General features: G+C 46.8%; 1 protein-coding gene across 2 annotated transcripts; it reads left to right on the top strand.

Annotated features, from left to right (window-relative positions):
- The first annotated feature begins 46,468 nt into the window (after positions 1–46,468).
- On the top strand, positions 46,469–70,328 carry GPR20 (G protein-coupled receptor 20). 2 transcript variants are annotated; one of them, XM_032134490.1, is made up of 3 exons: positions 46,469–46,568; positions 59,528–59,624; positions 68,977–70,328. In XM_032134490.1, the coding sequence occupies exon 3, from the start codon at positions 68,997–68,999 to the stop codon at positions 70,098–70,100; it is 1,104 nt and encodes a 367-aa protein (XP_031990381.1). In that variant the 5' UTR covers positions 46,469–46,568; positions 59,528–59,624; positions 68,977–68,996; the 3' UTR covers positions 70,101–70,328. The 2 variants fall into 2 exon arrangements, with proteins under 2 accessions (XP_031990381.1, XP_031990391.1); XM_032134500.1 differs by lacking the exon at positions 59,528–59,624.
- Positions 70,329–71,798: the final 1,470 nt, after the last annotated feature.

Here is a 71,798-nt window from a genome sequence, read left to right as displayed (position 1 = left end):
ATCCTGTCCGAGATTCCTCCCCTCCCTGCTGCGGCTCAGTCGCAGCCCTGGCTTTGTCATTGGGGCTTCCCAGGAGTGAGGAAGACGATGGGGGGGATTCTCGGGGTGGTGTGGGCGGCATCCTCTTCCTCCATCCAAGGAGGGCCTGGGGGTTGGCTCAGCGCAGGGTGGGATCCGCAGCTCCTGGCAGATGGAACAGTGAGCGAAGGTGGAAAAGCATCCGCAGCCTTGCGGGGTTGGCAACATCAGCAGGACCACAGGGGACACATCAGGTTTAAACAATCTTCTCCCCTCCAGGGTCCATACAAGACACTTCAGGAGGGAAAAAAAAAGAAAGAAGAAAGAAAAGATAATCCCTCTGTGAATGCCTGGTGCCAGCTGCCAGAAGAAAAGCTTGGCTCAGGGCTGTGCTTGCCCCAGCAGAGCCTGTCTCGCTTTTGCTGCCCTTCACATTTCCCCACCACCCCCTGGCTCAGCCCGAGAACTCCTGAGGACACGAGCTGAGCTGGAGCATCCGAGAACCCTTCGCCAGGACGTGGCAAACCCTGCCCCCCCTGCCTGCGAGCGCGGAGCCAGAGCTTGTCCACATCACACAGAGCCGGCTGCCTCTCATTAGCGCTGGGTGATAAATCCAGGGGGGAGATGACAACCCAGCGGGATGAATCCAAGCGTCCTACCCTTTCAATTCTCCTCTTCCCATCACACATGGCCGGGCTTGCCTGGTCCCATCATCTACTGATGGCTGTAAGCCATCGCCCCCGGATGGGGAATGAACCCTAACTAATGGAGCATTTCATTTGTGTCCTCCTGTTGGGAGGCAGAGGTTGTCGCGGCCTCCCTGTCCTGCTGAAGGTGGAAGGAGATGCCATGAGCTCTCCCGTGTTAGACCATGGAGAGGTTTAGCCATATTGTCCAGCATGGACTTGCAGTGCCAGCTGGCCTGGGACACCACTTTGATTTGGGAGACAGCTTGGGTGCAAAAACCACCTGGTCTCGTGGTTTACATCAGTGTCCCCTCCTGAAAAACAGGCTGTTGCAGTTGTAAACAGGATTTATGGAAGTCAGTGTTCTGCTGTGAACAACCAAGAGAGGTGGTGCTCAGCATCCACCCCTCCATAAGCCTTGATCCGGTCTGGCACAGGAGACTGGGAGGGGCTTTAAAAGCCAGTGTGCCATGGATGAGGATGCCTGCATGGAGGCTGGGTAGAGGCAGATGGTAGAGGGACTTCCATGGATCACTGAATCATAAAATGGTTTGGGTTGGAAGGGACCTTAAAAGGTCATCTAGTCCAGACCCCACTAAACCAGGTTGCTCAGAGCCCCATCCAACCTGGCCTTGAATATTTCCAAGAATGGGGCATCCACCAACTCTCTGGGCAACCTTTGCTGGTGTTTTACCACCCTCACTGTAAAAAACTTCTTTCTAATATCAAATCTAAATTGTCCATCTTTCAGTTTAAAGCCATTGCCCCTTGAACCATCACTACAGACCCTGCTAAAAAGTCTGTTCTCATCTTTCTTATATGCCTTCTTTAGGCACTGAAAAGGTCTTCCTGGAGCCTTCTCATCTCCAGGCTGAACAGCCCCAACTGTCCTAGGCTGTCTCCAAAGCAGAAGTGCTCCAGCCCTCTGATGTTTTTCATGGCCCTCCTCTAGACCCACTTCAGCAGGTCCACGTCTGTCTTGTACCTGGGTTGATAACAGGCATTGCCCCGATCCAGGTGCGTTGGCTTTGTTGAACCTCATGAGATTCCCGTGGGCCCACTTCCTGAGCTTGTCCAGGTCTCTCTGGATGGCACCGTGTCCCTCAGACACATCCTCCAGGATGGAGAGGCGCAGCTCAGACCATTTTTTCACCAGTGATTCTCTATCCTCCATCCTGCCAAGCACAGGGAGGGCCCCCTCAGTGCCACAGTCCCAAGGGCAGGGGCTGCTTTTCCCCTGCAAATCGGAGGGAACAAAATCTGCTTGAGGGCTCTTCTATTCAGCATAATTTGGGTTGAAACTGCCTGGATTACTCACATAAATCTTGCTTCTTTAGGAAAACAAGGGAAAAAAGCTGGCCTGTGGTGTCAAAGCACTTTGCTGTGCCAAGAGCATCCCTGCTGGGTTTGCAAAGCCTTCCCTGGGTCTTGCAGCCCTTCTCTGTCACTGGCACTTTGGGGAGACCATAAACCAGCACTGGACTCTCATGTATTTGGGGAATGCCAGCCCTGGGGGTGATGGAGAACAATGTCCTCTCTGCAGATCTACACAAACTGCTCTGAGCCCAGCCCTGCTGCTGTCCAGGGTGGACAAGCTGTGGATTCATCCCTTCTGAGGAAAAAAAAAAGCTCATGACCATTTCTCAGCTCTGACCCCTGAAAAGAAAGGGTGCACCTCACTGTGGGGTTTCTGCACAGCCTTGTACGGTTGTGCTTTGGTTTATGGCGCATTTTCCATTGCACCAGACTTGTCTATAATAAAAAGTGAGAGAAGATGTAGGAAGATGGAAGCCTCGGGTTTGGGGTTAGGTCAGGGTGGGATACATGCTGGATTGGGAAGGAGGAGCTGCAGGATGTGACTTCATGGTGATGCTCAGTTACATTTGGGAACACCTTGTTCCTTGTGGAGGCATCACAGATCCTGCCACCAGACTAGGGAGGAAAACACCACTGTGGGTTGGGGGACGAGGCAGCAGATGAGGCCATGGATGCAGAGACAGTGAAGGCTGGAGGCCTGGAGTGCAGCCTCAAAGAGCCACTGATCTGCTGGTAAATCAATTCTCCTCTTTTGGAGCAGCCTGACTCCTTTTTGGAGCACAGTTTCACTTGGCTGTGGTGGGCAGTGGCACAGTGGGGTTGGGTGGCACACGTGGCTGGGATGGGAGAGCTGCAGGCCCAGCTGTTCTCAGCCCAGCCCAGCGCTGACCCAGCCCCATGTGGGGGATCAATGACCTCTTCAGGAGCCCTGCAGCACCATCACACCGTGGGCTTCCCCACATAGGACAACCAGGGCAGGATTCTAAGGCAAACTCCATGGTCTGAGAGGAAAGAAGGAGGCAGAAGGGGTGTAACTCATGACAAGGCAAACTCACTTCTTCTTTCCTCCTCACTAACCTCCCTGGAGGAAACAGCAGGGAAAAATAAAAGGCTAAATAGAATAAAACAGACTAAATAGAGCAAAAGAGGGGACCTGGGAGCAGGTCTTTGTAGCTCCATCTGAGGTAGACTGCTCCCGAGCCAAGCTTAAAACACTTAAACAAGGCCAACCTGGCCATCCCCCAGGCAGGCCACGTGAATGACAAGTGCATCAGCTGTGCTGGCAGCTCTCTTTCATTAGTGTCTTTATAAAGAAATACTATATAATTAACTGCAGGCCAATTAAATGCATCAAACAATCATTGTTGATAACCTCCACCACCCTGTGCTGCCAGGAAATGTGAGAGTGGCAAAACAGGTCTGGCCCTCAGAGTGGAAGTAACAACTCTCATGGCTTGAGGATGTCAGGGATGGGCCATGGCTGGTCACCTGGACTCTGGAATGTCACAAGGCTCCTCCACATCTCCTGGCTTCTTGGCTCAGGTGGATGCCCCCAATGTGGTTACCCAAACCTCCCGGCACCACAGCTCTGGGACACAGCGGAAGGAAGACACACATAAAAATGAAGCCAAGAGCCCTCCACAGGCTCCCATCTGGATGGCCAAGGCCTTTTCCAGCCCCTGACACTCCAGGGCTCTCAGCTTTCTGCTATAGGCAGTCCAGCACCACGGCAGGTTTGCAATGAATATTTCTTAGTGTTTCTCCCCTGCTGCTCCAGGCACTGGGAGAATTGCAACCACTCACAGCAAACTGGTGCTGGAAAACCTACTGGTGTCAGAAAAACAGCCCCAGGATGTCATTGTTCCAGATCATGCCATGCACGAGGGTAGGAAGCTGCTGTGGGCATAGGTCTGCTGCTCTCTGTGCTCTGCTCTGCAGAAGGGTCTTTTGCAGCCTGAAGGAGAGCAGATTCCCTGGGGCAGGTGGGCAGACCCTGTTCACAGCAAGGGATGTTGGTGTCACAATAGCTACAGGAGACTGTTCATGAAATAGCTGCCCTGCTTGGAGTAGCTGGACCCAACTTTTCTTGAATGAACTCTGTCAGGGCCAGCCCAAGAAATTACTCCTGGATCCTGGCTTTTAAGAAGCCCAGCAGTCTCCTGATCAGTGGTCCTAGGAGGGTGCACCAGGGAGAGTGCTCTTCCAGAGGTTTTCCAGGAGGAGATCTACAGCATCTTGAGAACACCTTACTTTTACTAAAGCCACACACCTCACCTTGGACATTCAGTGTGTCCCAGTTAATGTATTCCTCAGGCAGTGCAGAGGCTGGGGAGTTAGGAGCTGTCTCCTGGTGGGCATTTCTCAGTAGAAATGTACAGAAAGAGGCTTCCCCCACCCGGGATCAGACACAGCATAGGCTGGGTGGACCCTCAAATTCAGCAAAATATCTAAGCATCCTTTCAGCTGGCAGGTCGGGCTGGATGTTCATGGGTGCCTACATCAAACTGGGTAAGGGGAGCTGAAACACCTGAGATATCTTGTGAGTGTTGGCTCAGGTTTTTTTTCCTTTATGTCATTTGTACTCATTGCTATTGTGCCATTATTTGGGGAGCTGACACTGAAAAATGTCCCACCACATGATGAGGTAGATAGATGTGAGAAAAGGCCTTTGATTTTTTGGCCTTTGTCTTAATTACACAGTTTAAATTCTTTGGAGAGATTTTCTCTGCTTTTTTTCCAATAGAAATGGAATGGGCAATAATGTCTTATATTTATAGGTAGGTGTATGATATGCTTGCTTATTGGGCTAATAATTGCTGGGAAAAGATTAGTGAAGGACAGATATTTGAATAGTTAAGTACTTTTTTTTTCTGTTTGTGTTACATGAGAGAAAGGGTCGAGTGCCTTGACTGCTACACCAGCCACTCATTGGATCCGTAAGGTTTGTGTTCCCTGTGTTCTTGGGCTAAGTTAACAAATATTTACAGGCTGGGGCTGTGGTTCAGCAGAGCACTCTCAGCTGTGTGCTCAAATCTCCTTGGCCTCAGTGGCGCTTAAATGCAACCTTGTGCAACGTGCTAAATGTGAGGACCTTGGATTTTTTGGATAACAAAGACAAAATTTGTCATTGCCAAACCAAGGGTCACTGAGTCACGTTGCTGGCTAGCACAAAGCCCTTCATCCCCTTTGTTCTCTCTGAAATGGTGAAATAGTACCTGACTAGATGATTTCCACAAGTTTCTACTTTTTTTCTATGTGTGTTTGTGTGTGAATGTTGTTGGTTTCTGTATGAAAATCTTTTAACCTGGATCCTAAGTTCACACTTACTTGATTTGCTTTTTTGTGCTGCTGTTGTAATATAATCAGGAGATTTTCTCATACCCACCAGGAGAAGAAAGGTTACTGAGAATGTCTGATGTCCTTTTTTTTGTGTGAAAATGCAGAAGGACTCACTCAGCAGATGGCCAGTAGGGTCTCTTCTCCAGAGGGCTCATTCATCCCGGAGCCAGGCTCATGGAGCACCTCAGATCAAACCCCCTTACATTCAGTGCGTGCATTTCTCTTTTCCTTGCTCTTGCACTCCCTCTGCTGCTCCTGGGGATCTGTTAGAAGAGAAATGCTGGTGCTAGAGATAAGCAAAGTACAGGAGGAAAACAGCTGTATGGCAAAAAAATGAACCAACTCATCCCAGATGGAGAATACCTGAAGTTCAGAGGGCAGAAGAAAAAAAAACAGTGATAAATGAAAATGTAGCAAATATAGTTCCTCCTATCAGCTGATTTCTTCTTTCTCGTGACCAGTGACAGGACCTGAGGGAATGGCTGGAGCTGTATCAGGGGAGGTTTATGTTGGATATTAGAAAAAGGTTCTTCCCCCAGAGGGTGGTTGGGCACTGGAACAGCTCCCCAGGGCAGTGGTCACAGCACCAAGCCTGACAGAGCTCAAGATGCATTTGGACAATGCTCTCAGGAACATGGTGGGATTGGTGGGGTGTCCTGTGCAGGGCCAGGAGCCGGGCTCGATGGTCCTTGTAGGTCCCTTCCTACTCAGGATATCCTGTGATTCTGTGATTATACTACCCTTCTCTTGGCACAATGCCTGTGAGATGTGGCAACCATGGTTGTAAGGGCAGGGCAGGAGGCAGCTCTCTACTCTTCACAGAACAAAGCTGTCCACTGCCCCCTTTTCCTCCGACAACCTTGTGGTGACAGCTCAGGCCATGGTGATTCTACAGCCCAAAATACCTGGGGAAGATGAAGTAACAAGGGGACAGATGGGATTTACCCTCCTACTCCCTTTCCAAACCATGACCAAGGACACCTGTCTGCCTCTCACCCACCCTCCTCTGTGGATGCCTCTTGATCCTTTTGGGTGAACTTGAGCTCTACTTGCATGTTGAGTGCCTACCCCTCAGAAGAACCAAACTCAAAATTAGAAGACTCCTTGCTCTGAGAAGCTGAGGATGGCCCATCCCTGGAAGAGTTCAAGGCCAGGTTGGACAGGGCTTGGAGCAGCCTGGGATAGTGGAAGGTGTCTCTGCCCATGGCAGGGAACTAGATGGTCTTTAAGGTCCCTTCCAACTGAAACCTGTGATTCTATGATTTTTATGATTTAGCTTTGAGGGCCTAAAGAAGCACAACCCACAGGGGCTCAGTTAACCTTTCCCTAGGCTTCGCCTTTCATAAGCCAAAGAGATAAAAACTAATGGGACTGCTGGGAAGCAGGGAAGAAGCACAGAATTGCTCTATGTGTCCTTTGGAAGGTCCCAAAAGGAAAAGGTCCTTGACAAGGAGTTTATTTTCATTAAAAATTACAGGCCCAGCTCAACCAGTCAAATAAACAAAGCAAGTCTGTAAAACAGCAAGTGCAAAAGGTCCTGGGTTATTTATAAAGGGCTTTTAAATATATTAGGCCTAACACCAAGATAAATCAACCCTGCTAGGATTCCAGAGGCATATCACATGTGGCCCTAGCTGTTGTCAGCTTTGTGCTGGAATATATTTAGTGGCCTGTTACACTACGAACCTTCACAGCTTTTTCCCTAGTGACTCCCCCTTGAAAATTAATATGTTGGGACCAGACACAGGTTTCTGTCTTCAGTCACATATTGACTTGATCAAATTCTTCATGGAATCACAGAATATTTTGGTTTGGGAAACATGTGAAAGATCATCTTGTTGCAACCCTCTGCCAACTCCCACTACCCCAGGTTGCTCCAAGCCCTGTCCAACCTGGCCTTGAACATTCCAGGGATGGGGCAGCCACAGCTTCTCTGAACAACCAATTCCAGTGCCTCACCACCCTCACATGGAAGAATTTCTCCCTCATACCTAGTCTAAATCTACCCTCTTTCAGCCTAAAGCCACTCCCCTTGTACCTGTATGCCCTTGTCAAAAATCCCTCTTCATAACCATTCAAATCCTTGACCCTGCATTCAGCAGACCTTTTGCCACCCAGGGTGTTATGGAATGGTGAAGGGCCCTGTTCAAGACCAGATTATTGGATCCAACAGGGTTGGGGTTTTTTTTTCCTGAAACAGGATATTCAGTATCCTGGGCACCCACATTTACCACTATGAACTTCAGTTCAAGTAAATCTCAGCCATTACTTCTCAGCTGATCAGAAGGAAGATGAGGATGTTTGGGATCTTACAGGATTTGTTCACACGGTCATTTGAAGACCCTGGGCAAAGCCAATGCTGGGAAACAGCTATGTGCTTGTCTGCTGCTCCAGCTCAACCTCTCTACATTTCAGATCACTCCTTATAGTGGCACAAACACAGAGTTTCTTTTTGGGTGCTTTCTTCACTTGTCCCACCAAAACAACTCTGCACCTTCCCAAGGTCCAGACCAAGTCCAGCACAACATGGGGTGTCCAGGAGTGCACAGAGCAGAAGAGGGTTTGACTGGGAGTTTGTGGTGTGATTGCTGGGACTGTCCTGTGAAGGACAGGAGTTGGACTCAAGGATCATTGTGGGTCTCTTCCAACTCAGGATGTTCTAGGATTGGCTATAGAATTGTCTACATGTGCTCTACTTTATGCTAAGGGTGCAATTTAGTGTCCTAACACAGGTTTCTCAGACCAGATGGGGTCTGAAACATCAACCTCCAGCTGCCACAACAGGATATGGGTGTCCTAAGGGTTTAGTGGCCTTCTATAAAAATCTGTGGGGTATCCTGGGGTATCTTGAACAGCACCAGATGTTTAGGCAACTTCATAATTCTTTGCAAACCCCCAGAAATTTGGAAAAAACTTGTTCCATTTAATGCCTTGCACTGTAAAGTTAGGGATAGCCCCATTTCCAAGTCTCGTTTCTGGTTTTGATTGCTCCTGCTCCTGTTTGGAAAGAATGCCACATCAGGGGAGGGAACTTTTTAGAGGGAAAATGTTCTTAGAGCAATGTTCAGATGGGTGCCCATCATTAGGATTCCAGTCTACTCCCCATATAATCTGGCTGGTTTTGCATCTCTGCTGGAGCAACCTGGACAACTGATCCACCCCTCCAGAGAGGATTCAGGACAGGTTTTTTCCTTCATTTTGTGATGAGTTCACACACCTCTGTGGTTCCCTGCCTGGAAAGGTGATGATGTTCTTTCATTATCACAAGGCCAAGGCCAACATCACAGGTAAGTTTTCTGAAAGGGAATGCAGAGAAGAAAGTACGTGGTTTGGGAAACCCTTCGGATTTGCTTTTTTTGATGCCAAATTCCTCAGCTGTTTCCAATTTATTGAAATTAACTCCAGTTTAGTAACACCCAATAATTGCCTAATTTGTTTGAACTAACTGACTACATACAGCCCAGGAGATGCCAGCTGGTGCTCCCCTGCCTTTCTGAAAGGGCTGCAGGAATTGTCTGCAGGAACAATTGCTCAGCAGGATAGACATGTTGTGCAAAATCAAGTTTCGCTGTGAGAAAAAGCTGTGGTTTTGCTCAAATAATTCCAATTTGTTTGTTTGTTTGTTTTTCTTCCCGGAAAACTCAAATAAAATATCTTCATTTGAACAAGGTTGGTGCCAAACATTTGCTTTTAACTTTGTGCCATGACACACACAGAGTCCCAGAAAACTCCTTACTTCAGCTGAGCCGTGTTGGTGGTGCCTGCAAACACAGTTTTGCTTTCTCCTTATACAGACAAGAAGTAGATGAAAGCACTGAGACAGAGGAAAATAAAAATTTAGCTATTTGGCTACTGAGTTATATTATATAGCAACTTCTGTAGTTATTTGCCACCATGAAAAGAAAATAAAACTGGGGTTTTTTTCTGGTGTGAACTCAGCTCTCCATCTTAAATAAAAAAAGGTCATCTATCTTAAAGATAAGTTAGCCAAGTTTTAGCAACCTAATAGCCTCAGATGCTCTCCATGAAAAACAGGGTCCAGCCTCCACTGCCCATTTCTTTTCTTTCTTTCCTCTATCCCAGCACTCATCAACTTGCTCTTTGATGCCCCAAATATTTCTGTGGGGACAATCAGGCTGAAAATGCTGAGGATGAAGGTCATCTCTCCTTGAGCCACTCAATCGAGCAGTGCTGGGCTGGGACCAGCAACACCCCCATTGTGCTGCTCAGTTTTTCAATCCCAAGAAGGTATTTCCATGCTGGAGCTGCTCGGTTAATTCTGGGAACTTGCACCAGATGGCGATGCCAGCCCATCTCCAGCTTCATCTCTGCAAAGGCAAGCTCCGAGGCATCCCTGGATTGTTTGGTTTGGGGTTTTTTTCTGTGTTAATTGCTGATGCCTGCTGGAATCCCTGAGCCAGGCAGGTGTCCTGCTCCAATGTTCCCTGCTAAGGGGTGCTCCCATAGGAATTCACTGCTGTATCTTGCCATTATCCTGTGAGGAACAGACAGACAGGAGAGAAAACAGCCTTCACTGTGTTCAGGACAAGGAAACATTTACAGGGATGAAAACATGGCTGGATATAAGGGGTCAGAGCAGAGTGGATGGAAGGTGACAAGAGCAAGGTCAGGGCTGAGCAGCATGAGCCATCAAGAAACTGTCCTTTCCACTGGCACAGTGGAATCAGTATCATAGAATATCCTGAGCTGGGAGAGACACACAAGGATCATCAAGTCCAGCTCCTGGCCCTGCACAGGACAGCCCCAAGAATCCCACCATGCTCCTGAGAGTGTTGTCCAAATGCTCCTTGAGTTCTTGTCAGGCCCTGACCAGCCTGACCTCATACAGATATGCAGGTATTCCCACCTCAGTGGGTTAAAAGCAGCTTGCACAGAACCCTGACAAATGCACATCTCTGATCACTGATCCCCCACATGCTGCAGCACCGGCTTTGCAGTGATGTTAAGCAGGTTTTGTTGTCTCTGAGTTTTTTGGGACTCCCCTCCAGCAGTTCCCAAGGGCCCCACTCTCGGAGGCAGACTGCAGCCATCCCAGTCTGCCTGGCCACGAGCATTTTCACCACCCTGATGTTCCCAGTGCTTCCAGAATCTGTCAGGGAGCTGCTCAGTAAAGAGCAATTGGATTTACAAAGCTCATTCTTGGATGAGAAGTGCTGGCAGGGTGACAGGACAGATCCTGCAGATACCAACTTATCTCTGTCCAGGTGGGATCACAGCCCTGCAACCCAAAGGGTGGGAGGCAGAGCTCATGCCACGAGCTCTGTAACTCATCTGGCAGTACTTTGGCTTGGATTGGGATGCAGCATGAGCAGGGCTGTGGGCTGCACACAGAAACACCTGCATGGACACAAAACAGACCTGTCAAGACATTCTCTGGGAAAACTGAGCTGTTTCTGCATGGGCCTCTGACATGCTGGTCTGAAAAGCAGCAGCCAGCAAGATGGGACTGCCCCCATTATCACACCGGGGATGCACAGACTGAAAGTTGGTTGAAAGATGCAACTTCCCAGCCTGGCTCATCTCTGTCCAGCATTTTTTACATATTACTTCTACCTGAACAAGACTGTGAATGTGATTTACCTGTTCAGATGGGAATCTGGTCTCCCTCCTGTGCAGAGGTGAAGGAAGGCTCTGGGAGGAGGCAGGGAGAAGGTGGCAGGGTTGAGGCAACCAGTCTGGTCTCACTGGGGCATGACATTTGCCATTGTTGCTGCAATAATAACCACCTGCTCTACACTGCCATGATTTAAAAGCCCAGGTCACAGCCAGTAAAAATCTCCATCCCCCACTTGCCCCTGCAAGCACAGCCTGATCCCAGGGGAATTCTGCATCAGAACCAAAATATGTCCTAACATTAACATGTGCAAAGGTTTAGACCAGGTTGTCAAACAAACCCTGGTCACTCATTGCTTAGCAACTATGGATCCAAGCTACATAAATCGGTGACAGAGCTCACTGGGAATTCATCCACCTTTCTCTTCTGTAAGTCCTCAAGGAATTCAGCCACGACCCAGCTGATCTCTTCAGTCAGGCAGATGTGTTTGCAGGTGATGTCAATCCCCTGCATGACACTATAAGCAACCTCTGGCCACAGAAAGAGCTCAGGGAAGGCACAGAGAGCAGGATGCAGGTACTTGGAGGTACTGCACAGGGTCATCTCTCTATTCAACTGAGTGGGTAATATCATGATTTCCTTGTTCTCAGAACCTCTGACTGAGGGAAAAAAAAAGTAAATCAGCATTTTTTGTCCCAGGAAATCAGAGAGCATAAGACAGATTATTGTTACTTTGGGTTTTTTGATATATATATTTGATTATTGTTAATGGTTACTTCAGCTTGCCCAGCCCACAGACAGGTCACTTATCAGAGTTGACATCTCTGTTCCACCCTCAACCACCCCAGCTACCCAACTTCCAACCATTGCCACAAGTGAAACCATATTTACCCCTGTTATTCCAGAATCCTACAGGCTGGAAGGCTACCAACTGTTGCTGCCTGCTCCGAGCTTCCCTTCCCCCTCCCCAAGACAAGCCAGGACTTGCCTCTGCCATGTGCTCTGAATCCCTTTGTTCCAAGAGCGGGCAAAACCAAATGTAGCTCAAACTCTTTAGCAGCAATGTCTGATTGGCCGGGTCCGCCCCCAGTCCTCCCCTTTCCCCTTCTCCGAATAAAAGAAGGACCCGAGAGGGGGCCTGCCCTCTTTGGCTTTGCATCCCTTCTGAGAGCATCATCTGCGTGTCTGTCTCTGTTTGAAAGCTTGTAATTGCAGGAATTAGGCAAACTGAAGGCTGTATTTCTCCCTCTTTGCTTCTGCTGGTGGTATCAGCTTTGCAGCTACCATTTGCCACTTTCAGAGCTTTTGAAATGCTGGATTGCCCGTGCTGCCTCTCTAGGCTGCCCCAGGCTTTCTAAGGCATTGAACTACGAGCGCTAGCCGGTAAAAAGCTGTGAGTATTCCACAACCAACCTTTCCCAAAGCTGGATTCAGAGCCTTGCCCAGTCAAGATAACAGAACTCAGTACATGGTTAATCTTCATCACTGCAAAGACTCTCTGCTGTCAGGTCTGCATTGCTCCATTTTCTAAAAGCTGATATTCACAGCAGCAGGGATTTCAACCACTGTGATCCTTGTGCTGTGGGATTTCCACATCCTCCAGGCTCAGATAAAATAGCACACAATCTCCTTGCCTCTCTGGTTTTGGCCCCAAACTCAGACCAGGACCTGAGAAACTTTTCTCACCTGAGGTTTCATTGAAATGGGTATGTTCCCATGGAAAGTTTCGGTTTCAGTTACATCAGCATTTTTTATGGGAAGGAAAAATTAATCAGAAAACATTCCAGTCAGATCTAGAGAAATTTGCTAATATTTACTCAAAACAGACACTCATGGCAGACTTGTGTTTCATTATGAAGATGTTTGGGCTTTCAGGTTATACCCAGAAATCTTTCCGATGTAGAAACAAGGCATGAAAGGCTTTGGATTGATGACTTTAATATTTCTGTCTTTCCTTGATTAGGAGTGTTAGTGTTGGCCTGCCTTTGTTCTGCTGAAAAGCCTTTTCTGGATTCAAAGGCATATTTATTGCAATCTCTAAATTCTTCAACTGAACAGGGAAAGGAGTCTGAATCCTTAATAAAGACTTCCTTCCTCCCAGTGTTATTTATTCATTGGATGAAGATTGGCTAAAATAAACATCAATTACTTGTAGACTTAAAAGCTTCAGTGATTAAAACATCATTCTCCTGTGAACACTCCACATAAATTGCTTGATTTCTAGGACACTATTTCTCAGTTTCTCCCATTCAGCCTAAATTATTGGCAGACAAAGCCAATCTTTATCATGAATGAAGGTTACAGATTTTTGGAAATAAAGCACTGTGTGCTTTGTGCCTTCTGAGGTGGAATTCCTTAAATTGGGAAGCAGTTAGGGCAAAATATGGCAAAAAAGAGAAATGTTTTCTGACTGCTGATCATGCTGGAACACAACCAGTATCCAGAGTCAGGCAGGCAGAGTTTGATACCAGCAAATGCAAAGGGCTTTCCTTCTACACCATGCTTGTAATTAGTTTGTGGGACTCATTGCCAAAGGAGGTCATGAAGGCCAGCATTATACATGAAGATCACAAAGGATTTATTAAAAATTGTGGAGGATTTCACTGGGATAACTTAACACAGGGATCTGGCTATGACTTCTACATCAGGAAATCCATAAAATAACGAAAAACAAAGGCAGGGTCTGCCTTGCTCTGGGCATCCGTGTTTCAGATCTACTGACAGGGCAGCAGATTCAGGTGCACTGGCAGAGTTTAGCAGTTATTTATTGACCAGGGTGGCAAGGAAAGATTGGGGATTAAGGACATAATTCTATATTTAATCAGATGTGGAGAACAGATTTTGAACTGCTGTAAATCAGTTTGTGTTCCCAGTTTTCCATGAGGCTCTGGAGATTCTCCTTTCCCAGGGATCTGGTGCTCTTTGTCTTTTCCTGACTGCCAGGACATCAATTTCCAGCATGCCCTCAGGAGCATTGCAAAGGGTCCTGGCAAAGCTCTCAAGACCTGCTGGAGGTTCCCTGCAATCTCTGGATGTTCACAGGACCCTGACTGAAGTCCTGTGCCCACACAGCCCATGCAGGTGTCACATGGAGTTCAGACACTTCAGCACCATCCAAATGCAGGGGAGCAAGCCAAGGAGCCTTTCTCCTGTGCCAAGCTGTGCGCCTTCCTCTCTTCTCCCTTGGTCTTGAGACTTTTTCTCTCCCTTCAGAACTGCCCTCAGCAGGGAGGGGAGGATTTCTTGGGCAAAGTGCCCCAAGAAGAGCTAGTAGCTGGTTTGGGAGGTTTTTGATACAGTGTGGACTTCACTTAGCAATGAGCAACATGCACCTCTTGGGATCCACCAGCTACTTGGACTTTGAGTGGCTGAAGAAAGGTACAAATCAAGTCCTCCAAACTAACCATGATAAGAAAAGTCAGTCCTCAGAAATAAGGACAGAAACCCTCTGCTGCCAGCAGAAGGATACTGTGCATACTAAGCATAGAGTGGGCACCGGCTTGGCAGCCCCCACCCCTTCCCACAGGACAGCTTTATCTCTTACTGTAGGATTTGCCCCCATCTCAAAACATCTTGAGGTTTCTTTCCCTGTCATTCCCTAAGTAAACTTTTCTAATGTCCGTAATGTGAACCGACCCCAGGTTCTCCAAAGACAGATGGCTCTATCACAGATCAGTATCAGATACACTGACATAACACTCCAGAATTTTGCCTTCCTCACTTCGCACCCCTTGTGATACCCTATTTCACTAAAACAATTCCCAGCCAGCAGCCCAGCAGCTGAAAATGATATGTAGAGAGGAGATCTGCTCCTGCTCTGAAGGATTTATGCCAGCTGACTCAGTTTCTGGAGGCAACTAGGGAGAAAGGTTGCATCCAAACAAGAACAATTCATCTGGCAAGTTTTGTGGTTCCTGCTGGTTGACGCAGATTCAGCCTGGTATGGTGGCAGCCCATGGAAAACAGGTGATTCCAGACCTTTCTCTGCTGGTTTGAACAGCATAGATCCCCTGCAGAACTGACATCATATGCCAAGCTATTTGGGATGAGAGGCAACATCCACCTCCAAGCCAGTGGCTTTCCCAGTATGAGTCAGCCGTGGCCCAGGGACAGGCTCAGAGGTGCACTGAGGCCTGGTGCATGCCCAGAACTCATCACACTCACTTCTGCCAGCAGTCTGATGTCTAGGAGGTGTCTTGCCTGCCTGGAGGCGATGCTGGGCATCACTCTGGGTGCATGGGGAAGGCTAAGCCTGAGCTGGCCCATCCATACCACAGGGTGATAGCTGCAGAGGGTGCCCTAAAGCACTATGGCTACATGAGGCAAAGTGGGAAACATCAACCTCAGAGGCATGATCCGTACTGTGCTGCATTTCAGCTTTCCTTCTGCCTCCAGACTAGTGAATCCCACCCCGCTGGCCACTTGCACCAGCCTGCAGAGCCCAAATGCTGACAGAAATGCCACAGGCTGCTCCTGTCCCCCATATGCTCCCCACACCCAGCCAAGGCTACTCCATGTGAGTCTAACAGAGACAAACTTCAGAGTTAAACATCCTGCAGTTCAGAAGGGGCTGCCAAAGGAAAAAAATAAATTAGTTTAATTCCTTTCTTTACATTTTTCTGGCTGGATACACCACAGGGTCTTTGCTGGTGTTCATTAGTCTTCTCTCCCCTGTCCCCACTGGAGGGATGCATCTCTGATCCAGCACAGGCCAGGAGCACAAGTGGAAACACTGAAAATCCCATGCCGGATACCAGGAATCACTATCATCTTCCCCAGTGCCAGCTCTGATGTCCAATGCTGTGTGATTATGGAAGCTCTCACTCCCATTTTGACATCTCAAGACATCATCGCTATGCCCTCTGAGAACACCTCCTTTCCTAGGTATGCTTTGGAGGCCCCTCCCATCTCTGAAACAGAAGAGCAGGGCACTGGGTCAAGCCTAGAGAGAGAGATGAGGTGTCTCACACTCAGTTTTGTTTTCAGCATCAATTTCCAAGGAATTGCACCAAAAGAAACCTCACCAGGAGGCTGTTGTCTAATGCCACCCAGTTTGTTCTTTGATATATGTGAAAAAACACTTCACCTCCCTTTGGGCTGGTATGTCTTCTGCCTCCTTCTGCTCCCAGCTCTCGATCCCTTCCTTGTCCCCAGACAGAACTGGAGAAAACAGCAGCTTCTCCCGAGCCTTGCACCCAACAAAGGGCTCAGAGTAACCCCAAAAAGCTGGGCCAGTTTAATAATACACTTGTTTTATCCATTTAACTAACTCACCTTTTCTTCCTGATTTGCTCTTGCTGACCCTGGAGTGCAGTTTGCTGCCCTGCTCTGCAGCCCAGACCATCTTCCCAATTCCAAATCCCTGTAGCAATCCTGCTCATCTTCAGAGGAAAGACCCTTTGTAGCAGATATACAGCAGCAGAGGGTTTTGCTGGCTCTGCCCATGACCCTGGGAGGCTCCAAACCCATTCTTTCACCCTGCGGCATCTTATCATCCCTATGGGTCCAGCCACTGTCCCATGGTAGACACTGGCATGGACATGAGCTCCCTTGAGGAAACGGAGACCAAGGTGCCAATGGATATTATAGCCCTGACAGCTGGATTTACACTTTGTTCCTCTGTTTTCACAACTTGTTGCTCTGCTTTCTGTCCAGCCCTGCTTCCAATCCCTGCCCCCCTCCTCTCCCTTTATGTATAGATATTTTATTACAAACACTCTGGCTTTTACGACCGGATTTTTCACGCTCTGGACTACTTCCCCCATCAATTCTTTTGTCACTTTTACTGTCAGCTGCTCCTGGATAAAAATAACAAGAAGAGCCAGGTTTTTTGAGCTGGTCTGTTCTCTGGGGGGAACCTACAGAGAACAAGGGAAAAATTACACTGAATAACCTGCCAGGAGAAGCAGTTGCTGATAATAATATGGCGAGTGAAGAGCCCAGCGCATTGTAACTCACTATTTAATTGAAATTATGACCCTTTGAGATCTTCATCTGACCAGAGTGTTCATTAGACAGCTTCTCACAGTCCCAGCCTGAGCTGTAACTGCTCAGTGAGACCCTGTTCCAATCAGAGCTGAACTCTGTCCTGCTCTCACCTCACCATGGGAGCCACCAGCCGCTCTCCCTGGCAGTCCTTAGTGACCGATTTAAAAGGCATCATGCCATGAAGTTAATTCCAGAGGAAAACTCATCAATTCCCAGACCCAGCACCTTGCCTCACAGTTCCATACCAGCAGTGTCTCATTAGGAATGGGAAAAGCTCCAGAGCCAAGAAAGGCAGCTGGTTCTCCTTGCTTGCACCCCGTGAGTTTTGCAGCTAAGAAGTCAGTAGAATCCCCAATTGCACACCTGATGTAACTGATGCTGGTTTTCTACCACCTTTGAGTAATTAGAAAGGGACTCTGTTAGAGAGGGATCTTCATCAAACCCACAAGAGCTCAGCCAAGCAGAGGGGATCCTGCGTCTGTTCTTAACCCAAGCCCAACTGTCACTGTATCTGTGTCAGCAGGGAAGTACTCCTGGGATCACACTGGAATGCCATCTTTTATACTGTTAAACCACTGGCACAGCCAGGGCACTCCTAAATGATTCCCTAACACAAAAATCAGGAGTTAAAGCCAGGCTTTCCCACCAGGCAACTTCCATACAGCCACCTCATCTTGGATGTAAGGAGAGTTCAGCAGTACATATGTGCCCTGGTCATTCCCACTGAGCTCAGGGTAGGAGGAAATTCCCTGACTCAGGCATATTTACTATTGTGGGCATCAGTGGCCTGTGCAGATGAGTTGGCATCACATCTGCTGCCCTTCCGGCCTGAGCATGGCTCAAACTATAGAGCTTTGTAGGACTATTCCTTATGGGACCAGGAGTCAGTGTGGCAGCCAAGGACTTGGCTCCATGCTTGCTTACAAAACCAGCAACTGGAACTGACCTTTCACAGAAGTTCCCAGCTGCTGTGACCAGCAGACCTGTTCTCTGCTGGCCTCTGTCTCCAGAAAAGTTCCATCTCTCTGCTTGTCCTCCTCCAAAGTTGTTTTTCTGAATTCCCACCCGCCAACACCCAGCCCTGGTTTTAGAAACTCTGAGACACCTCTCAGCCTGCGCCTTTCTGTACCTCCACCTTCTGCTCCTCATGCTGTTTATACTCCCCAAATTATCTTCCTTTTAATCTTTGCAAAACAGACCTTCCTTGGCTGGTTCCCAGACAGCAAAGAGAGGGCAAGAATCAGGCTTTTTTCTTCTCCACAGCACAAATCTGTGGGCTGCAGTTTTAGCTCTTTCCCTTTCCTTCCAAGGCAGGGTTGACTGCGCTTCTCATGGCAGCTCACAAGGTTTAGTAGGGATTCACTTGAGCAGTGCTTCCCAAAGTTTCATAGGATCCTTAAATGGTTTGGGTTGGATAGGACCTTAAAAGTCAGCCAGTTTTGAACCCCCTGCCATGGGCAGGGACACCTTCCACTATCCCAGGTTGCTCCAAGCCCTGTCCGACCCGGCCTTGGACACTTCCGGGAATGGTGCAGCCACAACTTCTCTGGCCAGCGTGTGCCAGGGCCTCAGCACCTTCACAGTAAAGAATGTTTTGCTAATATCTAATCTAAAGCTGCCCTCCTTCAGTTTACCCCTTGTTCTATCACCCCATGCCCTTCTCTTTCAGTAGATTGCCATTTTTTGGTAGAGTAAAAGCCACCTCTAAAAAACAACCACTGCTGCACTAACAAGAGAGAAAGCAAAATTCATTTCACTTTACTGCAGGCCTCCAACAGTTAAGCATTAAAGATGAGCCCATCATTCAAATTTTTCCTATTAGTATCTGAATAGACCATCCCATGTGTATTGTAGCTGAGTCTTTTCAGATGTTAATTATTTCTGATAAAAATACCTTCATATAAAGATGGAAGATTCTCCTTTAAGTGTTTGCATATCTGCCATATAACAAGGGCTACAGTAAACGAGGGCTGGCTTTGGCATAGAATTCAATTCCTTGCAAGGAAAGAAAAACTTGATTTAGAGTCTGGTAATTTTCATTTGACAATGATGCTGAAAAAATAATTTCTCAGGGTTTTTTCACAAGCACAGAAGGGAATGTGGTACAGCAGCTCATAAACACCTGGAAAATGAAGCAGCTCATCTCCAGAGATATGAATTTCTTTTGTATTACAAACTAAACAAAGAGACTAAAGTTGCACAGGTTTTTTCATTTGCATTCGTGAGACTGAGAGTTTCACAGACAAAATGACACAATTGTGACTGTAATTGGCAGGAGAGTGCAGTTCCCAAGTTGACAGGAAAAAAATTTCCTGTCCAAATTGGATTCAAATCAGTAAATGTCTCATTTTTAGTTTCCTACAGACTGGAAACTTTCCAACCGTGGTGCACACCCACCAGAGTTGGCTCTTTATCAGCTCCACATCAAAAATTGATACCAACTGCGCTGCAGTGCCACGGGCAGTGCCCACGCTCCCCTGCTCCTGGGGTTAATCCCGCTGTGAACTCACCCAAGGCTCCAAAACTGGCAGGTTCCAGAGCTCCTGGCCCATAATCCTGGCCAGTTTCCACTGAAGCCTAACCTTGGACTCAGTAAAATCACTTTTAACCCAGGGGTTTTTTTCAAACGAAGAATTTAGTGTTTGCTGAATTGGTATTTTCTCATGACTCTTTAGCCAAAAAAAAAAAAAAAATTAAAAAAAATATTTCCAGTGGCTACAGTAGGACTTTTATGTGCCTGCCCCTGATTCTACACGGACATCTCTGCAACCTGTCCTACCCAACCAAGGGCCAAGCATGCATAATATACCAAATAGCTAATAAAAGTGGTTATTTCCAACAGCCTGGAAACAAGAGATAAAACAACAGATTAAAAATAACTTAAACCCAGACGAAGTCAAGGTTGAAAACTTATCAGAAATTTTCAGGTAAGCAATTTACAGAGTGGAAGTGCCAAAAAAACCCCAAAACATTGCAAACACTAGGAAATTACTTAAGTTTAAATTTAAAGAAATCCAACCACTTTAATGAAGAATAGCCAAAAATATTTACTCTAACTGTAGCAAGTCCACACTTCATTGTGATATCTGCTCTAATTCTATTTTTAAGTCATCATATGGATTGAGCTGCCCAGGGTCACACTGAATACTCTCACTTTTCTCTTTTGTGATGCAATTCGGACAAAATTAACAAACAGACGTCAAGAGCCCTAAAAAAGTGGTTTTGCAGAAGGACATGTAGGCAGTGGAATTTTCTTGCAATAACAGTCTTCGTGCTGGAGTTGTTTAAATCTGGATGAGGCGCTTGAGAATGAAGCAAAGAGACAATCTCGTCCTGCTCCTGCCAGGGCATGTGGACAGGATGACCTAACAAGTCTTTCCCATCTGCCATCCCTGTGGTTCTCTGAGAAATAAAATCCCAGGAGAGCCAGGGCCTGATCCTGAGAGGTGAACCCAGAGGACCAGACTTCACCCTGCTTAGGCTTTGCTATAAATAAGTTTGTGTCGGGGCCAATTACTGGCATTTGCCTCTTTCTCAATCCTTTCAGTCAGAACCTCTTGGCATTTAATGATGTGATTTTTCCAGCAATATGTGAATTGCTTTCACTTCTATGTTTTTCCCAGCTGTCTGACTCAGAAATGTAGGCTGACTTGGTTAAACCGAGGGTGCCAATGCTAGACAGATGGGCAAAGATGTCAAAAAAAGAAAAAAAATCCCACATCCTCATTTTGCAAATATCTGTGCAAAGGAAGAAGTGAATACGCCTCTCTTATGTCTCCCCTTTGCTGAGTTTATACTGAGAATGCCAGTGAATGGCTTTTCTGGCAGGAAAACTAGTGTATAAAGCACACATTGAGTGAACATTCAAAAATAATCAGGAGGGTTAATTTTCATGGTGCAGCCTCACCCTAAATGTCATTAATCTCAATAAAGATCAAAAACTTTGCTGTTTAATCTGTGTACCCTGCAAAAAGTTAACCAGACATGAAACTGTCACTAACTGAGAAATGTTTACCACCACAAGATGAAAAATAGTATCCCCTAATATGTACGATCAAGAAAACCTTCATCCCCTAGAGGACAAATTAAAAACAGAAAAGGAGGCTAAATTCCTGGCATGTGTTATGTAACTGAATTATGTTCTCAGCCTTCATTTCATTTTTTTCATATGTGCCTTCCAATCTGGGGAAAGCATTTGACAACATTTTAGAATCGTTCAATTTTTTTTTTTTTTTTTTGTGACAAACTACTTATTTGCATGAAATCCACCATTTTCTGTCCAACTGGTAATTCACACAAGAAGTTTCCAATTTTTCTACAATAATTTTGGCCTTCAAAAATTCCCTGGGACAGACATCTCAGTCCATTTAATGGTTGTTATCAATTTAGTCACAGAATCACAGAATGGTTGAGTTTGGAAGGAACCACTGGTGGCGTCATGTGGTTCAACCTCCCCACTCCAGAGTGAGTTGCCGAGAATCTGAAAATTATTTTCACTCAGCTTTCAAACACGGAAAAACTGGAGCTTTAAATATGCTAAAAATCATACGAAGTTTACAGAAAATGGCCTTTTTTCCACATGCCCATCTGGGGGCAGAAGGTGACCTTCTAGCACATCCAAAATTCTTCCCCGCATGCTGGCACCACTGACAAGATCAGCAGCAATGTTGATGCCAACCTGCTGTGTCCTGTGTCTGGCAGCTCCAAGAATTTGCCATCACCAGGGTTGCCCCTCAATTCTTGATGGAAGATTTCTCCCCCTTCATGCCCCACTGAGCCAGAGGCCCAGGAATCAACTGTGGAAAAATGCTGAGCAAAAAAAGGTGACATCTGACAAAGATGAGATCTTCCAAGTTACGTTAAGCAGCACACATGCATATTATCATTTCTGCAGCAGGAGTGGCTAGAGTATTTTTCCAGGCCTTTTCTCACCCACAGAGGGTCCTGAATCCTGGACAGGACTTACTACATGTGCTCCTTAACAATCCTTCATGATTCAATAATGAAACCTTCATCCAGCCCAACATCAGACCAGAAAACCGCTCCTTGACATCCCAGAATGAGACATAAAGGGGTCTTTTGGTGTACAAATGGGTGATTTTCTCCTTCTGACTCATTCCCTGGTTTTCATTTGCCATTTCCTGTCCACTCTTCACAGGATCACTGTCCATGGTGAAGGTGAGGGATGGATCCAGTGCATGTCTGCCTCTAAAGGCCGCTGAGCAACAAGATCAGAGGTGAAGATGTCCAAGTTGAATGAAGAAAATGTCTTGGTAGACATTGGTACCTTGACAGATGGTAAGACCTGGGGATGGGCAGGGGGATCTTTGAGGTCCCTTCCAACCAAACCATTCTGTGATTCTGTGACATTCCTGGCTCTCTGTACCTTTTTCAATACAGGTTGGTCTGTGTCAGACAGAACCACATCATACACCCGAAAAAAGGCAACAAGGAGAATGTCCTCCATGCCCTGCTCTGGTTATGTTCTTGTCCTTACCCTTCCACCCAAGGCCTGTGTCTGGAAGGTGCTGAGTCCTTCCTGGTGGAATAACAAGGTATTTTCTTCCTGTATTCACACAGTCTCAGCACTTGACAGCTGGACAGTGTCCTGAGCTTCCACCCAGCCTGATTGGGCTTTGGAAATTGACAACCCTTCAGCAACACACTTAATCTGTAATAATCAGATCAGTTATCAGTGATAATGTGAAATGCATTTATGGGAAGGGCTAGGGCCACACTGGGGAATGACTGACTCCACATAAGGAAAGACAACTGCATGCTCATTCTCTGAGGATTTTCCCTACACTGAGCTGGAAGGCAGGCTGACCAGCAGGTCACCGAGCAGGCAGTGAGCTTGGGGAGGACTGGACCTACTGCCAGTGGTGGACATGACGGTGCTGTACCTCTCCAAAGGACCTGGCTACAGGAAGCTCCCACCAGCACGGATTTCTCAACCCAGTCGCAGGAAAGCTCTCCCAGGAAATGCACCGTGCTGCCTGGTCTGCCCAAGCCAAGGCATAAACCTTCTGTGCACAGCAGTCAAGTCTTTAGTCCAGTCTCTGCAATGCCTTGCCCTTACCAAAGTGGCTAGTTCCAAGGGGCAGAAACTGAGACCTGTTTATCTGAGCCCTGAGAAGAACAGAGGCAGCAAAGGTAGAAGGAATCAGGGCTGCTCTGTTCCTGGTAGGTTCTTGCTTCTGTACCTCTAACCACAAATCAAAGCTACTCCTCTTCAAAGGAAGATCAAGCTCCTATCTCAGCTGACAGCAAAACACCCAGCCGTTTCAGTGGCAGCAGAAAACAGCCTCGGGGAAAAAAGGGCAAAGAAAGGCAGCAACTGTTGCCATAAATGTACCTGCACTTCAGCTTTCTATCTGCAAAGGCCCTGTGTGAGCCAACCTCCTCCCCTTCACCGTGAGCTGTCAGCCTGTGCGTGGGTGGTCAGGGCAGGTTCATGGCAGGGTGGACGTACATCAAGGAGCTGCTGAGCATCAGAACCTTGCTCTGCCCAGAGAGAAGGCCACACAGGTTGAAATGGCCCATGTTAGGTAGTGCTCAGGAGACACGTGGATTTTGCCAATCCATCATGCCAGACCAAGGAGACAGATGAGGGAAATCAGGCATGGGGCTGGGAGCCTCCCAGCATTGCCACACGGCATTGTCATCCAGTGGTTGCTCATTCCCTGTTGATTTCAGAGGCTGTGCCTGTCCTCATCACCCCATGCTGCTGACACTGTGCAGATGAAGATGATAGATGAAGGGTCTTTCAGGTGCTGTTTTGAAATACAGATTTCTTCAGGATTTGTTTTTTCCCAGGAAAAGGAACAGAGTCCAGGCTCTGAGGCAGATTGCCAGGCAATGATCCCAGAATCTCCAGCTCTGGGCATTTCACCTGTGGAGCATCCTGAAGGGCCACAGAAAGGCCAGGCTGCCCAGGAACCCCTACATTAAGCGGCAGATAACCATGGAAGGAACCAGGCAGATGTGCACTACCGGTCATTTTGCTTGGAGCTTTATCAACCCAATTGGATTTGCTGGCACGTCAGTGCCATGCAGTGCTCCAAGATATGGGAGGGCCTGGACTATACTCCCACTATAATGGTAATTATTCTTTATTTGTCTAGTTCATCAGTTGGGCAGTTTGTCTGGTGGGACAGAAATAGCTTCTCATTTCATCTATTCACAACACCTCCTTTCTGAAAATCCTGCAGAGAAAATTAGAAAATGATAGACTTGGAGATATAACTATTCTCTTGGAGATATGCCAATTTTTTTTTTCTTTTCTCTTCCTTTTTTTTTTAAGGGAGAAAAGTGTTGACAACCTTTATGGAGGAAGGAGGAATAAATATTTTATAAGATGAAAGAGGGAGGCAGGTGTGACATGTTCGCCCATCTTACGGAGCTGTGGCCTTAAGGAGAAGGATTAGGGCATGGTTTTTCAGGCATTCATCTCCAGCTCTTGTATAAACAAAACTCTTATCCATCAAGTGAAGGCTTTATGTCCCAGGGAACATAACATTTTTTTCCTGAGAACACTTCAAAGGAAAAAGAAAATGTAGTTCCAGAGCTGCACAACTTTCTGTAAGCCATCGTCACAGCTGATGTCACCATAAATAAACACAGGCATGCTGGGGCCAACCATGACAAAAATGTCAAATTCTTCCTTGAACAGTTACCTTGCCTGCTCTGAGAGCAAAGCAAGCTCTTGTTCTGCTGGAAAGAGGGGTCTTTGGAAAATGGAACAGAGCCTGGAAAGGCCACAGAGACCTAATTGATGACCCATATTGTCACAAATACCACCATTTTCGTCAATGGGCAGAAAAGCCCCAAGAAAATTGTACTCCAGGCCGGTCCTTCCTCGTCATCCCTCACTGTGCAAAATGCAGTATACAAAAGAAACCTGTGTGATGTGGCCAAGGGTTTACATGTAGAGGATGGGGATATTATCCTGAGTAACAAACAAATGTTTGTTTTCTTCTCCTGAGCTTGCCTGAGAGGAATGAAAACAGGATGAAATGGTTTGCATGAATGGCACCTAGGAGGCAGTGCAGGTTGAGACTCCCTCCAGATGAGGACACCCATGTTTAGGTGCTCCCATGTAAATTTGGTGCCTGAATTTCCACTACAGGCACTGAAGTTACAGTCAACAGCCCTAGGACTCAATCCAGCCCAATGTCCAGTAGATACCCAGCTTGGGGTGGATTTACTTGCCTGAAAGGAGACACCTAGAAAGGTGTCCAAGGGTATCTAAGTCATCCACATGAGGCTGGTTAGGTAAGACACAGGATCCACTTCAAGTGAGGAGTGTTTCAGCAATTGAATCTCATCCACAGATACCCCACAGGGGTCAATGACATTGACAAATCGGGTACAGATCTGTCCTCGGGAAAGACAAATGCTGTGTTTGCTTTGTGTTTGCCTAAATGATTCCACAAAGTTTAGAAATAGTGTTAGGCAACCACGCCATTTTTTCTGTGATGTCTGAGAAAAACTAAGCCTTCAGCTCTCAAGGGTGCCAGAGCAGCATTTCCCTGAAAGCTCTGAGGAGACACCTCAGAACAATCACTATTCTCCAGCTTGATGTCATGCAGTATCAATGAAACCTCTTGATTTTCAGAAACATTCATTATGTTTTGGGTTTCCTACTATTTATGCACCATTTCCCACCTAGTTTTTGCAGTGGCTTCACCAGTGATGGTGGAACGTCCATGCAAATTATGATCATCCTGTTTGAGTCTTTTCATCCTAAAAGGCTACATTTGAATGTCAGTCATGTCAGCCTATTTCCCCTAGCTCAAAAATAAGAATTCAGAAGAAAACCCTGAGTCACCAGTCTGTGTCTGTACCAAGGTCTGTATCCTCAGGGCTATTTCAATGTCTCCATTCAGTGTAGATGTCTCCACACTGACAGTTCCTTCAGCATGGAGGCTGAGACAACAACAGAACCAAACTGCATCCATTTTCCCACTGAAATAAGGATTTCTTTGACTCTATCCAAGATGTTTTAATTCCCTGGTTCTAGTGCACCAAGCTGTACATACATCACCTCTCCTGGACCCTTCAGACATCCCGTGGGACCAGGAGGAGAACAAGTTGTGTGAGTCAGCATCCTGCCTCCAACAGTGGACGCCCAAGAAAGAACATAGGCTTAGAACAAATATAAAACAATATTTCCTTGAAACACTTCCCAGCATTCAGCAGCTTGTGGGTTGGGAATTTCCCAGGTAAGGAAAGGGATCTTTACATTTCATAGTCTTCAGTGGATTTTTCTTCCAGACTTTTCCAGTCTCTTTCGGAGTGTATACAAACTTTGAGTATCCACAACCTCCTGCAGCAAGGCACTCCACAGATTTTATAACACAATGTGGGAACAACCACCTCTTTTTTCTTGAACGTGGCTCTCATTAATTTCTTTTGGTGTCCTCTAGTTCTTGAATTGGCAGGGGCTGTGGAGAGTCATCCCAAGTCTCCAGTTTTGTGCTGCTGGAGTAGTATTGCCCTATGTCCTTTCAGTCCTCACTTTTCCTGAAGTACCAAAATTTGGCTGCACTTCTTCTCCCTGTTGCAGGTCAGCAGAGGGAGCTGATGGTCTGAGCCCTTCCAGCAGCTGCTGTCGCTTTCCGTGTTCCAGCTTTTAACACTCACCCTAAATATAAAACAATACCCATTGTTTCTCCCGGCTGCACGGCTGAAAGTTTCAGAGGAATGAAATCAAATAGCCAAGAAAGGCAATGCACTCAAAAGGAAGAATACTGGTACGTAAGATAATGTTTTATTCTGAACTAAGACAAATTTCAGGGCTTGTCCTCAGACAGCAGCCAAGAGAAAAAGACAAGTAAGAAAAAGCAATCTCGATTCAGACTCCTCAACAAGGTTGACAACTCAACTTTAGTTTGTTTTTAACCAGTTGCTCTCATGTGTATTATCAGGATATGAAAGATCTTGCCTTGAATGTCACGTACAGTGGGATCTATAGGAGGAAAGGTTGACTTTTGTAGGAAGCCCCCTTTAAGTCTCAGAGATGTCATCTGAGGTGTCTGTGCCTCAGTTTCTCCACTCCTCTATGCTTTATCCATTTTATTATAGTTGCATTGGGACAAGGAGCATGTCCTAGAATTACAGAGTACAGAATTATTTGGGTTGGAAAGCAACATAAAGACCAACCCCCTGCCATGGGCAGGGACACCTTCCACTAGACCAGGTTGCTCAGAACTCCATCCAGCTTGGTCTTGAAAACTTGCAGGGATGGGGCAGCCACAGATCCACTGGGAAACCTGTGCCAGGGCCTCACCATCCCCATCACCCTTATCACATGCTCAGCTTGGAGGAACTGATTATCTGCAACTGTCTGAAAAGGCCCAGTTTCCAGAGTCTTTCCCCAAATACTTGAGCATGTTTCCCTTGAGCACTTTCTGCGCTGTAAAAGGACTTTGCCTCGGCATGGGGAAAATCAGGAGCTGCAGGGATGTTGCCCAAGAGGAGGAGAGGTCTACCATGAGATTCAGGGCTTGGGAAGCTCTGTCTGCAAAACTTGATCTCCCCACATGTCGCTAACCTGAGTCCTGGACCCACCAGCTGAAATGTGCTCTCTGGGAAGCCAGCTGCATCAGGACAACCAGGAGCCTGACTCCTTCCAGCCTTCCAGAAGCTTCAGGGGGAAACAAACCTGGTTTTGGTCCGATTTGGACCCAAACCAGCTCATAAAAAAAAAATTATAACCCAACATTTGATGAGATTTCCTGCCAAGAGGAAAGCCAGCGAGCTCTCACTCCCCTCCATCACCCCTGGTTTTGGCATCCTCCAGGGGCCACATGCTTTGGCCAAGTTTTGTTTGATCCACAGTGCAAAGGAGCCCTGTGTCTCTGCTTCTGGCAGCTGGATTGCACCATCGGGTAATTCTGTGGCTAAACTGTTTAAATAATGTTAATGGCTTTACAAATTCACTTTCAAAACAGCCTGAAGTGTAAAGCCAGCAGCATGCTGGGGCTTAGGCATGTTTAGATAAGAGTGGGTGCAGAGTAAGCTTTCCACATGAGCTGCAGAAACCAGAGATAGCTGCCTCTTAACCACCCCTCCTGCACTGCAAAGGGGTAGATCCTTGCAGGGCAAGGATGGAAAGCCAGCACAGCTAGCGGCTTTGGGATCATCATTTTTGTTCTTCTTGGCAGCCAGCTCCCTCTGTGGCAGGTGCTGTTGGAGAAAACCACAGCAGAGCCATGAGTAGTCTCAGGTTTTCAAAACAGCAATAAATAAAATAAGAAATAAAAAATAAAAGGATTAGCTGACAGTGCTGAATGTACGATGAAAAGTCAAGATTTAACACAGGGCAAGTCTGGCTCATACCCCACCTACTTGAGGCAAAACTACAATTCTCTGTCACGTGTCCTGCTCTTAGCTTTTATTCAGGATGCTTCCTGGCTCCTCAGCTGGTAAAGAGGGAGTTGAGGAGTGCAACACAGCTTGCTGGAGGGCATGACTGAGCTACATGAAGCTGGGGAGAGTGCAAACCACAGGGATACAAGTCCAAAAGCAGAGGCACAAACATGGCAGTGTGGACAGTGACTCTATTTCCCCATCCAGACCTTTTCTGGGCTCAGCACAAGAAGCTGAGAATACCAGAGGTCCCTGTGCTTGTGTGTATCTGCACACTGACCCTCCCTGGTACCTGCACTGGCTTTGTGCCCACCATGGGCCATGCTGTGATTGTGATAGTCATAACAGCATCATGCAGGATTATCTGTGCCTCTCAGCAACCCAGATTTCACACAGGTCACCCACTGCATTCACGTAATCACAGTTGTACTCAATAATCTCTCTTGGCCCAATAAAAATAGGTTGGGGCTATGTTTGCGCTTTGATTTACATCAGGATAAATCAGCTGTTCCGCCCCAGTGATCAGCTGTCTACAGGCAAGGGAAGAGTGAGGTAAGGTCAGCACAGACCTCTGGAGTGTCTGCAGGAGAGATTTAATGTCTGACAGCGTGGCTCAAACTCGTGTTTAGGAAACCAAACAAGTTCAAAAGAAAAATTAAGCACATGCTTAAACAATACGGATAATAAAACACTAAAGTCAGTAACGGGAAGGGGTGGATTTGCCAGTTCTTGATCCTTCAGATCAAAACCAAAGACTTTTCCAGTGAAACATAACTTACAGCAAGTGAGATGCTCTCTGAAACACCCTTTGTCACAAACCATGGAAGATTTGGGGGTTTTACCAAGAAGGAAAGATGGGTTTGCAGCCAGTGAGTGCAGAACCATCCTCACATTGATCCTGACACCAGCTAAGAGGAAAACCAGACATGACCAGGTAAAATCCAGAGCCCAAACACAGCCCACAGTCCCAAAGCAGAATTCATCCTGTCCCTCATAGCTGTGTCCCAACATGAATCAGCAGCTGCTACTTCCGTCTGGATCCAACTTTTTGGTTGTGCAGTGCCCCTGCCAAGAGCATCCACACTGTTCCCCAGTGCAAACACAAGAGAAGAGGAGGGTCACGGGGGAACCTTATCACTCTGTACAATCCCTGAAAAGAGATTGGAGCCAGTCTCTTCTCCCAGGTGACAAGTGACGGAATGTAAGGAAACGGCCTCAAGTTGTGCCAGGGGAGGCTTAGATTGGATATAGGAAAACTTTCTTCACTGAAAGGGTGGTCAGGCACTGGAAGAGGCTGCCCAGAGAAGTGGTAGAATCACCATCCCTGGAAGTGTTAAAAGAACCCCCCATGGATGTGGCATTTAGAGATGTGGCTTAGTGGTGGACTCGGCAGGGCTGGGTTAATGTAGGACTTAATGATCTTAGAGGTCTTTCCCCACCTTAATGATTCTATGATTTATGAAGCCACTGGCTCCAAACATGCTCTGAACAGAGCTGTTGGTGACATGGACCTTGCTCAGTCTCAGGGCTGTGTCTGGTGGCACAGTCTCATGCTCAGAGCTGGGTTTAGGCACTATGTGGGGCATGGTCCACCCTGCCATGCCGTTCCCATGTCACACACTGCTGGCACTCCTTCCATGCTCTGGATGGGGACTGCCAAGATTTCCTGCTCTCTCATGAGCTTCTGCCCTCTAAGTGGTGAAAGTGAGTCAGCTGCACCCTGGAATAGAAAAAAATGCTAATACACACCACTCCATCAAGCTGCCCCATGTCTCCTCCCTTCCAACAGCAATCCCACAGGTTCTGTAAAAATGGAGCTATGTCCAGAAAGACGGGAACAAATCATTCAAAATGGGAAGTTTGGGGGAAATTACTTCACTTTGTCAGGCCAGTAGATGCTCCTCAAACGTATTTTTCAATCTGTGCTCATCTGGAGTTAATACAGATTAAGTGAATAAGAGCATCCAGAGACTCACATGTGATGGCTGGCCACTGGTCATCTACAGGATCGTTTTTCTTAACACTTCCTCCCAGAATTGTTCTGGGCAAATTACCCAGCAATGATGCAAAATCCTGAGGCTGCTGAAGTCAGGAGAAGATCTGTCAGTGATTCTGAAGATTTGCAGTCTGGTTTTAGTCCTGCTAGGGAGAGAGAGATCAAGCCACGGAATTATGGAATCATTGATATCCTGAGTTGGAAGGGACCCACAAGGGTCATCAAGTCCAACCCCTGGTCCTGCACAGGACAACCACAAGAATCCCACCAAGTCCCTAGGAGCGTTGTCCAAACACTTCTTGAACTCTCTCAGGCGTGGTGCTGTGACCACTTTCCTGGGGATCCTGTTCCAAATGTCCTTGTAACCTGTTCATCCCTCACCTTGGCTGCGCTGGGTCAGGTCCCCCCAGAGGCTCAGGTGTGTCAGAGTAACCCTGCTCAAAGCACCCACAAAGGAGGCAGCACAGGGAGGAGGCACAAGTCCATGTTTGCTGAAGCTCGACACGGCCCAGCAGCCTTCCTTCATCTCTCCTCAGGAGAAGAGCAGCCTGTGGTCCTACCCAGGGGGGCTTGCGGGACTTTGCTCTTCCCACACCCTCAGTGCCCATTTTCCCTGTGGCCTCTCCCAGGTTGCAGGAGGCCAAAGGCACCTCATGCTGCTCCAGGTTTGCTGTGGCTCCTCCCAGCTCAACCCTCAACCCAGCACGGGTGCCCTGCAGTCCTTCCCAGCTCGTGCCCTGCCATGATTCATGGCTCTCCTTCTGCTCTTCCTTATATGGGGACTTGGAACTTCACATTTCCTGCACTAGGAAAGCCAATGCCAAAAAGTACCTTTTTCCATGCTCTGCCACCAGCCCCGTTTGTTCCTCTGGTCCCCTGCCCATGCTGGGCACAGACCCAGACTGCCCCACAAAGCTCCCCACACAACAGTTCCTTGGGGTGCCCCTGTCCCACGCCATCCCCTACCCCACAGATGCCATCCACATCCAGAGGCAGGGGTCCCATCCCCATATGGCAACCCCTAGTCATTCCCTTGTCCCCAAATTATGGTGTACATGCAGCAGGGATGACTGACCAGGGAACACATCCCTGCTGACCAAGGCATGGGAATGGCTATGGTGCAGCAACCTCCCTCTGTTTAATCCTGACTAAGGCGTTCGTTTTCATCTAATTGCAGCCAAATCAGAATTTTTGCTTTTATGGTTTGAAGTGAGATTTTTTTCTGTATGAAGAAAAAAAAAAAGGCTGAGGATTTATTTAGGGAGCAAAAATGTAATAAAATAAAGCAAGTAATAAAGTAATAAAATAAAGGTCAATAAAATAAAGTGCAATAAAATAAAAGCACGGAAGTGCAGTAATTAACTCTCAGAGCCATTAAACTACATGTTTTTAACTGCCAAAGTCCTTAATGAGAATATTTTGGCCTGTAATGACAATCTGCCTTCTCAGCAGCCCTTTCTTGTCCAGCAATTTCCGGACAAGGGTTTGTCAATCCTGACTATGGCAACCAGCTTGAAAATTCTCTTTTTGCAGCCAGGGAATACAGCAGATATGGCAAAAAGGGATTGGCAGATTCTGGGAGGCAATTCCCAGAAAAAGAATCTGGCTGGTGAGAAGAGGATGGAAAGGAAAACTCTCCTGGGACAGAAAAGCCTGTGGAGCTGAGATGAGATGATGCAGCACTTCAGACATTCCAGCTCTCTCTCCAAACACCTGATTCTCCAGAATATAAAAACAAAACAAGAGAACATGAAGGGACAAAAAAGTGTGGAGTAGGAATGAGTTGGTCAGAAATTCTGGAAAAGGAAAAACTGTTTTTTCCAAACATGTTGGACAGGAGAAGAACATCCAGCAAGTGGGTACTGCAGCCCAGCAGGATGGAGGACCATTGAACAGTTGCTTCTCATCCATTCCCTCCCACCTCCTGACAGGCACAACACCCACAGTGACAACTCCTCCAGGACCATTGCAAAGAGAAGTCTGAGCAAGAGGAAAAAGTGGATCCTGCTGGGTCTGATCCAAAGGGTAGGATGAGTTTTTTGTAATTTCCTCCTCCAATGTTTTCCACTGCTGTGTCTCAGGGTAGCATTGATCTGTGCTCATTCCAGCTGCTTTCCAGTAGGACAAGCCTTCTTCCCTTTCCAGGCAAAGCCAGCTTGTCCAGTTCTCCAAAAGACTGCAGAGCGATGGAAGGCACTGCAGAAGTCCCCAGGGCCCTGGCTGCACAGTCGTGTTCCTGGAAGGAGTGGGGATGTGCAGCCAGGGTGATTCCTGTTTGCTGCTCTCATGTGCTCAGCTGGAGTTTGTAGACACAGAGATTTGGCTCCAAAGCCCTGGGTGTGATTTCAAATCCCACAGTCTGTGCTGCCTCCCTGCATTGCTGCTGCTTTTCCATGTCCCTGGCAGGTGAACAAGGAGAAGGTGACACGTAGTCTCATGGGCCTTGGGTGACTATTGCTTTTGCTGCTCACATTTAACAGCCACATGTTCCCACTGACATTTATCTCAGCTGCCTTCTGTCTCTCCATGAAATGATCACAGCTCTCTATATGGAAAATTTAGCTGCTCTGAGGATCAAGCTGTGCTGCTAGTTCCATGTGGGAAGGATCGGAAATGGATTAAGCGGGGTTCCAAAACACAGATTGAAATGATGGGTTGGAACGAGATCTTGGTTTGGAAGCACCATGAAAACATCATCTCAGATTTCGGCACACTGACAGTTAGGAGTGAATTGCATGCCAGGATTTTTCAGACTGAGGAAAAAAAAGATGAGCAATAGGAGGGATGGCAGAGATTTATAAAATCACAAAAGGAACAGAAAGCGTAGTGATTTTTTCACTGTCTCTTTTAATGCAAACTCTAGGGAAATCTAATGAAACCAAAACAAGGAATCATCAAGGCAAAATGCAAGTCAGTTCTTCATGTGACACGTGGTCAAACTGTGCAAGTCCTCATCACAAGATTCTGTGGTGCTAGAAGAGGTGAGGCTGACAGGTCAGTCATTCACAGGGTCCTCCTGGTCCTTCTTTTTATTCTTATTAAGAATAGGTTCAATGGTTTCCTTTTTTCAGTCCCTGGGGACTTCACCAACTGCCATGACTTTTAAAATATCTTAGAGAGTGGCTTGGCAACTGCATCAGCCAATTCCCCCAGGACTCTGAGATGCCTCTTGTCAGGTCTCTCAGACTTATATATGTTGAGAACCCTCAGGTGGTCACAAACCTGATCTCCTAAAGTGGAAGGGACTTTGCTCAGCCAGTCACTGCCTTGCAGTCCATCCAATTCCACTCTACAGATCATATTCATGCTCCTGGGATGCTCCTGAGTAATTTACTGCTGCAGGCAGTCTGTGCATCCCCTCAGCTCCAGCCACGGTGGGACACATGAAGACAACACAGCACAAAGGCTGAGCTGCAGACACTTTGAGGTGTTGGACAAGGTGAGTTCAGCTGTGACTTAAATCCCTAGTGTTCTTCATGGCTTACAGCTGTCAGGATATGTGTGGAGAAGAAAACATTGTCCACCTGATCCAAAACTGGTGCTGATGTTCCCAAGCATCAACAATCACTCAGCACTGATAAAACACTCAGTCTCCCCCCCAGCTTGTCTCTCTCCTGCTCTCTGCTCTCAAGTTCAGTCTTCCCTCAGGGGAATTGCTGCGCAACTTGGCTTTAACCAAAATAAACTGTTCTGGCACGAGTTCCTGTTTTTCAAGATATAGCTTTAAAATAACAAGGAACAGATTTTCCCCTTCCTTGCTCTTACAGGCTCCATTGTGAAAGCTCCAAAGATTGTCACCTACAACACCATGGTGACCTCCGAGCACCCATCTATTTATTCGCTTATGAGAGGCATTTCTGTAGCTGATGGAGATTTATAGGTTGAAAGCAGACAAGATTTTCCATTACTTGTAAACTTGTGGAAAAATCAGAGGGACAAAGACAGCTTGGGGCTTCCAAGCCGTAAAACAACACTCAGCCCATCTGATTTTAAGTGTTTTAGACTTTATATCAATATTGTTCTTCCATCATGGGGTTAGAAAGAGGACTTCAGAAGGAAGAAGGACTCATCTACCCCAACAGCAGGAGAAATCTTTTGGAAACAACAACAAAACCACAGGCCTGGGTAATCCCTGTTAACAAAACAAAGCTGCAGTTCGGATTGTATGTACAAGCTGGAATCAGGCAGATTTATTCCCGTGGTGCTGTGAGACCAAAGAGATATCAAAGTGGTCACAGAAGTATTTTGGAAACTTACCAAGTGCATCCTTTTGTCATCTTCTCTTTTCTCCTTCAGTTTGAAGGAATCGAGCCCCAAGTACTCTAATCCAGCTTGGATCTCCCACTCTGTTCCTCCTGTTATTTTAACTTTAGGCACAGCAGTCCTTTGAAAAAGTGCCCCGTTCCCACTGCCTGGGAGCTATGGGAAAAAGCTATCTTGGTCCTATCAGGAATGTGCCTCGCCTCTGCCCTGCGGTTGTGTTGCCTTCAGAGAAACTGGTGTCACAAAGCACTGCAGAAGGACAGGCCACAGTGTTCCCTTGGAAAAGCTGGGGAAAGAGGGGGACAAGTGGGTCAGGCTGTGCTGTTCTTTTGCTTCTGAGAAGCTGGAGAAAAGTTGGAGATACCTGGGTTGTTTTTCCCTACTCCTTGGGGATGTTTTAGAGAGGTGGAAAGTTTAGGACAACAAGCAGCTGGGATTTGAAAAACACAATCCCTGTGAGCAGCTAGAGGCTGAGTTGGATTTGACGATCATAAAGGTCTTTTCCAACCTTAATGATTCTGTCATTCCAGGATTCTAAGGGAGGTGCTGGAAAGCATCTCACACAGTGCTAGGAACCCACACATTTGCAAGTGAATCAAGAGTTTTCTGGCTGGTCTCTCTCCACAAGGTGTGATGGGAGTTCAGACACCTAGTACACATGGATACATGGACATGGAGACTCCCACACATCTGGGTCTCCATCCAGAGCTGAATCCCACCCTGGAGCCAGTGACATGAATTCCCACCCACCTGGACAAAGGGTTTTATGAGTGTGGGTACCATGAGAATGACACAGCAAGGGTTGAGAGAAGAGCAGGTTTTGTAGCTTGGGTTTGCTGCATGTCCTACCTGACACAGTTCCTGGAAATTCATCTTTCGACCCAAAGGTTCAGCTCCTTTGAAAGTGGAAGAGCTTAAGTGAGAAAGAAGGAGTCCAATGAGCAGGTACAAACCCTCTGTGGGAGCAGCTGTACTTGTCTTCCAGCCAGGAGGGGTGTTAAGCTGGAATATATTCCATGCTGAAGAGCTACATCTGGTATTTCCCAAATAGAACCATTATCCATGTAAAGTTAGAATATCCTGCCCCAAATTCCCTAACAGAGCTACAAGGAATGACCAGGAGAGACATGCTGAGAAATTGGGACACCCAGCCTCAGAAGGATGAGAGCCACTGCCCTCCATCCCACAGCGTGTGCAAGCTCCGGGCTCCAAAAGTGTCTCATGTCAGTGTCAGGGAAGTCTACCTGGGGATGGAAGATTTGTCACCTAAGGAACTACAGGAGATCCATGACCTTCTGAATCAACTGCTCACCCAATATTTCCAGGGGTATCTCAAATACCAGTACATGCCCTTGTTTAGCTAACTGTAATCTGACCATTCCTGGCCATCTGACTCAAACAGTTTGAGTTCAAGGAGCGTTTGGACAACACTCCCAGACACAGGGTGTGATCTTTGGGGTGACCTGTGCAGGGCCAGGAGTTAGACTCAATGATCCTTGTGGGTCCATTCCAACTCAGCATATTTTATGATCTTCTCATACACCCAAACCCAGCATTTCCCCCTGATTTGGAGGTTTAGCTTGTGATACTCAGAGTCCAGAAATGGGCAGGTCTTCCTTCCCTTCATGTCCATAGCAAAATTCTCACCGAACTCAGAGAGAAGAATCAGAAGTCACAGCTCTCAGTGGTGGGAAATGCACAGACAAGTGATGAGGAGGGAAATCACAGAAGACAGCTTGGCTAAAGCTCCCCCAGACCACTGTCATTCCCTCCTTCACCTCAGCCTACTCCTCAAGCACAGGGACCCCATCTGTGTCCCCAGCTGCCAGGGATATTGCACTTGGCACCTGCTGTGCCTCCCCCAAATACCCTCAGCTGTGCAGAGCATGGTGGGGCCCAGCCTGGAAACGCAAGCCACTCTGAGAAGAGTTCTTCCCCCACTTGCTGCGGTGGAACAGAACTGGTTAATCCTTTTGCAAGGGTGCTAGGCCAGCTGCCAAGCTTGCCTGTGGGGAATCCATCCAAACTTGACTCATCCTCAAGTGATTCAGATTGTTCCCTTTAGTACTTTGAAAAAGGTTATCAGTCTTCTTGCTTCAGGCCAGAGCAGGATTGATGGATGGGGGAGAAGGCAACATGCACCACACTTGGCCTCTTTCAGAGTGATTTGGGAGTGGCTATTCACTTGCCCTTCACAGAAATCCACTTTCCACATGTGAAATGAAGATGTTTGCACTTCTCTGCAGTATCTGAGTGCCTCAGGAGATGACCTTGGGCTAGCCAAGCATCCTGGCTCTACTGGACTGGGAGCCCATAAAAAGCAAAGCAAGGGCTGAGTCAAGCCCTTGGTATGCTGCCCTTGCAGCAGCACTCTGCAGTAAATGCACTGGCCAGAGCACAAAGCCCAGTCACAGAAGCAGCATGTGCAGTGCAAGCACTTCCTAGAACTGGGAACATCACACTCTCCACAGACATCCCCAAGATCACACTGTTTTCCAGGCTCTGGAGAAACCTGGGTGAGAATGGCTCACCTTTGCTGACCCACCAAAGCCAGGAGAGGAGATGATCAGCATCAAGCCACAGGTAGTCACTGCTTCTTTCCTCCTCCCTTGGAGCGAGCAAGTTCTCCCTCCTCATGCTCACAGATGGGTAGATCTCCCTCACTGGACATGTCAGAGTGTCTTCTGGTAAATAACTATTATGAACCTGTAGGAGGGGATAGGAAGAGCAGGTAGGAGATGGGAAGATCAGCAGGGATACCTGGAAAGGACTAGAGTGAGCTGGTTCTTCAGCAACACACTCAGCACCACCAGGCTCCACACTTGGTCACCCATCTAGACTGTCTCCTCATCTGCTGAGCCCACATCTGCCCTTGCAGGTACCCCGGGAAACTTTTAATACCAAGGATAATTTAGGAAGAGATTTTGGAGTCCTTTTAACTGAATAATACTGAAACTGAAAGAACAGAACTGAAACTAAGAACAAAGGAGATCAGAATGTCACTTGCAACTAGACTTTTTCCAAATAATGGGGTGTCAGAAACCCCTAATTAGATCAAAGACATAAAACACAGGTCATAACAAATATATTCTAGATGAGAGGTCATGCTTATGTCATTGTGTCCCATCCAAAGTGGTCAGAAGTGACCTTGGAAGACCTCAAAACCAGAGGCCAATTCTGGTAACAGCACAGAACAGCCACACAACCTCCATGTGTTCCTCAGTACTTGATATGGGTTTGCCTCAGAGCTGTGCTGGCAAACAAAGGTAAGTAACATCAGTTTCCCATTAATCTATGGCCACAGGATCATTGGGTGCATGGAATCAAAACAATATTCTGAGGTCTACTTCTTTCTCCCATTTTTATACCCATGATCTTTTGCCAAAAGCTCCCAAAGCCATCAATAAAAACAAATCAATAATAGGACTGCAATCATTTCCAGGAATGAATGGAGTACCTGTTTCTAGTAAACTCCTAAAGGAAAGAGCTTGGATTCCTTGCTCAAGCACACAGAAGGGCTTTATATAATGTAAATGAAAAAATTATAAAAAAATACCAATGGACTAGCTATTCCTTAAATATTTTACTGCTGCCTTTTGTGTAAATGTGTCTTCTTGACAGGCTTGAGGCTGAAGGGCGGTTGATGGATACCACCAGTTGTGTAAGTAGCTGGAGGGAGCTCGACGCTTCAGTGCACATCGGCCAAGTTTGCACAGCACATCCCCTCCAACAGGCTGGTACAGCAGCACAGGGAGTGATGTCAGAGGCCAAGTGCTCATCAGAAAAGAAGCATTTTCTGAGCTCAGAAGGGTAATTACCCATGGCACCATGTCCTTACCAACATCCGCCCGAGTGTAGCCCTGCAGCCATCTCCAAACTGCTGCAGCAAAGGCCAGTCTGGCTTCACCCGCCATGACCTTCCGAGCACACATGAGCTCCCACGCTCCTTGTCTGCAGAAAAGCTCGTGGAGGAAATGGTCCAGCATGGGATTAAGCAATGTTTCATTTTTCCAAGACCCTTTCACTTCCAATTCTCTTGAGTCAGTTCCTAGGAACCTACTCCAGCATTTGCCCAGTGCAAATGGGGCAGGAGAAACATGTGTCTGGGTGGGAGGGGAGGGTGCAAAGACTGCAGGGCTCTGACCAAAGCAAAGGAAACAAACAGCAACTCAGGCATGACTGCTGTCAACCCACAGGCACAGAGGCAACTTCAGAATGTGGCCTCCAGCCCTAGAGAACAGTCCCTTGAGAGCAACAACTTTGTCACTACTACCAGACCCTTTTAACCTTCTCTGTTCCTACCTTTATTTGCTCCATGCCAGAGCAGACATGAAAAAAACCTACACTACATTTTAGGGCTCCTTTGCATCATCAGAGGAAATTTTGCATGTTTCAAACTCAGAAGTGGATTTGTCTATGGAACATATCCCTGCATATACCACAGAGCATGTTGATGGTTTGCCATATCCATACAAGAGCTTGACAACTTTAAATTGTAGTTCAGGGACAGCCCAGAGAACTTCATTTCCAAGGCAGGTTGCTGTCACCCCCTGCCTTGGGTGTAGACAAGGCTACTCAGTAGATACACATAGGAAGAGGAGCACTCAGCCATGGGCAACCTGGAGTTTATAGAGAAGAAGAATTAAAATAATTTCAGCTCCATCTCAGGTTTTGATTGATTTTTTTTTCACAAATTGCTTTGGGAAACTCTTTTATCCAGAATGACTGTTCTGGAGAAGACAAGGAACAGCTAATACATCTCAAGTAAAGACACAGAAAGTCTCGTGACAGCTCTTAAATTTATGTCACAGTGCATGACACATGGCCTACCATAATTCATGTGGCAGATCCTGCCTAGAAGCCAAAGGACAGAAAGGAAAACTCCCACTGATTTCATAGAGTCATAGAATCATGGAATGGTCTGAATTGGAAGGCACCATAAAGATCATCTTGTTCCATCCCTGCTGCCACAGGCAGGGACACCTCCCACTAGACCAGGTTGCTCAGAGCCCCATCCAGCCTGGCCTTGAACACTTGCAGGGATGGGACATCCACAGCTTCTCTGGGCAACTTGTGCCAGGGCCTCACCACCCTCACAGAAAATAATTTCTTCCTAATATCCAATCTAAACTTGCCCTCTTTCAGTTTAAAGCCATTCCCTCTTTTTCTATCACTACATGCCTTGTCAAATATCCCTCTCCAGCTTTTTCAATGGGAGACTTAACTGCAAAAGATTAACCCATTTGATTGCACCAGTAATGTTCAGATTCTTGACACTATTATCCATCAACATGGTGAGATTGCCAAGGAGTCCACCTAACACCAGCCAGCTGACTTTGGCCCATTAAAGTCCTGGCAGTTCCTCCACTGGCTGTGCTCATCTACATAAAATAAATGTGTTATTTTCTTTCCAAACGTCTCAGCTCATCCCAACCATAGATCTTTGAGTTCACTACACACTTGGAGCAAACTGGCTGAGAGAGAGCAAGGACACACTTCCCGCAGGGCGGGAAGAACTTGAGTCCGTGAAGCTGGAAATTAAAGGGAATAGATTTTTCCCTCCCTTTTTCTGCTCTGGGATAGATAAATCACTCTGATGTCCAATCTCATGTATTATCAGAGATGGTTACTGATTACATACCCACATATGAAACTAAACCACAGAATCACAGAATCACTGAAATAGGAAAAGACCCCCAAAATCGTCAAGTGCAACCTTTGACCAAACACCACCATGTCAAGTAAACCACAGCAATAAATGCCACCTCCAGTTGTTTCTAGAACTTCCAGAGACAGTGACTCCACAACTTCCCGGGGCAGCCCATTCCAACACTTAATATTCCTTTCAGTGAAGAATTGCATGTTACCTGTCAAAATCACTCTAAGTAGCTAAGGTGCAAGAGCAAAAAGGGGCATCTTTGCATCAAACTGGCATTCTCCTGGTACCCAGCTTATGGTAACTCTTGTCAAGGTTGGGAACCAGCCCAGCTGGTGTTGCTGTTGCTGCTATGCTGCAGGGCACCCATGCCATTGCACAGCAGGGATGGGAGCAGGTAGTTCCACCCAACCTCCTCCATCCAAAGTTAAACTGTGGAAAACTCCCAAGTGCCAGATGATCTGCCATTAACCAATCAGTCATGTGTGCTCTTCTCTGACCAGTTGAACTAAGGCCCATATGAGTTGTGCTGTTGATTAATGGAAAGCTAAGCCTTAGGGGCTCTGAAGGTTGGGCCATTGAGCCTCAAAATCACTGTGCTTTGCCAGTTCGTCTGAGACATTTCAGGCTGTACAGAACATTGCTGTTGGGTTTTTATTTTTATTTTTAATTTTAATTTTAGCCAGAATGGCAGAGCAAGAGGATGGAAGAAATGTAGTAAGTGTATTTGAAATGGACATGGAATTTTACACAGGGCAGAGCTCCCAAAAATAGATACAAAACAGACTGCTTTAAAAAATTTGAAATGACAGATTTTATTGGTGTTAGAAGAATGATTTCTCAGGGCTGTATTTACTGTTGCAAGCCTAGAAGGAGGGGAACGTGTTCCTGCACAACAGAAAGGAGGAGATGTGCCATCACACAGCTCATGAGACCAGGCTGCTCCACCATGTATGATTATCACAGTGGTGCTGCAGTACTGTATGTTCAAATGCTTTTGTAGATATTGACTGAAGACTCTTGAAGATGTGCTCACGTCACAGGAGAGGAAGAGGAAAAGTAAAGACAGATTGGTTGCAATGTGCTTCTTCACTTGGTCACTGTGGGAAAAAATATCCACGTGTTCATGTGATGAGGAAACTCCTCGGATACAGTTTCATGTTTCCCTGGGTCTGGTCTCATACCTAAGTTTCTGTGATATGGGAAAGGCTTAAAAGCAAAAATTCTTGTCAAAATGAGCTCAGCCAAGTTCCCAGTATGCTCAGGCTGAAGCTCCTTTTACAGAGCAGCAAAGCAAGGAAACTGCAAGCTCTGAATACAACCTCCAACTCAGGCAAAAGCTCACTGAGAGAAACAATAACCCCTGGCGGAGCTCCAAATGAATCATTAGGACTTTATGAGCCATTGTTTCCCATTGATGGATCTGCTCTCATTCACAAAAAGCTGCTTTTGCGAGGCAAGAGGAAAAAACACATTTGGAAACCCAGAAGCGAGGCCCTGAGTGGTCAGGGTAGCATGGGAGCACTGTGAGAATCCAGCTGTTATTAACCCCAGACAGCTGTGTGGACAGTGTTGAAATGTCTTCATGGACAAATCCCCTTGCTGTCTGCTTCTGTCCCTTATGCCTGTGAACTTTGCAGTGGAGTTTTCCCTTTGGAATTAAAGTTTGGCTACAGCACCTCAGGCAGTTCCTGTTGTTCCGGTCAGTTCCACCAACACAGACCCCAGTGATCACACAGCTCATGCACTGCTCAAGAGTTTAAATGAAGACAAAAGAGGCTGAAATCTGCTCTGTTTCATCCCTCCACTGATCAGTCAGCCAAGTGACAAGACCACTGCCCACCCAGCTTGGCAGAGGGGGCTGGGGCTCAATTTCATTGTGTACCTGGTGGCACCTTGAGCTATTGGAGTTGTCCCTTGGCACCGGTTATGGCATGTGGAAGCCCATGCAATTAAAGAAGAGCAAACAGAGGTGAAGTTAACACCTCTAAAATGGCATCTACATGTAGGCAACAGACTGGGGACCCTCCTGGCTTGTGCCTGAGTCTCTGTTTTGACTATGCAGCTGTGTGGACTGGATGTCCAGTGACTGGGGCAGGAATCTGGACACCCAGAGGACCGGAAAACACCTACACTAAGGAATCTTCACACCAGACTGAATCCAGCTGTTTGTGCTCTGATGTCTAGTGATGCCTGAGATGTTTTACTGAAACCTACACTCCTCACGGGGCTGAGAGACAAGGCACAAGTCCTGCTGAAGACCTGTGAGCTCAGTGGCTTTTCATCATCTCAAGTGGGACCAGCCACCTTCATACAGACAGTCCAGCCCCAAGCTTGTCTTGTCTGCTTTCTTCTCTAAGCCAAGCCATGCTGGCCCATGCCATCAAATGCACTTACATGCAGAGCTCAGGATGCCAGGCTGGGCTGGCTGCTGACATGCAGCCTTGGGGACCAGCCATGGGGACATGGCCACATGGTCCTGTGTGCCACAGCCAGCTCTGATGTCTCTCACAGTCCAGCCCAGCTCTGCAGAAGGATACAGCAGGATGGCTGGGAAAGGGATGCTTTTTGCCAATGCTACTGAAGCAAAGAGCTCCCACTGTGCTCACAAGGATTCCAAGAGTGGTGTGTCCTCCTGTGCTGGGTGAGAGGCATTTTTTTGGCAGCATGAAGGGCTGAACTCTTGTTGGACCCCACCTCCACTCCTGTTCCCTTTTGGAGAGACCTCTGCTCTTTCTGGAATGATGCAGATTTGCCTGCCTGCAGAAGTGGTTTGGAAGCAGCTGTTGGAGCAGAGAGATCCCATTCTGCTCTCTCTCCCCAGGACACCTTGGATGTTCATGTCTTCAAAGCACAGAGCCAAGCTCCTGCAGGCTCCAAAGGCCACCTTTGCTCCCAGCATTAGTAACTGGGGGAAATACTTTCTTCCATCTTCAAAAACTCCTCAGATATGTGCCAGGCTAAATCTACACTGTCCCAGCTGTTCTGTGCTCCTCTACACAGTGTGGGATTGGAAAGCTCATCAGCTCATCTAAGTACCTAAAACACTTGGAAGTTTGAAGCCTTATGAGTCTGACACTGCCTGGGGCCCCTCTCCTGAGGAGAAGGGAAGCTGGGGAAAAGAGGATCATGCTTGGAGCCATGAACAGCTGAATATGCACCAGAACATCCTAAAGGAAAGGAGCAGCCAAGTCCTCCCTGCAGGGCCTGGAAAGCTGCTGTTTAGCTTTGAAGAAGAAAACATCCCACAGGCTGCAGCCACCAGCAGAGGACCTGTGGGACGCCATCCTCCTGGAAGGTTTGGGAGCCTACAGCCTCTCTAGCTCCCACCTCAGGCTCATATGTCTAAAACTGCAGTCCTAAACCTCTCCTTCACCAACTGCTCTGAAACCTGAATTCTCCAGTGTACCTAGGGGAGGCTTGCCAATATTTTTCACTAAAGGCTGTGAAAAATGTGAAGGGTGTGAAGGGGAGACTGAAGACACCTGCTCAAGCCTACAGATACCTGTGTTTTCAGATCTGGTCTGCTCACCAGGCCCACCTCACCACTGAGCCTTGCTGAGATCAGGGGCAGTTCAGCCCAGGAGGCACCTCAGCACAACCAGCCCTGCAGAAGAGCACCAAGAGACAAAGAACTTGCTTATTCAATTTTTTTTTTTTTAATGCAATAGCTTGGAAACTCCCTCAAAATAGGGAGAGAACTATTTTTCTCACTGCAAAGTCCCTCCTGTACACAGCGGGATTCAAATCCACATGGCCTGACCCTCAGTTACCAAGATAAAATATCCAGGGATGAGAGACTCATATTCACTGCTGTAGAAATTTCCTGTTTTCCACTAGGACTCCCTGCATAGACAGGGCACGTTATTGTGCAGCTATGTAGCCAGGGTCATGGAAGAGATGACATAGCATTCTCCACTCTAATGAGCATTAAGATATTTCAAAAAGAAACAGACCCTGAATATATTCCTCCAGAGTTAACAGAGCAAGGACTGCAGGTCTCCAGCAAGGCTTTCTTTTCTTTGAGGAGTGACAAAGAGCCCCCAGATCTCTGCCATCCTTGAGTGTTACCACCATCTACCCATCAGGGACTATGTAATGAGAAGTATACACTTTTCATTCAAGTTGAGAGCTCTGAATCACGGATTTCAAGTCCCTGCAGCCAGGTGCAATCTCTGTAGTGGCAGTAGTTCTCATTTCCTGGACATCTCTGAGAGCCCTACCCAGGATATGGCACTTTGCTTTGAATCCAGCACCTTCATGACCATAAGACCTCCCTGAACAACCCTTCACACTCACTGTGAAAGACTGTAAACATCCCTGTCAGGTAAATGAAGAGTTAATATTCCTGGGAGGTTATCGCTAGAATGGGACTCCTTCCCAGGAATGATGGTTTTATGGGCACAGCTCCACCGTGATGCTTTCTTCAGACCTAGCTGATCTGCCTTCCTCTGTTCAGGAGGTCCATTTGTAGTAAAAATCTACAAATAGTCTGATAGGTTGGTAGAAGAGATGAAAAAGAGCCAGTGCTGGGTCATATAATGTATAGACAAAGACATGTTCACTTCATCTGTCATGTAAACCTCAACTGCTCAAGTTTATCATTCACTGCCAAAAATGCTATTACAGCAGCTTGAGATTTCAAAGACAGTTTTATTCCTGTTTCTGACTGACCTTTGGATGGATTTTTCAACTCAGAAAAAGAAAAAAAACACTTCATGTGCTCTGAACTGGAGCTTAGAAAGTCTAACACATTTCTAAGTATAGATGTGGTGATTTACAAGGAACCTTTTTTCTGGTTTTTATAAGACTCTGCCTTTCTTCAGCCATGAACAGTGTATTGGTTCTAACAAGGACACCGCGAACCTTTGAGACTAGAAATATTTATGAGAGGGAGTGTGTGATCCAATGGATAAGAAACTGGACTTATTACTTGGCTCTGCCATGGATGAGCTGAACGAGAAGAGCTTTCCCTTTCTGTGTCTCTTCTTCTCTGCAGTGATGGTACATCAGAGTAAAAATCTATTTTCTCACTACTGTTTTCCAAACAAACCAGTACAGCCCAATCATCCTGACAGCACCAGATGATGCCTCCTTGTCAATAATCCCCGCTCCCTGTAGGGTTTTACTGGCACAGCCAAGTGCCCTCCAAAACAAATACATCAATATCATCAGGTAGTTGGTGCTCTTTATGACTCTGGTACCTGGATTCACACAGACTAATCTCAGTGCCTGCTCCTAAGAGTTCATATTAATTTATTTGTATCAAAGTACAGATGGTCTAATAATGGATGACAGACCAGCTGTGTTAAGCGCTGGACAAACGTATCATGGAAAAGTGATCAATGATCCAAAGAGAGCACAGGTTTAATTGTTTAATTACAGTTGGTCATCAGCACTGGGGCAAATTCTATATTTGCCTTACCTGAGGCTCTGAGATCCAAGTGCTCAAGGGTTTGCATCACACTACTCAACAAAAACCTAATAAAAAACTACCAGCATTTAGGGCATGAAAGCCCTAGTCTGGAATTCCTGGAAGTTATGTGGTCACACAAAGGCATCTGGCTTTGCTCGTGGCCAAAAGAAACCCTAAACATAGGTATGATTGATCTGCCGTGAATAATTCAGTATTAATGATCGCACTTGCAGGTTTCACTTCCTGATGGTGTTCTCCAAATCCCTCACAAGTATCAACCCTTTCCATGCCCCCCAAAAAATGTCTACACACACTTTGGCTGCACAGTGTGTGCACAGGGCTGGGGGAGGGAAATTCTTTATGTCAAAGATAGTGAGGTACTGGACCAGGTTGCCCAGAGAAGCTGTGGAAGCCCCATCCCTGGAAGTGTTCAAGGCCAGGTTGGATAGGAGCAACCTGGTCTTGTGGAAGGTGTCCCTACCCATGGTAGGGGATTAAAACTAGATGGTCTTTAAGGTTCCTTCCAACTCAAGCCACTCTAAGTTTTCTACAAGTTCTGTGTGCGGGTCAGGTCTTCAGTGTACTCATGTTCAGATGACGAGATACACCCAGGATTACCTGGTCTTCACCTCTTCTTTCAGCATGAGCACCTAAAACTTCTCACCGCTGCCTGCTCACATCACAAAAGTTCATCTCCAGCTCATCCTCATTCCTCTCCCTTCCCGACCCCTCCCCTCTCCCCTGAAGACATCCTTTTTACCAAAACGAGCCGTGGAGGCTCGAAAAGACACTGACGTCAACGTAAAAGTAAACCAAAGAGGTCTGGTTCCTGTATCATCCCCGCGCCGGGCTGAGCGCCGGGGAGCGAGCCCACGGCCACTCGCTCGAGGAATCTGGAGCGGGCTCAGGGCTCAGCAGCTGAGCTTTCTCACTCCGGCTGTGTGAGTACTGGCTGCGGCGTGTGTCGGGCTGGGAGCGAGGGGGGAGAGGGAGGGAGATTCGCCGGCTGCTGCTTGGGAAGGCAGCGTGTGCTGATCCCGGCTGGGCTGAGAGTTTGGAGGCATCCGGATGGGGATGGGAGTCCTTGCAAGCCGGGCCGGGAGTGAAGCACGTGGGTTTGGATGAAGTTTGGCTCCACGTGGGTGGGAACAGCACTGGAGAGGAAGGAGAGTGTTGGACACCAGATGCTGGAGGGATAGAGGAGGGTTGGGGAGCCTAGAGCTGTTGCAAAGGAAAAGAGCATCTCATCTAGGGAAATGTTGGGTTTTCTATAAACTGAACTGATCTATTTGGATGGTAAAGAGCCATCGAAGGGATTCTGCATGAAAACTTGAATATTTCTGGTAAGCCTCCACATTCGGATTACCTCTGTCAAATCCAGCTACACGCACACCTGTGCATCCCACAAGGGTCCCTGTACAGAGGTGCAGAGCTAGACAGAGGATTTTTAGACCCAGGCCATGAAAAAGTGATCTGAGAAGGCTCAAAATTAACTTTACAGTTTAAGGTTAGGAAGCAGAAAACTTTCCCCAGGGAAACGATATGGAAATGTCCTTATTCTGTTTGCTGTGTGGGTGGGAGAAGTGGCTGGGCCAGAGCTGGGGTGGCTTAAAGGGATGAATGGCCTCACTAGGTCCATTGGCAGGTCTCTGCCAACTGGGACATAGTACAGCATAGAGGGAGCATCTCCCTGTGTTTACACAGCCTGCACTCAGTGGCAGTGTGATGAATTGGCAACGCGGCTCTTCAGACTCATTTCAGCTCTGTTTTGATGACAGGAGGCACCTTTTTTCTAACATTTCTCACATGCCAGGGCCAATTGTTCTTCTTCAGCAAAAAGCCAGCTCTTTTCCTGAAATGACAGCTCCTTCTGCAAAGCTAAAACTCCCCCATTCAGAAATAACACAGTGGGCATACAAGTTTAATCCCTATTACTTGCGCGTGACAGTACCAATTGAAAACCACCAGGGCAAATGCCTCTGTCGCCCATGATTAGATGCAATGCTGCACCTCAGCTTGCCCTGTAAATCCCTCCCTGAGCAGGGGAAAGCTGGACAGCACGAAAAAGGAGGCAGAAATACCCACCACCTTCCTGTTGTAGCATCTGCCAGCACAAGTGAGGGCAGAAGCCTCCCTTTGGCAGAAACCTCTTTACTAAGAAATTTTCCATCTCCTTTGTGCACAGAAATCTCTGCCAACCCACAGTAATAAAGAAAATCCCCATCTTCCCCCATCCTTTCTTACAAGGACACATGGCAACTTAGCAATGCAATTGAGCAGCTACTTTAGTAATCTATTTCAGAGCGTTTTCCCTCACTCTGCTCAAGTCTTCTTCCCCATTTCCCCAGTGCATTGAGATAAAAACACAGAGCCATTTCTTCCCTCCCCACAGAGCCTAAAGGTGCCAAAAGCACCCTAAAAGTCTTTCTTCCCCCGTTTTGAAGCAGGAGGCAAAGGCCAAGGAAGAAACTGCACATGAAACATCTCTCACAGCACGTTCTCCCCAGGGCAGAGCAAGCGGAATGGAGGAGGCTCCTGAACAAAGCAATAAATCCCACCAGGCGCACGTACAACACCACCACAGCTCTGCTCCCCCTTAAGTGCATCATGCCCTTGGGATGACGTGGTTCCCATAGGGATGCAGGCTGTTCTGGCCCTGCATCCCCTTTCAGAGGGTCAAGAACAAAACCCTGGACTCCAGCTTGTCAGGAGAGCAACAGGATTTTGGCTGTCCACATTTTAACAGGCTGGAGACAAGTAAAGAGGGATGTTTAGCAGGCAAGTGCTCAGCACATTCAGAGAAACCTCACCCATTAAGATGTGAGTCTTGATGCCTAAAATCAGAGACATCCAAATCCCTGGACCCTTTTTAAAATGGGAGACAAGTATTCCCCACAGGAGTAATGCTAACAAACACTCAAAGTGCACGTTTTTGTTCTTCAAGTCCAGGTTGGATGGAGCTTTGAACAACCTGGTCTAGTGGAAGATGTCCCTGCCATAGCAGGGAGGTTGGAACTAGATGATCTTTAAGATTCTTGCAACCCAAACCATTCTGTGATTCTATGATTCTGTGATTTTTCTTTCCAGCCTGGGTTATTATAGCAGGTTTCTATAAATGTCCAGTCACCAGGTTTAGGAGATGAGACTACTTATTACCTAAATATACATGTTAGTGAACATCCCATGACATCTGTGGTAAAATCTACAGCCCCTTCTGAGGAATGTCTGCTGCTTTTTAGCCAGCTCATCTGTAAATGCTGAAAGGACCCTTCCTGCTCTCTGTTTTAGCTCTCATCCATTTTTCATTTGTAGCCTGCATTTTAATTTGTAGGTTTTAGCTGTACATTTTTTGCGGATCACAAATAGCTGAGCAAATCCTACTGATGGCTTAGCAGGGAAACACTTCCCATCCTGTAAATCCCAGAGGCACAGCAGAGTCCAGCCGAGCATGACAAAGTCCAGAGACACAAGTAGTTGTGCTGAGGTGAAGCATGAATCAGGGGAATAGAAAAGTGAAGCCCAGAGCCAGAGTAAAGGATCAGTAAAGCTGTGGGGGTCAGATGGGATTAGGCTGATCTGGCTGTGACAACCAAAGAAATGATGTCACCCATCAGGACGACACTAACCAGGGACGCTGCTGTTCAGTCTCAGCAGGATATTTACTGGGATCAATAAACCGTTAGTGTATAGACACAGAAGGACGGAATTCTTTATTACCTCTTACACATAATCCATAAAAGATGTGCATCTCATCTATCACAGCCTGAAAAGCACCACTACAGCCATTATCACACAGCAGAAAGGATGGCTTCTTCCACATTGGTGCAAAAAAGATTTACTGTCAAATATCCCTTCCTCTTCATGGCTCCAGCCATCTTCTCTACAAATACCTGCCAAAAAGATGGGGCTCTGGGAAATGCCCCTAAGGCTAAGAATGTCAGCTATGGCTTCCAGTGTGGTGCACCAGCAGAGAGCTTCCCATCCTTGAATGTGCTGAATTTGTCAGCCTGTCTATGGGACATCTGGACAGATAGATTTGGCCACTTTGGGGATCTGCCCCATAGTGAGGCTATCACAAGTAGTTTTTGTCCTCATGGATGAGGGCAGGGATGCCTGTGGAGGTTTGCCAAAATTTTGTTTCATTCAGACCTACAAACAGCTGCAAACACCTACATCAGAATAGGTTGTTTGCTGCAGGTAGGCATTAGCAAGGTGAAATGGCACTGAGCTCTGAGCACACTGACCCACACAGAGACCAGCACAGGCATTTGTAACCCACCAGGGTCCTCTCAGTGGTCAACTCAGAAGGAAGCAATAAAGTGGGTACCTGGGCACAGCAGGACAGGGCACTGAGATGGCCTCAGTAGGACAACCTGCTTCTTGCATGACATGAAGGTTTCTAGCAGTCAAGTGCAGAGGACAGGAGATTGCTGGAGGTCACACACCTCCACCACACAGAGCCACTATTGTGCAACCAGCCTCTCCTCTTACAGGGATGTATGATCACCCTCTTGCTGGCCTGGCCACACTCCAGCAGCTGATCCACGAGCAGTGCAGAATGAAGAGGCAGAGCACACCTTTTCCTGCACCCATCACAGTCTAACTGGTCATTACCCATCTCAACAGAGAGGCCAATGCCTTATCAGGCTTATTAAAATCATAGAATTACAGAATAGTCTGGGTTGGAAGGGACATTAAAGATCACTTAGTTCCAACCCCTCTGCCATGGGCAGGAACATCTTCCACTAGACCAAGTTGCTCCAAGCCCTGTCCAACCTGACCTTGAACATTTCCAGGGATGGGGCAGCCACAGCTTCTCTGGGCGACCTGGTCCAGACTCTCCTCACCTTCACAGTAAAGAATTTCTTCCTCATATCTAATCTAAATCTCTCCTAGTTTAAAACCATTCCCCCTTGTCCTATCAGTATCCCCTTGTTCAAAAAGTATAGAATTATAGAACAGCTCAGATTGGAAGGGACCTTAAGCAAGATATTCAGACAGGTGCAACTTCACCTTTATCCTCAAAGTCTTTTTCTGGCAGGATGGAGAGAGAAAGCTGAGTTGTCATGCTGGGTTTCACCTGCTTGGCAGTCACAGAGCTGCAGTTCCCTGGCAGCCAGGCTGGCTCCTTTTGCCTGGGTTGAATATGCCAAGCAATACATCTCTGAGAAAAATCCAGGCTGCCAAGCTGTGTTATGCTGTCTCCAGCTACCAATTATGCGGATAAATTGATTGTCATTAGAGTGATAAAGTAGCACAACAAATAAACTTTCAGGAACCATGCAGCCCATTTTTCACACACCAGCTCGGAGGCTTCCCGCTGCTTTGATCAAACACACAGAAAATTGTCTGCAGGCTGCGGTGGTGTTAGAGACACAGACTTGTGGAGGCTGAAGCAAACCAGCCAAGAGGTTTAAAATACACCAATGACTCCACATTTCTGCACTATTGTGCAAGGCAGGTTGATCAGATGCTTTTTGAAGGGGTCACCATAAAGCTCACTCCGACCAGCAGCCGCCTCAGAGGATACCCAGGACTAAAATAGCAAGGGGCAGACGTCAGGAATCAGTCACTGGCAGCAGAGGGAAAGGAAGAGGAGTCGTGCTGCCTCTGTCCCCTGCCTAGATTAGATCTGTCTCATACCAGGGCTGTTCATCTCCCACTCACAACAGTATCAAGTTCACCCAGAGAATGAGAGCTGCTAAGATGCTGGCATTTATAATTCCCAACTGTATTATTCTTTGTAAGCAGCTTACCTAAGGAAGTGTGAGATTATTTTAAACGCACTGATTTATTAATACACCCAGGATGGCTCAAGCTGCTGGTTCTTACCCAAGGGAGTTCAGCAGTGGAGTTCAGCATCTTGACTCACAGTATTGGGTCTGATATATGACTAACTATGATCAGATGGCATATCTAAAAATACAGAGCCTGCCTTTTATTTTTCTTGGAAAATGGAAAAACACCCAAAGAAGCAGAGCCCAGTTTAGCAACCACAGCAGGCTGGATTTTTGCTTTAAAGAAGCCAGCAGTATTTGCCCAAAAGAAGGTGCCATCTTAGGTTGTGTTACAGCCATGGGATTAACCTGTGGCCCCAACGCTGTGGGAGGAACCTCTGGCTGCTGCTGTGGCTCTAACTCTGAATTACAGAGGACAGGGATGCTGATTGCACATCCCTGCCCTAGGAGACACAAGCAATAGGATTCCTCTTACCCAAAGGAAGCCTCTACACTGAGACTACCACAAACTGGGCTGGTCAACTGGTCCAGACTGGTGTTAATGAACTAAACCCTGCGAGACGAACCCGCCTTGCACCATTCCCAGGGAAGCTGCCACAGACATCTCCAGAGCTGTTATCAGGTTTGCCTTCTGTTGTCTCTTCTGTAGATTAAACAAGCCCAATTCTTCTGGTCTGCCCTGATGGTTCATGATTTGTTTGCCCTCAGGTAATTCCTACTGTTTTGGTTTGGACCTTTTCCAAGGCAGAAACACATCCCCCTTTCATTAGTCAATTTAACACTATTTATTTCATGTAATAGTGCTTTTGTAGAAAATAATCCCTCCATGTGACATGAAAGGCACATCAAAAAGCACCTTGCAGCACTCCCAACATAACAAAGACTGAAGCTATCAGTACCAAGATGAAGTTATGGAAAGGAATGATTCAGCAGTGACAGGTTGAGCTTTTGCTCCTGATATAAAACTTGCTTTGAGGCCAAACACAAACTGGAGTAGGGCTTTGGTCTTCCCTCCATTATGCCATCCGTTGCCCACACCTCAGTGAGTTCAAGAGCTCACCAGCAGTGACAATCTGGTGCTATCTATGATCACATCCCAGACAGAGAAAATATCACATTGGATTTCTGAACCATCATATTTCCACCTGACTCAGGTCTCAGCAGATTTTCTCTGCTCCAGGTGGGAGACAAAAGGGTCCATGACCTAATAGCAAAACACAGCACCACCACAAACACTGCCAGCTGGATCCTGCTGCCCAGCACCCTGTCCCGTTTGTTTTCAGGAGAAAATTGATTATTTTGGCATTGCAGTTTCCAGTAAATCACACATGGGATGCCTTCCTTCCCTTCCTGAAAATTTCTCAGAGCACTTCTGCACATTATGCTTAGAGGGATGGTTTCAGCCATAAGGAAAATGAGGCACCTCCCCAAAAAATGGGGGTTTTGTCCCCAGTGAGGCCCCTCACACAGAACTTGCTGCAAGGACAGAATCTGTAAACAGCTGAGAACAAAACAGAACACACCCCCTCCAAAATAAAAGGAAAAAAAACCCAACAGCAAGTGTACCAGCTTATTCCAGAGGCAGCAATTCTAGGAATCACTTGTAAGCAGGCAGCAGGGTGGTTGTTGGGGTTTTTTTCTTCCCAGATGGGGCCCTTTCTTTTCTTCCTGTTCCTATAGGGCTTTTCATCACTGTGGCATTTCCTACGATAATCCATCAGATTTATGCTGCCCTGTTCCAGATCAGAGCATTGCTGAGGTCTGTGCATGTCTAACAAAAGACAGCCCTGCCCTGAGCCCTTCCGAATCTCTCCAAACCAGGCAGACAAAGGGAATGGGAGAGGAGGATTAACATGTTTGCAGAGAGAGAGCAGGGAGAGGATGTCTTTCCCTAAAGCTTTTTTTTGGTTTGTGGGTCCAAATACCAGATTTTCCAAGTTGCAGGTGTCCTTCCTCCCGGGCTAGGTTACTCATATGGCAAAAAACCCCAAAAGTTGAACAGATGACCCTGGGAGCATCCCACTGCCCCTTTCCAAGTTTGTGGTCACTGCTAAATCAGAGCAGGTGGAGATAACAGACTGGTTCCCTAAGGTCCCCACCACTTCCTTGCCATGGGTTTTCAAATGTTCCTTCGTCCTTTTCATCCTCGCAGGGCACAGCACATCTCGAGCTCAAGGTTTTCTGGCTCAGTCCTGCCTCACTGTGCTTCCCACTGCCACAAACACAGGAGCAGAGTGCTGAGAGCTCCCTGGGGGCTCTTCAACCACCCAGCACCAACCATCCTGCCAATTCCTGCTTTGCAACCTTCAAACCAGAGTGGGGCAAGAGCCACTCCACCCAGCCCTGACCTCCCAGGGCATGGTGCCCAAGCAATGCCAAAGCCCAAAGCTTGTGTAGCTTTCCCCTTCAAGCACCAGTGTCCCTGTGTGCTCAGTGACAAACAAAACCAACAGGAAATACTTTGCTGAGAATAGGGAGAGTTCTGCAGTGAGGTTGTGACACTGGACATTGAGTTCTTGGCAATTAGCTTCTGAATCTTTGAAAAAAATAGCAAAAAAGAAAAGTACAAAAAGTGGCTGCTGGCTAGACCTGGGTTGGGGGACCAGAAAGATTGGAGCGGGACCCTGCAAAGGATCCCAGTGAGGTTTGGATCAGTAGGGGCAGCTGAGACATGACATGCTTTGTTGGGTGGCCAGAGTCCTGGTGGCTCACTTTGCTGGTGCCTTGACTGAGGAACCTTGTCAGAATCCTCACAGTTGTGAGACCTGTGGTAAATGGAGCAGAGTGGAATGGAGAGAGAGATCTGGGTTCAGCCCCACAGGGTACATTTATAACAGATTAGGGACTTCATACCCCTTGTAAGATACCCCCATGTTCATACCCCATGCAAGAACTGGAGATAGGCAAGACCAATGTTCTCCAAACCAGTCACTCAGGAAAGACCTCAGGGTTGCCCAGAAGAGCAGCTCGCTCTTTGGTCCTGCAGATATCTTCATTTTTCTTTCAGCTCAACAGGTCCATCAGCAAAAATGCCACAGCCTGGGGAGAAAAACGGAGGGGGAGGCAATGGTCAGCAAAGTCAATTCCCAAATATGCAGCTGGCAGGCAGGAAACTGGCTCCTACACACTTCTTCCCCCATCCCTGACTCAGGCAACAGGAATCATGGCCATCATTCTAGGGCATCACTTGTCTTTCCCTGTCCCTCATCAAGCAGATGAATCACAGCTGGATCCTATCAGCAGAGGCCCCGTATGGTGACTCTCTGATCTCCCTTCTTGCACAAACTCACAGATGGGGAGCCTGTTCAGAGGCAGGGATACAAAATTATGGTGGCCTCCAGCCCTTGCAGTCCTCTGAGGAGAGTGAGTGATAGTACAGCAAGTGCTGGGAAGTGCCTGTGATCCTGAGCAGTTGGCTCAGATTTTGCCCTGCAGAGCTGATGATGTCAGGTAGGTACAGCTGCCTCTAGACCCTGCTGAGATGCCATCACAGAGCCAGGTGGACCATCTTTTGTGGCTCTTCACAGCCTCTGTTATCCATGCTGACAGTTGGGTAAAAAGCCATAGGGGTGTCGAACATCACGGGGGGAACGGTCCAAACCCTCCTTGTCCAGGGACAAGTAGTTCACATTTCTTTGTCTATTTGGTGTTTCTATGCCATCATTGCAGGAAAGGTACAAAGGTTATCTCTTACCTGTCGTTTCAGTCAAATTTTCAGTCATATATCACCCTCCCAGAGGGAGTGAGAAAGACAGAAAAAAAAAAGTAAAGCTTTAGTAAGTGGAAAATTTTCAAGCTTGTTCATTGAATATACAAGAGTGTTAAATACTGGGGTGAGATTGTAGGTGGAAGAAGGTATTGTCTGAGTCAAAATCAGCACACAGGAGGCAGAGACAGATTCTGTCTAAGAATCAGTACAGAGAGCTCTGATCTTTTCCTCCAGTCATTCCAGCTATCACCTTAGGCATAACCAGCATGAATGTCTCAGGGTTCAGATCCCAAAGCGGTCCCAGGATCTCCCAGATGTCCCAGCATGGCACACCTGGATCACCAAGAGAGCAGCAAAGAATGGCCTCTCAATAGCCCAGCAGGCGAAGCCACATGTTGCTCTCTTTGGCTCCACATGAGTAAGTGCCACAAGCCAGGCTGGATACAGATGTCAGCCCTGATCTTCAACTGGACCTCCCATGGATTCTACCTGGATCTGCTTTAAGGATCCATCCATTTGCCATGCTATCCCTTCCACAAAGCACCAGCTCAGGAGCCACCAAAGAGGAGTGTGTTCCCACACTGCTCTCCAAGGGAACATGCACATCACTTCTTTATGGTAAGGAAGTGTGGTGGGGTTGAAGAACACCTCACCTAGATGGAAAATTCCTACACGTTTGAGTAGAGCCTCAGTGCCCACATATTTTCCAGCAAATCAAAGGTGACTCCTGGAGGACGGTCCAGTGCAGCAATTTCTCCACCCTTGATCCACCGGTGAGAACCTACACAGTTCTTTGGGTCAGTTCTGATTTACAGCATCCCACAATAGCCTTGGAGACTGAGGACAATCATGATTTTAGGGCTCACGGGCAGTGCGTATCATAGAGACATTCATGAATGTTTTCCAGCACTTTTTAAGGCCTGAGGATCTTCTAGAGTAGGTTTACCAGAAGGAAGAGGAGTTGAGGAGGGTAAAATGGATGTTGTAGACTCTCCTCAATGCCATTATCTTCCTTGACAGAGGGCTACTCACCTGGCAGAGACCATATTGTTGCCTCTCCATCAAGCCTGCAGCTAAAAAGAGGTTTTCCAGACAGTGCAGTGAAGATCCCACCCTTCAGAGTCCTCCATGCAGTGAGGATCCCACTCTTTGGTGACCTCAACACAGTCATGACCATGGGTAAAGGCTCGTCAGTTTTCTGAACTCTGTTACGTCTATGTCCAAGACCTTCTTGGGCAGGAATTCTCCTTTGCTTCTGGAGAAAATAATTCATTTGTGAGCATCTGTTCAGTATAACAGAGCCTAAATTAAGCTTCCTAAACAAACACAGGCATGTTCAGACACTGGATTTGGGTCCTTGCAGAGTTGGTCAACAGACACACCTTGAAAGCTGATCTGCCCATGTGCCTTGAGCCCGTCTCAGCTCTGTTAAAGTTCATTATGTAGTGCCCAATCTCAATCTCTTCTCCTGCAGCAAGGGATCAAAGGATGCTCAATTCCCCTTTTTGAATAGGACTGGAAGAGTACACCCTTCCCCTGACAAAAACAGGACACATCTCCCCAGAGGGATGTGTGGTATCAGCTTACTCTGCACCTCCCTCAAGAGTTGTCTGGCCTCCTGCTTTGCTGCACTGTGCCACAGAAGACTTTTAACCAGGGCCCTATTTCACATGGCAAGGTTAAGGGATTGCTAGGAATTACCATGGGCTAGTAGCATCCTTCCCTGATGTAACTATTAGTCCTTCTGTGTGCTGATTTTGACTGAGACAATACCTTCTTCTGCCTACAATCTCACTCCAGTGAGAACGAAACAGAACACACCCCCTCCAAAATAAAAGGAAAAAAAAAACAACAGCAAAGTTGAATATACACTATTGTATATTCAATGAACAAGCTTGAAAATTTTCCACTTACTAAAGCTTTACTTTTTTTTTCTGCCTTTCTCACTGCCTCTGGGAGGGTAATAAATGACTGAAAATCAAGAGATGATAGAAGCTCTTCATTTATCAGCTACAGTTGCAACTCCTCCTGAAGTCGACTGTGGGAACCGGGTCTGGGACAAAGTGTGGCCCTGAGCCCGGATGTGCCTTCTCCACCTTAGCATCTGCTTCCCAATATGGCATGTTCTGCACTATCTCAGGCACAACTTGAAACATTGCAGCTGTTGCCACTCAGAGCCTAGCTCTAAATCCAGCAAGGAGGGAGAGGCTGGGATAGTGGGGGAGTGCAGGGCACTGATTATCCCGTGCACAGGGATGGGAATGCAGCTCTCGTGTCATCTGGAAGCATAAAACCAAACCAGTCCTCACACAGGAAGGACCAGGCAGTCCCAGAGAAGGTGGACAGAGTGCAGCTACCAACAGCTCATCCTGGAGAAAAGTCTTCTCTTTCTTACAGTCTCACATTTGTAACTCCAGAGAGACATTCCCTAAATATAAAAATTTTGTTGACAGTCTGGGGGAATCTTAAGCATTTGCCACAATAAGCATTGAGAATGATAGAATCATAGAATTCTAGAATGGTCTGGGTTGGAAGAGACATTAAAGACCATCTAGTTCCAAGCCCCTGCCATGGCAGAGACACTTTCCACTAGACCAGGTGGCTCCAAGTCCCATCCAGCCTGGCCTTGAACACTTCCAGGGATGGGGCAGCCACAGCTTCTCTGGGCCTATCCTGGCACCTTGATAGGGTCCAAGTTCACCCACCCTGCCCAGCATTAGACCATGAGTTGGTTTCTTCTCTTTGTTCTTACCCCTGTTGAATTTCTAGGATGGAGGGAACTGAAGGCAGAATGATCACTCAGACAGGGCTCATGGAGAATTTCCAATCACACTCTCTTCCCAAACATAAGGAAGTGAGAAACAAATGAAAGTTCAGGCATATGCTTGAGCTAGAGGTCAGCTGTGGAAGGCTGGATACCCAGATCAGAGGGCTCATAAAGCCAAGGAGGATGTTCCTGAAACTGGCGGAACAATCTGCCCCTCAATGTGAGGAAACTCAAAATAGAAAATCAATAAAATAACCAGACAAAAAGAATCAGCTCAGTCTTCCTGGGAAAGATCCAAGGGTGAAAAAGTAATTCCAGAAAATGAGGTCAACCTTCTCTAATAACCATAGCTACTGTTTGTGCGCCAGTGAGACGCGCATGTGTGGAGTTTACCTCTCCTCTATTTATGGATTTGGCCTCTTGACCTGGAATTCGGTGCCTCTCAGTTGATCCTGTCGTGTTGTGACAGGCCATATCCTGCGTGTTTATTGCATTGGCACCAGTGTTGTCTTTATCTAAAGTGCGATGCAGGCCAGGACTGATACTAAAATGCAGCATCCATCCTCTCTGTATTTCTAAAGAACTGAATTTGATGTAAGTTCTCACTTTTTTTCTGCATTTTCTCCCAGAAGGACTTTCTAAAGCTACTGAAAAGCTCTTGGGGAGAACATCTGTGCAAACCCCAAAAAAGATGGGGTTTTGGTACCCAGTTTAGAGCAAGAAGTGGGACTTGAGATGGGACTTGAAGGATTTTGAGTCCTTAGAACATCAATCAGCAGAGGTGTCTTGAAAGCTGCTCTGGCCGTGTGATTTGAACCCGTCTCAATAATGGGATAATTCATTATGCTTTGTCCAATGTCAGTCTCTTCTCAAGTAGCCAAGGGTGTAGAGATACTTAAATCCCCACTCTGAGAAAGACCTGACACCCACAATGGCTCTACCATCAGCAAGGAAGAGCTGTGTGAGGATGGAGGAACATGTTGGGGGGCTCCTTGGTGGAGCCTCAGACTCTCTATTGCCACCCACGCTCAACCATTTCAGCCCTGGATAGATCTCATTATCTCCTCTCCCAAATGACTGCAGGCAGCACCACCAAAGTGTGCAGGGTCACCCTGTGGTTCCCTGTGCCAGGGGTTTTCTCAGGGTCTGAACATCTAGATTGGTTCAAAGGACATCACAGGTTGTGTGGCATTTGGTTCAGCACCTTCCTGCAGCTGCCAGGGATGTTTTTCTCTAATCCCAGTTCACATCAGGAAGAAAAAAAGAGGGGTATTTTCCTCATCTCACACATGGTGGTGCCATTGCAGGGGCCTTGAGCAGGCAAGTTTCCAGCAAGGAGATTTTGTTCCCACAGAGACACAGGAAAATTGACCTGGGGGCAGCAACATCAGTTTTAGTTTACTAGAGATGTTCAGGCATTAGCACCGTGAGTAAGGCTGGAGCCCTCTTTAGCATTTACAGCACTTCATAAATTTCAGAGAGATTTAGGGCAAGGAGCCAGATGTTTGGGGAGAAATTCTGAACACTACAGACAAGTGGAAATATTTTTTTTTTTGGTAGTGTGTATTTTTTCCCATTAGTTGCAAGGCTATATTTAGAAGGGGGGGGGGAGAGAGGGAGAGAACGCAAGAGAGAGATTAGGCATTTCTTCATATTCTGTAGTCACTCCAGTTGTTCTGCTTGTAGGAACAGATGTCTCTTTCCTGGGGTGATAGCAGACAGGTCCATGAGGAAATTTTCTTACCGGCAACTCCTCTAACATAGAAGGGAGATCAAGCCAGAGGTAAGTCAGTCCGTCGTGCAGGAACACACTGCAGGGATCATTGCAGGGAATGCTTTGGGATATTGGTCAGAGAGAAAGAGGGGGGCATGGGATTGGAGACAACGTGGGGCCAGGAAGGATTTGCTGGATATTGGACTCCAAGTCCTGGCTATTGCAGCAGGGAGCCCTGGCAGGGGTGGCAGCAGAAGGGGTCCACTGAACATGTGGATGAGTAGCTTGGGAAGTCTCTGGCTCTGCCCATCCAGCAGGTGTGGAAATCCATTGGGAAGTGCCTGACCTGAAAAGCCATGCTGTGCCAGCAGCTGGAAGGGTCTGCAAGGAGCTTCTCCCTTGTGACCTTCTTTGCTTTTGGGATTTGGGGCAGTGTAATGATATTTAGTTGTTCTTCAAAGAGATGGAGAGTGATGGGAAGTGTGCAAAGTTGCTGGCTTTCCCTTCTTGAAAAGTACTGTGCCAGCTCTTGTGAAGAGGGGGGGTGATGTCGTTTGTACATTTGTACTCCCAGGCGTAATTAAATTTTCATGAAATGCATTCAGGAAGGTTTTGGAAGCCAGGAGAAGAGATGATGTACTGCCCGGAATGGGGTCAGCTGTGAGTGGGGATGTTTTACCTGTTTGGCGATGCAGCAGGGTGCAAGCTCAGCTCTAGGAAAGGTGCTGTCTTCCCTCTCTGAACCCACTTGCTGGGTCAGTAGAAGGAAAAAGAAGATCCTTTCTAAGGTCCTTAGCAGACCACTTCGGAAATGCTCCCTGATTTCATAGCAACATACTCACCAACAACAATGAGTTTTTCCAGGTTAACCTGGTGAATCCAAAATTTGCAAAACCCTGAAGGCACTGTGGGGTCTGCACAGCAGTGTCATATGTGCCTCTCTAAGGAAACCCCAGAATCCAGTCTCCCAAAGGGTTAAGACCTGGTTGACCATCTTGGGATGCCTCAAAAACTGTCTGCTCCCTAACTGGGTCTCCCACCTCAATGCATTCCCTGGGCCAAGCCCACACATGGCTTCATGCCTCAGTTTCTCCCTGCAGCCAAGAGAGCAGCACAGCTTGAAGTGAGTGCTGGGAAGCAGAGCTAGTACACCTGACTCCTCTGCATCGCCCCTTCATCCCTACCTCACTGCTGTCCCTGTGCTCCCTGGGGTGTAAGCATTGTTTCACCAGTCCTGCACTCCCTGGCTGTGCAGGAGCCCAGGTATTCCCCAAAAGCAGAACTCTGCTGTTGCTCTTTTACTGCCTTTCTCAGCTTCTTGCCAAAGGACAGAGCAAGCAGGCAGCTGAAGGCAGAAAGAGGACAAAGTGCTCAAAGATTGCTAAATTTGTAATTAAAAATTTCTCAAAAGCAACCAGCAATACACTGGCCAGATTGTTTTTGCACTTGCCTGGGAAGTTCCTGCATGTGCCTATATGGTAATTCTCACTGCAAGGTGCTCCTTGCACACAGCCACAATAGCTGTTATTCCAAACTGACATTTCTAGCACTTTCTCTCCGGTGCCCTGGAAACACTCAATGGATTACTGTGATCCCTATAAAATCAAATGCATTTCTCTTGTTCTTTTACAACCTCCGAAGAAGATAGGCTCAAATCCATCTTTCCTGGCTGAGCCCTTAAGAATCCAAATCCATGTGTTTTGTTTAAGATGTAACTTTTTTTTTAAAAATGTTAATCATCTTGGAAAAAAATTCCCCCAAAAATACGTGTTTTCCCCTCATGTATAATGGTCCACAAGGGACAGAGAGGAAAACACTCAGGAAGTCATGCTGTGATTTCTCTGAAAGTAAGAGAGCTGGAGACACACAGCACCTACTCCAGAGATGTCACTCCGTGCTCCCTTGTGACAGATGGCACTTGGTACGAGCCCCGACAGGCTATGAGATATTGGCCTTTTAAATGCTAGCAGCCTGATAGAGCATTCACCAAGACACTTAGCATTTCTGTCACTCCAAAGCCAAGATCTGATAACACAGAAAAGAGGGACATGAAAAATACAGTGGTATTGATAAGGTATCATAGACTTCCAAATGTTTCAGGAGGGACTTTTCTACATAGTGTGGTAAAAACAAGCAAAAATACACAACCTCCTTTTATTGATGACCAGTACTAGCAAGCCTCATCAGAGATGTGCTGGGGGATCTCTAGGTGTCCACCACTGCTGGGTGGATATCTGTAGGTCTGGAGAGGCAAAGTATGTACAATCCCAGTTCTCTTTTTCCTTGCACATGCACATCTGGGCTCTTTCTTTCAAAGACCGAGGCATTGCTGCTACAAATGGCCATAGAGGAGGTATAAATTCATAAGAAATCTGCCAGTATGTGAATTTTCTCCCCTGTGTATCTTTGGGAGCTTCATTTCAGTTTTTTCATGCATGCTCAGGACAGGGCTAAGGGAGAGCCATGCAGACCTTTCCAAGTTTTAAATAGATTGTCCCTGGAGTGTCCAGGACTATGATCTGTCACCTGGTTTTAAGAAGCAGGTTCAAGCCTGGATGCAGAGAGTTGGCATTTGGTCTAAGCCAAGTGGTATCAGTCCCATCTGGGTCACTTTGCTCCGTGGAGAAGAGGAATGCACTTTGGAGAGTTGTGCTCTCTCCCTCTTCTAACTGGCAGTGATCCCTCATGGCCTAGGGTGACCTGCTGGACTAAATCATTGCTTGGGCACCCACAGACTATTTCTTGTCCCAAAATGAGCCAGGGATGTGGGTTCCTCACTCTCAAAGGATGTGATTTTGGCCTTGGGCCCATAGAGAGCACAGGATCCATCCATGTGTACACACAGCATTGAACACGACATGGTGGGTGGAGCTCAGATCACAACACAGAGTAATATCCATTGCCCATCCACAGCAGGGCCTTGGAGATGAAGAAGCACATAGAGGCAAACTGGGCATCTCAGGCAGGAGGCAAACAGCTCAAACAGCACATCAGCAACGCCAGCCCAACAATCAGCATCATGCCTGAGACTGGACATTGAAGTTTTCCCTCCAGCCAGATGGGAAATCTGAGTCTCATGGCCAATATTAGAGATTCAAAAGTCAGTGGGGGGTGTTAATCTCTCTTGGCCTTGAGAGGAAGCTGTATGAGGAGCAGGTGAGGTCACTTGGTCTGTTTAGCCTGGAGGGGACCAAGGGGAGACCTCATCGCAGTTACAACTTCTTTGTGAGAGGAGGGGCAGGCACTGATCTCTTCTCTCTGGTGACCAGTGACAGGACCCGAGGGAATGGCCTGAAGTTGTCTCCAGGGAGGTTTAGGTTGGATATTAGGAAAAGGTTCTGCACCCAGAGGGTGGTTGTGCACTGGAACAGGCTCCCCAGGGCAGTGGTCACAGCACCAAGCTTGGCAGAGTTCAAGAAGTATTTGGACAACTGTCTTGGGCACATGGCGTGACCCTTGGGGATGGTCCTGTGCAGGGTCAGGAGCTGAACTCAATGATCATTCTGGGTCCCTTCCAGTTCAGGATATTCTGTGATTCTGTGATTCCAGACAAAAGCTGTAACTCAGCACATGACCATTCAAACTACCAGACATTGGCCATCACACTCTTCGTGACACATGGGCAAGAAGGCCATGGCTGGATAGTGCCAACACCCAGAAATTAGCTATGAGCTGTCCCAGTCAGGCTGGTTCTCCCATGGTTTGGCATAAATCTGAAATTATTTCTCTTCAGGAAAACAACAAGAAGCAAGCAATACTCTTTTCTTCACAGAAACCATCCAGCCCTGTTTGCTGTGTTTCAATGCCAAAGCAATTGTAAATTTGCAGGGAATGAAAGGATGTGTGGCGGAGAGTGTTAAAAAATGCCTTGCAGGTTCACATTGGAGGAAACAAGGATCACTCTCAATGCCTGTTTGTGTGGTTGTCAGCTCCAATTTCCTCTGTCCTCCTAATGTTTTTCAATCTGCTGGCTAATTTCAACCAGAATTTGGCAGAAGGCAAAGATCACCTCAATTTTCAGGAAATTAGGCAGCAAAGAAAGGAGAAAGTCAAACAAGTGTTGGAGCCAAGGGAAGAGCTGGAATGTGAGTGCTCATTAAGGCAGCCAAGTGTCCACATGGGAAAAAGTTATAATAAGCATCTCAAGCAGGGCAAAGCATTCCCTCAGCCCTGCGAGCCACTGCGAGACATGAGACTGCAAGAAAGCAGGTGTCATTTAATCTGACACTCATAAAACTATGTGTTTTGTGTCTCCAAAGTCCCTTCTATGTCCATGGCATTGGAGGGGAACTCTAGACTGGATTTGGCTATTTACAACTGCAGTTCCCCACAAGGTGGGTGTTTCACACACTTGGTCCAGCCACCCTCAGACCTGGAGGTTTACAGGAGACTTCAATGCCTAGGAATCAAGTGAGGGTAGAGATCTGATGCCCACACAAATGGGATCTTACCTGCCCTGAGAATAGCCTCGTTTCTGCTTCGGGATAGAACCTGTCTCCCTCAGAACTAGCTCTCTTCTCACAGCCCAAGGGGCAGACGGGCACCAGCTTTTTAGTTTCAGCAGCTGAACTAATTCCCTTTCTCTCCCTTTCTCTCTCTGTTTCTCCTGTCAGCAAACCCACCCTCCCCAGGCTAAACACAAGACACACAGAACAAGCTCTACCATGTATAGGGCAAGGTCGACATGCACAAAAACACCATATTTGGCCAGTTTGAGCCAGAGTTGAGTGAGAGCTTGCCAGAAGGAGAATCACACAATTTAAATTGAAAGAGAGTGAGTTTAACCCTTCATTTATAAATATGATGATAAATCACCAGGGGAACTTTAAACATGGGAAGGCTGCAAAGCTAAACACACACTGCTGCCACCCCAGGCAGCAGAATAACACCAGCAGGCAGGACAGGGTAAGGGGGACTGGGGGGGTTGATAGAGGAGCCAGGTTGCCGGATCAGATGTTCCAGTTCAGGACAGGGAGATGAGAAAAGCTGAAGCTGTTTATACTAAATTACACTCGTGCTTGTTAACGTCCTTTTCAACTTTCCGATCCCAGTGTGTGGCTCTGGTGTTTTCTCTGGGTCTGCACACAGAGATCCTTTCTGCACACCAATAAATAACCCTTTTGGCATGCAGTTAGGACAAAGCTCAGTTGTCTGACCTGCCTTTTCATTTGTATCCCATTACTTGAGTTGCTGAGCCGGATCCAAAAGTCCCCTGGGCTAAGGAAGTGAACCCTACTAACTTCAGCAAGTGCAGGGTGAGGCTTAATGCTGACACCAAGCACAAGGTTGGGTGAAGTGGAATACGGGATGGTCAAGGATCTCTTCCTGGGGCAGAAATAGCACTGAGATGCCCATGCTAAGTTAACAAGGGTGATGCCAAGCAGTGAGTGAGTGAGGGAAGAGGCTGCAGGACCTATGTTCAGCACAGCGACCATCTGTTTCCTATTTGGCCCAAGAATGATGGAATTGGTTATGTCACACAACGATGAGAAAGTATTTCAGAGCAAGTCCCCCTCTCCCAGTGCTGAGCAGGGACCTTTATCAGAATGAGGGAAAGCAGGTCAACCTCCAGTCTCTGTCCCTCCCTTTATCCCATTTCTAGCCAGATTCCTGCTGTACTTTTAAGGAAATGCTACCAAGAGTCTCCCAGCCAGACAGACAAAATCCCGCCTCAGAGGTATAATGTAACAGCATAGGCCAACTGGCACGGTCAGACAGCACTTAGAAGGATGTGTGTTTACCCATCTTGGGCTTTGCAGACTGCCAGCTCCCAGAAACAGGGATTGCATGGAAATCTGGGGGGCTGAGAGCTCAGTTAGGTATGAAGTAGGCTGAGCTCCAAGCTCTTTGTAGATTTTAGCAAGGGGGTTAACCCAAAGTCTATTTGCTCTGTAAGTAAAGGTGGTTCTTGCAGCTCTTCATGAGCTCATGCCATAGCAATGAGTAATAAATAGTGCAAAACACAGCAAAATAAAGGTTTGCAGAGGCTGAAAAGCTTCTCATTAATTTAGCCATGCCCCTCACTGCCTTCCATATGCCACTACTTCATGGTGATGGGTAGCTGAACTGACTCACTTAAACACCTGCATGAGTATTTCTGATTGCAGAGAAAGAGACCTGGTTGAGATAATATTTGGACTCAGAAAGGGGAAGAATTTAAAATCTTTGGAAATTTTTAGCTTTGCTCAGACACAAGGTCAGGCTGCCTTTCTGTGCTGCAAAATGGGCAATGTACCTTTCTCATGGGTTTGGAGTCCCATAATGGAAAAATCCTTAGCAGCTGTAAACCAGGGGTTTGGTCCAGCTCCATCTCATTAAAAGTACTCAGAGGAATTTTGTTGCTTTGCTAGTCCAGTTCTCCATCCTTTCTGCTTGTGAGCCATGAGATGAGGACAGTCCCACAAAGAAAGGAAGAGGCCATTCACCCAAACATCCATCAGTAACAATTTGATTAGAAGAAGATTTTTCCCACAACAGTCCAAGAGGCAGCTTTTTCACAGACTGTCAGGGAGGAAATCTTCAGGATTAATTAAATTTGCCAGGACTTCTTTCATGTATTTGTTTGGATTTTGAGTTCAGATCGGGCAGCAATGGACTGGGAAAAGACACAAACTCTAATGCAGCACTTCTTTGCATATTCAATTTGGCAAACACAATGTTACCTGTTGTTTTTTAGCAGTTTTTAACATCTCGAGTTTTTTTCCTTGCACGTGGGGCTCAGTGGAAAAGGTGACTATGTAAGCCAGGACATAGTATATGCTGATTATTTTAATTTTCTATTTGTCTGTAACATGTTCTACATCCCTCAAAGGCATTGTGAGGATGAGGAATATTTGAATGTATTTGGAGGCACTGATTTCACTCAGGCAAGAAACGCAAAGTAAGATAAATATCAGGTGTTTGTGATAAGGGATCTCAAACTGAAGAAAAATGTCCCAGAGGAGGCAAGTTACTAACAAAATGTAATATCAGAGCAAACAGCCAGTGCCATGGAATTACAATGAGAAAACAAATGCATGTGTAATTCAATAAAGCCTAGTGCATGCTCAGGGATGGGATGGGTGATTTTTTCTTCTCCCTTGCTCAAGAATGTGTCTGAACACAGATATACAGACTCTCACTGCACTCCAGGGGCATCAAAGTCTTTCTTTATTCCTTGGTTTCCACAGTGCTCCTCTTGATAGCATCTGCAAAGAGAAAGCTGGGAGCAGATCCAGGCATCTGCTCATTTCAGTTTGTTTTTGTAATTAAAGAGTGAAACAAACAGAGAAGATGGTGAGAATTTTAGGAAATCAGTAGCAAACAGACCAGGGTTCTGCATCCTACCCATGCATCTTTCTCAGGTGTCAGACTTTGCAACTCCACTACCTTCAGCCTATCTTGAGGCCAGTTTTTCCTGTTTTTCTCTGACAGTGTGCTTGGCACAAAATATAAAGAGACAAGACTCTCCCTCAGGAGTCTGCAGGCTCAGTCAGACCCAGAAAAAATGCCGTGAACATGTGTGCTACTTTGGCTGCCACCAGAGCTCAGTACAGGGTGAGGTAATCTGGTCATTCCCAAACCAGATGATGTTCCAACGTCTGGTTTCTGCTGGAGATGACCTAGAGGTAAAAAGGGACAGAAACTAGCATTGTTCCTCTTTGCCCAGTAGTTCTTTGGGACATTAAAGGTGGCCTGACCCCAGGCTTCAGGATTTCAGTCCTGCAGTGTGCTCTGGCACTGCATTGGATCTCAGGAGGGCTTTATGTCTGAGCACCAGCCATTCCAATGGACAATTAAACTCCTTGGGCTTGAGTGGCTACCTAAATAAAACAAATTGCCATTTGATTGGAAATATCCTTCTGAGCTCAAGGATATTAAAAACCAGTTTTTTCCTTCACACCATTTCCACAGACTGAGAGTCAAGAAGGAACTATAGTAATCCCCAAACTCCAGGCCAACAAACCCAAGTTCCATCATGATGGCAAAGTCACTTCTCCAAGAATTTTCACACCTGGTCTTCTAAATTCTCAGTCCTAATCTCTGCTTTTTCTCAACAAATGTTCTGCTTCATGCTCACCTGGCTTGAATGAACCATGCAGAGTAATCACAACTAGGCTGTAGCATCCCGTGAGGACTCTTGATCTTGAATGTTGGCTATTGACCAAACACTGGTGAAACACACCAGGAGTGCTGTATGCAGGAAATGCAGAGACGCTTGGTGGCCAGGCAGGAGAAGGCTTTGGCACTCATCAGGCAGGCTCAGAGCTGCTGTGATGTTCTCTGGACCCATTAGTACTGTACCTGCAAAACATTTTCTTTTGGAGTTCAGCAGGAACTCTTCTGAGGATCCACTTTCATCCTAAGTAGCTTCCTCCTCCACTTTGTACACAGCCACCAACAGCTTGAAGCATCTCACAGGCGACAGAGCACTTTTGGTCCATCATCCTGATCCCCATAAGCAGCAAAAAGGATTAGTGCAGGAAAAAAGCCAGCTGCCAGAGGATGGAGCGTGCTTGGCAAAGCTGGACATCCAGATTCCCTCAGCAATTCCAGCCTTCCACAGTGAAACACCCAGCCCAGGCACACTGCAGTTCTGTGAGCGCTGGGAGATGTGTTTGCAGATCCTTGTCTCCCAGTCCTTCTGCATTTGGCTCACTGGTAGCACGGATTTCAAACCCCCATAAATCAAGTCTTTCAGCATCATTCTCTGCTGATCCAAGCTGGTTTTTTTAATGTCAAAGCCCTGCCCAGCCACTTTGAGATATTCCAGACATTTTTCAACCATTTATTTTTATTGAAACCAGCCAAGTCTCTGTATATATTGGGCCCTTTTTTTATCTTTTTAATATACAAATGAGTTTAAAATAGTGTATAAGTCAGGAATGATTTGCAAATTAAACTGTCAAACCCTGGCAGGACTAGTGGCTGACACCCTTAGCTTGAAATCTCCCAGCTGCTGTTGCTGTTAGTGCAGATCTCTAGAAGATGCCACACAACCTGCTTCTGCTTTCTTAGAAAATTCAGCCATTCCTTGATTTCAGGGAAATCTTACAGCTCCTGAAAACACTACCACATATAACTCTCTAATGGGATCACCTGCCCAAGGCAAGAGATGTGATATTTTAGGAGTCCAGTGCTGGGGTTATGGTTATGCAAAGGTCTTCTGGTCTTAAAACCATTTATGTACAAGGAAGAGGAAGAGGAACTTGAAGTGCGGAGTGTGTGTCTTCCCTAAAACATGCATCTGAAACCACTGGAAGACACTAATTATAAACACAGGTATTTTCCTTGCGATTATTGGTAATCCCATATTGGCAGATGGGGATCTACTACTAAGGATGTGTAAATACGTAGGTTAAAATGTTCTTAGGTGACAAGATTTTGAGCCCTGAGGAATGCTGACACACTTATCATTATACCTCTGTTTCTTTTCTTCCAGACTGCTGGAAGTCAGTGACCATGCCGACCTCCTCCACCCAACTGCCAGCCCTTGACTCTACCAACTCCACCGAACAACCAAAGTCCAACATCAACTTGTTCTCCAAATTCATCCACTCAGACGAACAACTGGCCACAGATTTTTATAGCCTGTGGATTGGCCTGATGGTAGTCAATGCCATCATTTTCCTGGTGGGTGTTGTGCTGAACAGCTTGGCATTGTATGTCTTCTGCTTCCGTACCAAGACAAAAACCACCTCTGTTATTTACACCATCAACTTGATTGTAACTGATCTCTTGGTGGGCTTTTCCTTGCCTGTCCGGATCATCATGTTCTACAGTGCAGGAGATTGCAAGAATTGTCCCTTGGTTCACATCTTCGGCTACTTTGTCAACATGTACTGCAGCATTCTCTTCTTGACATGCATCTGCGTTGACCGCTACCTGGCAATCGTCCAGGTGGAAGCCTCACGTAAATGGAGGAACCCCACCTGTGCCAAGGGGATCTGCATCTTCATTTGGATCTTTGCCTCTGTGGTGACTTTCTCCATCCTGATCATGGCAATAAAGTTTGCCGAGTGCTGCCTCTCCAAGATTCTGGTCCTGATGGTCTGTGAGTACTTCTTCCCCCTCATCATAATCATCTTCTTCACCACCAGGATTATGTGTGCCCTGTCCAAGCCCAGCCTCATGCACCAGAGTCGGGAGAGGAGAATGAGGGCTGTGCAGCTCCTTATCACTGTCCTCATCATCTTCATGATCTGCTTCACTCCTTTCCACGTGCTACAGGTCGCAATCTCCATCAACCCAGACATTCCTCACAACATCAGCCTCCTCGTCTACCACGTGACAGTGACTCTAAGTAGCCTCAATAGTTGCATGGACCCCATTGTCTATTGCTTTGTCACCAATAACTTCCAGTCAACCATGAAAAACATCTTCAGGAAAACCGAGCCACAGCAAACTAATGCAGACATCCTGGGTACGAACAAGAACTCCAAGGGCTCCAATGCAATCATCGCCTTCTCAAACACAATAGGAAGCCCTCTGGGCTTGCCACCGCCAAGCAGTGCCCAGATACAACCCACATCTGATGGGACACACTGCAGTAAGCCAGTGCCATGATGCTGGAATATTGCTAGGATGCACAATACTATTGTTTTTGAACTCTTTGTGTTTTAGGCTGAGGTTCAGACTAACAGTGGTGGAATTTATTCCTCAAGAACATTGTGGTCTGTTTGGAAATGGAACCTACAATGCTGTTAGTACCATACAAAAGAGAGTCTATTAATTACTGTTCCCAGCAGGGAAGTTTTCTTTGTATTTTAATACAGACATTTTGCTAGCAACAAACTCTTTACTGTGGTTTTCTTTTCATGTTTGTCGTCATAACGCAACACTTTTAGGATGACTTAGAAAGCAGGATAGCTCTGGTTTGTAATGAAAGATTTTTGTGCCTTGGGCATGTGCTTAAGAATAAAGGACAAGAGGGATGCTTCCAGAGCTATCCACTACAAAGATTTTAGATGCCAATGGAATGGGAAAGAAAGTATTCTAACCCACATATCACTAGTGACTACTCATTTGTTCCTGAAAAAGTCTGAACCTTCTCAGGGAAGAGATGAAGTCAAGCATCTCTTGGCTATGAGACAGCTATAAGAAAACATACATATATTTTCATAAACATTGTCTGTGTTGGGGAGAGGTTAAGGATATGCTCCACCTGTATTTGGATCACTAAATCCCCTGAATTGCAGATGAGTGTACAAAAATCTGTGAAAATGAACATGCAGCCCAGCAAACTCTGCTGTTCTGCTCTGTTTCCCCAAGGAACAGCCAAGATGAAAACCAGAACCAGACTATGATGCTATACTATTCTGGTTTGGTTTTTCTTCCTGTCATGTTGTAACATCAGGGCTTGCTGTTCTAATTCCCCCATCAGCCCATCCACTCAGTCACTCAAACGTTGATACTTCCAAGCACAGAAAAAGAATCTGTTGCAGGCATCTAGGTTGAAATTCACCCCAGTACAAACTCACTAGGATGTTTCAAAGAGCCATGTTTAAAGGCTCTTAAAGGTTTAAATAGGCTAAGGATGCTGCAAAATTCTAGCCATAATGGTGGGGGAATGTTTTAGACAACATTATATCAATGAAACAATGCAAATGCAAAAAAATAAAATTATCCTAGGAAAAGTGCAAAACCTGTGGATGAACAGCAGTAACTGTTGTTGTTGCTCCACACCTCACTCACATGTCCATGGCCACTCCAACTGGAAGACTACCACGAATTCATCAAGTCTAGTGATCAGCTTTTCCTGGCACTCACTGGTGTAACCAGTCAGAAGAGCAAGCATTGGTCCAAGCTAGAGCATCCTGGAGTACTCTGCTTCCTTGGGACCTGTGGTACAGCCATCTCCATGCCACAGGAACACAACATAAACAATGCCTCACACTGCCTCTTGCAATGGGGTTTGCAAGAGTTTGCCTCTTGCAATGCATATATGTTTCACCTGACCTTTTTCCCTGCCCAATCCAATGGGACTAAAATTTGAACCGTCAGTATCACTGCAATACAGGGAATGGGGTGCTCCAGTACCTATTCCAGACAGTGGAGTCTGTAATTGCCAGTAATTTCCATGGCCAAGCATGCGACCTCTTTCCTGAGCAATACAGCTGACTCAGTGCCCTTCTGCTGGGACCCCTATTCCTTTGTAGAGGATTTTCCTTCCAGGAGGTGGTGATGAGGGCCACCAATACTGTGGCACTATCCCATGGGAGGTAAGACTGTTGTCCTCATCATCATTTCCCTTCCCAGGGCCCA

This window comes from Corvus moneduloides, chromosome 1 (assembly GCF_009650955.1).
Source record: "Corvus moneduloides isolate bCorMon1 chromosome 1, bCorMon1.pri, whole genome shotgun sequence".
Classification (NCBI taxonomy): domain Eukaryota; kingdom Metazoa; phylum Chordata; class Aves; order Passeriformes; family Corvidae; genus Corvus; species Corvus moneduloides.
Note: the sequence above shows the minus strand (reverse complement) of the source record. Positions and strands in the feature narration are given on the sequence as shown.

Excerpts from the sequence above, each read along its gene's own strand:
- GPR20 (XM_032134500.1), top strand. The coding sequence starts at position 68,997 with ATGCCGACCTCCTCCACCCAACTGCCAGCCCTTGACTCTACCAACTCC.